Raw genomic sequence first — 69,465 nt, 5'->3', positions numbered from 1 at the left:
AATAATTAAAAAAAAAAAAAAAGTAAGTGAAGAAAAACATCTGTTAGGACAAATCCCCACCCAAAATCTTAGCAATCATGTCATTAGTGAAGTGACAATCTTCAGGTGGAGTGTCTTCACATCAGCAAGCACAAGGGTGTTCAGCAGCTGCTGGGGGTTTGGGTAACCTCCTGTCAGAAAGCTCCTCTCTTTGTCAGGGTCACACATGTTGTTCATGTGACTCTTTCTCCTCCTCTCCACAGTCTATTGTTATAAAAAAACCCAAAAAAACAAAAACCAAAAAAAACCCAGAAAAACACAAAAACCCAAAACCAACCAAACAAAAAACCCCCCAAAAACCCCAAAACAAAAACAAACAAAAAACCCCCCCACCAAGGGCCTTTTCAGAAATTAATTCTGCGTCTTCTCATAATTTATTCTGCTGATTCAAAAGCAGGCCTCATTTGAAGCATGGCCCCCAAGCTTTTGGCAAACCACAGAACTGGTGTCTCGTGCAGCACATCCCCCTCTCCCCAGAGCTGGGGGCATGCACCAGGGCAGGAAGCAGGGCTGCCTTTGGGAAGGAAGGTGGATATGGAGAAAAGCCCTCTGGAGAAGGTGAAGCAGTGCTCACAGCGATGGCCATGGCAGGAGTGGGGGTCTCCATGGCTGTGCTGACTCTTTGTGTGACAGCTGGGGCTGCCCCACTGCAGGGAGTGCCAGCACACAGTATGGTGGTGACACTCACACAGTGGTGGTGACAGCCACATCATTCACATGGTGGTGGTGACATTCACATGATGGTAGTGACATTCACACGGTGGTGGTGGTGACAGTCACACACACACACTGGTCCTTGAGACACATCCATCAAAATTGTTTCTGCTGCCTGGATGTCTGTGAGACACTGGGGGAAAGCATGCCACCAGAACTGCTGAAAACTTGGAAAAGTTTTCCTCAAAGTCATTTCATTTTCCCCCTCCTCGTTGACATCTCCTGGGTTGTCCTTCCCAGGAGACATGTGACTGTCAGATTTTAGTCATTTCTTATGTATGATAATTAGTCTGCTCCACTTTGCAAACTGTGAGACTTTACCCCGTGGATGCAATGTGACAGAAGGGATACAAACACACACTCCTGGCTCTGTAGTGCTAATAAACCATGAGTTTGGCAATAAGTTGTAATGATACATGCTGCTTTGGAGGCTGGAATTGGGAGTGCCAACATTCCTGCTGTGCTTCTGACTTCATGAGAAATAGGACACTTTGCAGTAATTTCAGTTTCTTTGCATGCCAGCTCCGATTGCCAGGCACACCATGGTCTCGTTTTGCTGTTCTTTGTGGCATGCTCTGCTCTCCATTTCTCCATCCTCTTGGAAATAATCCAGGGCTTTTAAGCAGCAAAATTTTAACCACTGTCTTGCCTTGCCACTGACATTGAAGGACCTGCATCTTTTCATGAAGCCCCTTCTTAATACCTCTGTGTTCCTCATTTATTCAGCCAAGATACCCCTTCTGAAAGCGAAAATTTCAACATCCCTATCAGGAAAGGTTCTTGATTGCTGTCCTTTTCTATGTAGAGAGATTTCAGACATTTGAGAGAAGACAGTCATGTTAAGTAATGGCAGGATTTGGAAATAAAAGCATTATTTCAGATCGTACAACTGTAGACTTTTCTGAAGGTGCTGTAGAACTCCGTACTAGCTTAAAAAGCCCAAGAAAATCTCCCTGAATTTTCTTCTCTAGGCCACAAATGGCTGGAATTCCCACGTCAAGGACGTCTGAATTGCCAGGCTGGACACTAGATGGTGCTAGGACAGTGGTTTGTCAGGAAATTAAGCAGGAAAATTCTGGGTGGGAGAGCCCAGTAGGTTGCAAATGGTTACTTGCCAATAAAGCATTTGCTCTGGTACAGTTAATCCATTACTATCTGTCTGTTAGGCTCACCCACCTGACTGGACACCATTAGCTGGCAGCAGGAACACCTAATGCTGCCTTTTGCCAACCCTGTTTCCTGTGCATCTGCAAGCTGTCAGAGGCACAGTGCTCCTTTCACAAATGTCATTCTTCTCATCCTTCTCCCATTTCTTCATGGCAGGAAAAAAGCCTGGCTGCCTCTGGAATGAAGAGAGTAAGATGCTCAAGAAGTTTCCCTGATGCTCAGCTGGGAGGGAGGCAAGTGAGTGGGATTATTATGTGGTCACCTCCTCACCTCCTGGCTGATCCCATCCCCTTTTCAGTGGGTATGAAGCTGGACATGTCTGGGAACTGATTTAATTGTAAAACAACAATTCCCACCACATCTCAGGGTGTTTTTTTGTTTGTTTGGTTGGTTGGTTTTTGTGATTTGTTTGTTGTTGTTTGTTCGTTTTTGTTTTTGTTCGTTTTTGTTTTTGTTTTTTTGTTTTTTCAGCTGGGCTGGGTCTCCCATCCAATCCAGCACAGGGTCAACCCCACTTACTGCAACTGTCCAGGAGTGTGCAGCCAAAGCCACCTTGGCAATCTCTCCTAGTAGTGAAGGTACCAGGGATACCTTAAGTTTTAGCTTTCATGTTTTTCACATTCTGTGCTGCCCAGGGGTGCAGGTCTGAGCCTCACATTCAGTGTCACTCAGCTCTCTTCACAGAGCAGGGAGACAAAACAAATCCTTTTCCTGACGAAGACCAAGGACAACTTTCAGGCCCAAAAGCACAAACAATGGTGGCTGAAGGGAGGAACAAGAAGGATGGGACCTCACAACCTGAAGCTGTAATTGGGCAATTAAACCCAAATACGCAAATGAACCAAAACTTACACAAGTGTGAGACCTCGTGACTGGTCGTCCAGTTTGTGACTATTTGGGGTCCACCTTGGGTGTTGCCCTGGTCAGGCCCTGTCCTGCCCAAGGTGTATCTTGGAGGCCTTTCAATAAATTCCTGCTTTATTCTCTAGCTCTGCCCTGTCTCTGTTCCAGGTCAACCTTCCCAAGGCAGCACCAGAAACCATAGAATCATCGAATAGTTTGGACTGGAAGGGATCCTTAGAAGTCAAGTGGTCCAACCTGCCTGCCATGGGCAGACACATCTCTAACCAGGTTGCTCAGATCCACATTTGACCTGACCTGTTTTCAGGGATGGCTCTTTGCTGGGAGTGGGCAGCACTTAGCTCTGCTCCCTGCTCTCCTGAGCCCCCCAGCGCAAGGCAGCAAGGCTCAGTGCCCCACAAGCTCCCCACTCTCCTGGGAGCCCTGATTCCTTCACAGACATGGCACACACCCTTCTGCACCTGCATGAGAGAGGTTTGGTGCTCCAGAGCAGCTACCACACCCCACAGAGGTGTGTACATGTACTGAGACCAAGTCATATTGAGGATGCTGTGCTCCCAGAGGTGTGAGTGAATCTGGTGACAAGAGGAATAAATAGCACTTAAAAACCAATTAGTGGGAAAGGCTTGCTCCCTCTGATCTGGTTTTGACACCCAACTAAAGTGTTTCTCCTCACTTACATGGGTGACAGACCTCTCATCACACATCTGCTCACCCGTCTCCCCGAGCCTCCAGGCAAACTTCACCCCCTTCCTTATAGACAGCAAATTAGATTAATTCCCTGGGGTCAGTCAGGTGCAAATGGGACATAGCTTGGTCATATAATAAATATGGTCAGAGATAAAGAAGAGTTTGAAAGATAAATCATGTAGTCTTAAAGGATTGACTGAAAAATTCAGGGATCAAATTGTTTTTCATGTTTAAAGTTACTTCCAAACTACATCAATTAGGTTGTCTCTGCTTCAGCCTAAATCCTTTTGCCCAAAACATCACAAAAGTAAATGAGCCCCTTAATTTGGTGCATTGTATTGTCAGAGAATTCATTTGGAGAATCAGAACTAGTTTAATGCAACTTTAAAAAAAACCAACCAAATAAATCCAAACTAGAATCAAAAAACTAAAGCAAGCCTTAAGGAATAAAATGCAATTTCAGAATAACTAACAGTACCCGGCAAATAAACACTCTTGTGAGAAGTGCTGCAAACCTAGAGCTGATACCTGGCTTAAGGTGCCAGTACAAGGCCTATTCCCATTAAAAAGAAATGTATTACAATGTATGATACACAAAGCAAGGAGCTGATTATTTATTATTTCTTCTTCTTCTTGTTAATTGTTTTTAAATTATAAAGCACCACTTTGTGGCAACCAGAAAGGTTGGGGTGACAATGCTCCCATTTCTATATTTATCTGGGATGAAATATCTAGTCTGGAGCAAGCAAGCAAAGATCTGAAAGCACATTTCTAGGTAAGGGTATGAGGGTTGTAAACATAAGATTGCTCTGGACACACTTTTGATTTTCCTCAAAACATTTTCTAAGTAGCCCACAGATGTCTTGGGGCAGAGTGGAAAGACCTGAAACCTCAGATTCGCAGAATAATTCTGTCACCCAGGAAAGGAAAACAATAAATGTAGCATTTTGACCTTTTAGTGCTTGTGTTATGCACAGCATGACACCCATCGCATCCTCATCCATCAGGTTCCTGTGGCAAGACAAACATCCTTTAGCAGATAGGGCAGGTTCTGAGTTTTGACATCAGGCTGAATCCATCCTGTCCCAGTTAACCAGTAACTGAATGTGGGGTGGGTATTTACAACAGCTCTGTGAGCAGATTTCTATGTATTTCTTGCTTTTCCCTACTCCACTCTTGCTCTGTATTCAGGGATGTTTCAAGACAATAGTTTAACACACATTAAAAGTGAATTAAAAAAAAAGCCAACGGTGACTTTGTGGCTATTTTATTACCCAAATAATCAGTCCCTGATGACCATCTTGTTCATGCACACTTAAAAAATATATCATCTCTGCTTGGTGGATGAAAAATTAACATGCAGATTTGTGGGTTCTGACAGTTGCTTCTTGCTCAGCAATGCTCATGCATCTTGTCACAAATATAAAATGTAGAGTTTTTTTCTTTTTTAAAAAAAATATATAAATATTTCCAGCTTGGCAAAGTGATTAAAGACAGAGTATATCCATCTTCAACTATCCAAAGGTATGAAAATGAAAAAGAGAAAATATTAGCAATAATTCGCAAGGGGATGGGTCAGAAGACTGAGATATGATCATGGTTTTTAGCCTTTGGGAAAAAAAATGTCTAGCCTGAAAAGTACTGGTCACTTGTGACTTCAGGAACACGCAGTAAGGACCCTGCCCTTTTCTGGCAGCGGACCAGGGTGCTCTAAGTGCACTCACGAGGTGGACACGACCCATGGAACAGCTGCCCATTCCCCATCCCACCTGATGCCTTGGGAATGCTGACCTGGAACAGAGACTGGACAGAGCTAGAGAATAAAGTAGGAAATTATTGAAAGGCCTCCAGGATACACCTTGGGCAGGACAAGAGTCTGGCCAAGGCTACATACACAATGGCTGACCAGTCACAAGGTCTCACACTTGTATAAGTTTTGGTCTATTTGCATACTGGGGTTTAATTGTCCAATTACAGCTTCAGGTTGTGACATCCCATCCTTCTTGTTCCTCCCTTCAGTCTGCTGTTGTTTGTACTTTTGGGCCTGAAAGTTGTCCTTGGTCTTCATCAGGAAAAGGATTTGTTTTGTCTCCATAGTCTGTGCAGAGAGCTGACTGACACTGAATGTGAGGCTCAGACCTGCACCCCTGGGCAGCACAGAATGTGAAAAATAATGAAAGTTAAAACTTAAGGCATTTCTCTGACTGGGAAGCTCCATGCTGTGGTCCAGCTAAGCAGAGCTCCTGAGGCCACTATTTCTGCACAGTCACACAGATTCCAAGGGCTTCCCGAAGTGCTTGTCCTGGTTTAGGGCAAATTTGGGAAGAAACTGCCAATGGGGTCCCCTCTAGAAAGCAGATTCAAGTGGCCCCTTCCTAGAACTGGTTTGGGAAACAGAACACACACTCAGGAGCAGGCCAGAGTGAAAGTGTTGCTGTGAGGAGAGAATTGCTGTATAATCCCTCAAATTGGTCCGAGAGAGAGAGAGAGAGAACAAAGATAATTACACAAAACATTAATAATACTTGAAGTCCTTTTGGTAATAACCAGTTAAATCAATGCAGCTGCAGCTAATGAACATCAGTCTGGAGTTGCTGAGCAAAACTTCAGGGCACAAGGTGTGGATCCTGAGCCCCAAATGAGTCACTGAAAATGGATTTAGTGGTGATACCCAGCCTGCTGTGTGCATTTACTGCAATGCATGTGCTTGCAGCAAGTGACTCTGGCCTTGGCAGGGAGGGAAAATAGTGTCCCTGAACAACTCCTTGGAGAGCCTCTCTTAAATGCCTGCAATTCCTGCCTGCTCTCTGCCTCCCCTTTCAGGGAAAGAGCACAACTGTGCTGTCATTCCAGTGGATATTTATTAGACAACGGACAGCAAACCACTTTCATTACAGCAACCAAAGGCAAAGCCTTGAATGATGCGAAGATCTTTCAAGTTTGCCAGCAGCACTTCCAGAGGAAGAGAAAACGAGTGTGAATTCAGTTTTGTTCTTTTCATCCTGTCATCCCTCAACATCCAAGGGCTTCAAGCTTGCTGCTGTCGGACTGTTGGGGGCCCCCACAGATTAACACGAAGCCGGGAGATGGCAAGAGATGATCAGAAACAGCTGCTGAAAGGAGCTTTTCATTCCACCGGGGTGACAGACTCGATATGCTAATGGGAACAATGTCTGTGTCTGCTCCTGCTGTCTCAAAAATGAAGCTAAAGCTTCGCTTTCCATGCAGGCACAACAAAAATAAAGTCCTCTTCAGAAGGGCAGCGGTGACCTCATTCAGACACACTTGTTTTCATGAAAGGTAAATATGGCAGACAAAGTAGTGATGCGAGCGGTTTGTTCCTGGGAAGTGGGGAAGGAAAATCATCACACAGTTTGTCTTTCCATCAGGCCGATTTCCTTTAGCAGCCTGAATAAGCAATTGGCCACTAGCCAGCTGTGGCGAATTTGTCCCATGTTTGCAAGATCACTCAGTGAGCAAAGCTGTTTTCAGTTAATAAATATTTGATTTACAAGGTATAGTAAGTAATAAAAAGGGAAGGGAGTTTAGCTGCTGGGAGATTTGTTTAGCACTTTAGTGGGGATAACGAACAACCAGCTTTGGTTGTTTTTTCTCCTTCACATGGCCAATAGGCAACCAACTTTATCAGTCTTGCTGCATTACAACTGGTAGTGAGCAGAACTAACACACTGAGCAAAACAAGTGGACTGGGACATACACTGTGCCTTGACAGGAAAACAGCTGAAGGGAACACTCTTAGATTCTCCTTTCTTCTTCTCTGCAAGTAACCTGTGATAAATATTGCATTTCTCAGTATCACTGGGAAAAATCAAAACTGTTTGATCCTTTCTATATGATATAGGTAGCTATATATGAGAGGGAGAAGGATATAAAGTAGCAAGTACAGAACAGCCAGCAGCATTTTATCAAAGGAGAGAAGACCCCAGAAGACACCAATCAGCCGACTACACAGTCCTGGGTATTTTGGATAGAGCTGGAAAACAAAGTGGGCACACAGACACACCCACAAGAAAACAAGGAAAAGAAAAACATACGAAAGGGCTGTGTTTATAAAAGAACCCCAAACCATCTATGATAGAAGAGGTAGCATCTTTTTTTTCCTTTTCACATTTTAATTTCTTCCAAGAGGATTGAATCTCTAGGTGGGGATGTGGTAATGTGGGCAAGGCAGGGCAGAGAGCACGGGGAGGCCCGCGGGGCAGTGCTGAGCACAGGTGAGCTCTGCATGCTGAAGGAGCAGACACTTCTGTTCCATCTCCGGTCCACAGCAGCCCTCCCTCCTTCCCGTGTGACAGTGGGCACATCACCGAGTCTGTCAGATCTCCAGTTCCCCCAGCTGGAAAAACACTGGCCCTCCTACCACTGCTCAGGCACATCAGGTTGTTTCGTGCAGGCTCTGAAAGGGAGTTTTGAGTTGAGTTGTGGAATATTATTGTCAGAGCTGTGGCTGTTCATTGCAGATCAAGGACTCCACCAGAAGAGTACCAGCCTCCTTCCAGAGGCTCAGAACAGCAGAAAGAGTGTCCACACAGACTCACCAGAAACACCAGGAGCTGCTGATTTCTAGGATGCTGTCAGGAGTTTCTTCCCAGTAACTGCCAGCAGGACAGAACAAAGCCAACTATTTTCTCTGTCAAGAAAGAAAAAGAAAAAAAGAAGCCTGAGAGTTCTAACTTCTCAGTCTATACAACTTTATACGGTTTTGTACTGCTTTGCATTTGACCCCAGAGATATTCCAGGTGTTTGTCTAGCAAGATCACAAAGCGAGGCCTGGACAGCCTGCAGGGGAGAGACAGATCACTGGTCTTTCAAAGCAGCCCTTTCTGCATTTCCTACCACTCCGAGAGGTCTCAGCACCTGGGGAGACCAGCAGAAGGCATCCCTGGATACCCCCAGGCTGCTGTGGAGGACACTGGTGCTCTGGGCAGGAGCTGAACAGCCCAGCTGAGTGACCCAGAGCCCCTCGCAGCCATGGAGGAAAGTCCGTGTTCACTTTTCTGCCAGCACAGAAAAATCTGCCTTTGAATTCTGTCCCACGCTTCAGGAAAACTTCATGCCAGGAGTTTCATCAAAGCATATGCTTCTGCAAAAGAGCTTTAATGAATCAATGTTTCCTGACAAAAAATAGCTTTTGCCAGAAATCCTGTCCAGCTCCCCTATTCAGTTATCTATCTCTAAAGACCACAGTCCTCCATCTGCAAAACAAGGATAAGAATTTTACCTTATTTTTGTGAAGCACATTAGGATCTAGGGGTAAGCAGCTCACAAAATAAAGAGCTATTAAAAACTGGTGTTTTCACATGGGTCTGAGAGCTGCCTCACTCTAAGGTTGGACAATGGTATTCAAATGGGCCAGACAAAGCAGCAATTTTGGCATGAACAAACCCACATTACATTATTTTAAGATATGCAGCCATTCCCCAGCAATTGGAGTCCAAGGGTGATGCCAAGAGCTTTAGGGAAAGGAGGGAGCAGGAGGAGGCTGTATTTCTTTCATGTGTGCTTTACTTTTTAATAGCTGTTGAGATACCTGTTAAACTAAACTGCAATAGCTGTTTATTGTAATAACAGCAACATGATAAAACTGATCAGCTCCATTTTCAGAAATAGGCTGTGCCTCTGTTTGTTTTTCTGTTGAGGAGGGACGTATCCCAGAGGATCTCCCTTTGGGAACCCCTGTCTCAGCATGAAATGAGTAACAAGATTCATGTAGACACTGCCAGCTTCTTTCCCTCCTCAGACAGAAAATGGCTTTATCTAGTCAGGTAATGTCACAATAAAGTGGTACAGTAGAAATTTCATCACTGAATGGTCTAAAAGAGACAGATCACCCAATCTATATTTCCACAGGCAAACAATATGCTGCGCTCAAATGGCAGCAAGCAGCAAAGAGAGAGGGGGAAAAAAACCCTAAACAACCACAATACCAAACTCCTGATGCTAAAACGCAGATTTCAAGCCTAATATTTTCATGATGGACCAATTATATCATTATCAAAGTTGGACAAATAGGAATGAGGACAATGCAATGTGCTGATCAGATTCTATCAGAGTTGCTTTTGGTGAGTTTTTCAGAACAATTGTTTATTTATCTTCTGTTAAACCACACAGGGTTTGAGTGCAGAGGACAGAGCTGACAAGCCCTAGATAACAGCATTCAGTAGGATGCTAACACATGCTGCAGCACACCTGACCTATCCCACCTTTCCTCTCCAGCTCAGACTGGTGCTTGTCCCACTGTATTTGCACATGCAGAGATTATTATGGGGATTACCAATAGCTAATTTTTTAATAAAAAGAGAAACATAGCCAAGTGGGTTATTTTTTTACTACATTTCTTGCTTGAATAATGTTTTTCCCGAGTCAAAGCCTGGTGGTGGGTACAAAGCTGGCTCTCCAGCAGTGTCACTAATGGTCACCCCTTGCATCTATCCTGGAACATCTCTCTCATCTCTGTGTCTAAATAAAGCGCTGTCACTTTGATGTCTTAGTAGTTTAGAATATCTGAACAGAAAACCTTAAAAAACAACCTACAGCCACGTTAAGTGATAATGCAATGGTCACATCAGTGTCCTGAAGCCCATGATTTCAGCATAACAAGGTTTCTCAGCCTAAGAAAAGGCCTGGTGGATGTAGTTTTAGGGAAAAGAACACCATGTATTGTGCAGCTGGTTTGAGGCACTTCTGCTCTGTCAAGAAAAGACCAGTTAGTGCCTCAGAAAATAACTTCTTTCCAAAAAAATTCAGATTTTTCTTGCAGCTCATATCAGTAACTCTGTACCACATCATCAGTGCCAAAGAGGGGTGGGAATGCAGGAACTGGTGATGGGATGTAGTAGATGAAGGGAAAGGAGGTGTGTCACCACCTACAGAGATTTTTACTTGTTTTCAGAGGTGTGAGTGTTTACAAGCTCCCTGCCCACAAAAGTAAAAGCAGATATGAAACAAAACTATGTAAGTCATTACTGTCTCAACTGATTTAGGCAGCTGTTGTTGCTGATGGTATTTTTGCATCTCAACATTCATGAATAAATTCCTTCATCTTAAACCTTATAAACATATAAGTTCATGAAAGAAACCCATATGACTCCTTTTATTTTTAGGAGGCTGAATAAAATATGTATATCCCCCTGTGTCCCAAATATCAATTACTTCCTCCACCAAAAAAAGTGTACATGAAATCTGATTAAAAATTTACCCTACTACAAAACAATATACAATTAACTCATACATTTCCAGCTTTCCTTGACAAGACAGGCTGCACACATCCACATCCATCCTCTTTAAACCATGCATACCCTCAATTTGGCCTTTCAAATCTGACAGGTAAGTAAAAAATACAGCTATTATCAGACAATGCATCCACATGATCTCCTGACAGCTTCAAGCACACACAGCAGCTACCACTGGAAGAAGCCAGCATCCACTAATGTGTGTTGGATACCAGTCTGATTTCCCTAGATTATAAGATTCTTAAAGTACTTTAGCTACAGAATTAATTTTAGAGGAATTTAGACAAACATAGATTCTGAAATATCCATCTCTTTTCTTCTTTCTTGTGACAGCTTCCCTTTTCCAAAAAAGACTATCCATCAAAACCCCTTAAAACTTTCTCCCAGTAAAGCTTTAATTTTTTTTCTCTTCTGGAAGAAAGAACATGAAATTCAATAGCAACATTTGCTTCCATCACTGCAGTTTACATGGGAGAGATGAGGAAATTAAAATTTTACTTAGAAATGATTTTTAAATGCCTCTGTAATAATCTTACAATAACAGTCATGAAAATCGGTGGTATTAAAAAAAATTGCACAAAAAAATACTTAGTTAAAAAACCCAATCCAATCAACAAATCCAACCAGGAAATCAATGCTTACAAAGCAGAAGCAGCACTGAAAAAGATTTTTTTTTTTAAATCCTACATCATCCTCAAAATGTTTCTCTTTAGAAGGTGTCCTCAGTCTCTCGAAAAATTAATTTTAGTGATATTTCAATAGTCAGACCTTAGAAGTCAAGAAAGGCAGAAATCAATAATGAAATATGCACTGAAATGCCATTTATGAAGACCAGATCCTGCAGCAAAATACAACAGCGAGCCAAAATTTGATTTCCAGCCCAGAAAGCTAAGAAGTAATTTCAATTTTTTTTTAATTAAATAGCTCTACAATTAATAGCGGTACAATCAAGTATCAACTGGTCACACTTAAATCAGCATAAACCAATGTTGAACTTCTAGTATGGAAAACCTTTTAGAGAAGATTTTTCTTTGTACCAATAGGAAAGGGACCCTGCTGCATTCATGTGAGACATATTGAAAGAGCTACACATTTTTGTATTCAAAAAATGTTCCAACTTCCTAAAAGTAAAGATTTTTTTTTTTTTTCCTCAGATACTCAGTGACATCACCTTGTTAAGAGAGCCTCCAGGAAAGCCCCCATACTGCATCTATCACTTCTGCTGCCCCCTAAGATGTAATTTTTGCAGTTAATAAGGGCTCAGACCAATATTAGAGGAACCATGGGGTTCTTAAGCAGACAAAAGCAGAAAAAAACAAAGGGAAAAGGAGAAAAAAAATTTTTGAGAAAGAAACAAGTCTGTCTGCTAATCTGCATCTCTACAACCACCCACACCAACGGGGTGTTGTGGATTTGGTTCCTTAGTTGTGGATCTGCTGTGGCCATCATTTCCAAGATGAGATGAACTGCCTGACTTCTTGGATACTCCCCCTACAATGGAGAAATAAAGCATTAAAAAGCAGATCAAGACTCACAGTAGGACAACTCTATAGATAAAACTAAGCTACTGAAGTAAGGAATAAGTAAAACTTCTCATGAGAGGGTGATGACGTTCCTCTTGTACTCAGTTTTGGAAGATGGCAAGGCTGTCTCCACTTCCCTATTTCTGGCTTCCTACAGCCTCTGCTAATACAAAATAGAAGGACTTCCCATCTGGATGGGTCTTCTGACAAGCAATAACAACATATGACTCGATGATTTCCAGCAGGAGCATGGAAGAATGCACAGTGGAGAAATATATCTTTGAATTCAGCATTTTGGAACTTTTTTCCATTCTCATTCTATGAAAAATTCATCCGTGCTATTAAAAACTCTTATGGCGGAAACCCAAAAACCCAAGCCAATTTCATAATGGAAGGCAATTAAGTTGATTGCTGAATGATAAACACCACATCTTTCTTCAATGGGATACTGTTTTTGAGTAAGCAAACTGCTTTTCTGTTCATGATTTTAAGAGAATGCATCACAAATCTCTCTCTCAAAAGTTCAATGGGAAGCAAACATTGATTAGAGTGTTCTTTAAAATCTCATCCAATTAGAGAGCTTATATACCAATACTGGAGGCAGAAAAAACCCAAAGTTACTCTCATGTAAAAGTATTGGAGTTAGAAAAAGTAAATCTATGAATCCTGTCCTGTGTTTTTGTTATCCAGGTGGATATTTGTTTTTAGAACATCTTCCTCCAGAATCTATAGGTTGATTTAAGATTGGAATGAGGAAGTTACTACAAAAGAAATAATTATTGCTTTGCATATACTTCCATGGCAAAGTTTATTTCTTAAGCAGGACCACAAATGTGCAAGAGAAGCTTACTGATTTATTCCCTTGGTCCAGCCTATGTGAACTGCATAGGTTAAGATCCTTTATTCTGAAAGCCAAACCAATCCCCATTGGTTGACGCTACCAACCTAGGAGTTAATACGGAACACAAACAAATTTAGTGCTAGGCAAACCTGAAAAGAAAAATACGAGATTAAATCCTCAGTAGAGATCAGTTTTGAAATTAAAGTCAAGTTATTGCAATTATTACTAACAGATTCTAGGCTTCAGGATTTTTCTGCTGCTGTAGAATCATCAATGACAAAATGCCAGACCCTACTTTGGTTTGATCATAAGAACCTAAATTTAGGTCCTATCTTCTGTAAACCACATGACAGGTAAAATGTAGGAAATGTATAAAAACCCAAACCTAATAACAAAAATAAACAAAACCTTATGGCAATGTTAGGATTTTATATGGTTGAAAAATTCCATAGATCACACCATAGTAGGGAAAGGCCTCTTAAACCATCAAGTCCAACCTTGAGGCACACCCTTAGGCTCATAAATGATCAAGTCAAGCCAGGCAGAAGAATGAAACCAGGTATTAAACCCCAAAGAGTGCAGTCATGATTCTCATGATCTAAAACAGGCAGCATTCACTAACAGCTGAGGGGAAACTCAAATCACATGGAGTGGTGTTATCAAATGGCATTAGCTGGAGAAAAGTTATAACTGGTTGGGATACATGGTATTTCTCTCTTGTTTCTCAGAATTCTGGTTTTATTGTTTCATAAGGCAAGTTCCTGAGGTTAGACACTCTCCATCTGTTGTATTTGAACAATACACAGAGAAGCCAACCCTGCACGTAATCTGAATCTTTGGACACACTGAGGAAAGCAAAATTCTTGGGAAGCTGCTCCTCCCTTCAAGTCTCTTCTGTACAGGTGAGGACAAGTGTTGACTAAAAATAATCCACTGCTTAAAAAAAAAAAAAATTACAGTTTCATTGGGAAAACCCAAAGTTTTTGATGCTTTGCAGTGTCAAGAGAGAGGAGAAGCTCATTGAATCATGTATTTAAAAACTAAATGAAAAATATTTTGTGGTGCCATAAATGTGGCTGGGGCGTGGAAAACAGTAAACAGTGCAAGCTACAGTAACCACTCTCAGAAAAGCTACAGTGTGCAGAAATACCAGATGATTAAGCACAGCAGATTGCAAGGAAGGTATTCCAAGTCAGGAGCCCCAAAGTCTACATGAGGATAGGATCATTTTTAAAAGCAATCTGAAAATGTTTTGTGGGAGAGGCTGGTTTATCAAGTGCTGACAAGTGAGTATTCAAGGTGATATTTCACCAGAGCTCAATTTTCAAAGGGTGCTGGGGACTCCTTCAGACCACACACACCTCCTCTCCTAAAGGGCAGCCCAAAGGGGCTTTTTGACTGGAAGGTCCTGCCAGAGCCATGGAAGTGACCTTAGACCTTCCCCTCTCATTGCAGTGGTGAATTTGAGGGAAATCAGTAACTTCAGCAGCTCCACTCAATCTTTGAGATCTCTCTTTCAAAAGACATCCTTCAATGGTGTTTATTTTAACCAACTGCAATACACTGCAAGCTGCAGCTCTCTCATTAGGTTTCTATTTGGGCGAAGACTGGGCTTAAGTAATTTGTGAAGACAATGTCTTAAAAAACATTCAGATAATTAAAAAAAAGTGTGACAACCTGGCATGACTCAGCAGTCAAATATTTTCATTCAGAGCCATTTAGCATTAATATTCAGACTCAGGTGCCATTAGTTATTTATGAGGAAAAGAATCTCAATTAAATATCCTTGATTTGCTCAGAATTTGAGTTACAATGAAGCTTTTATTTCCTTTTAATTGTGAGCAAACAATATTATTAGTGCTCAAGGCAGACTAAACAGCAGTGTTATCGTTATTCATTCACCATTATTACTAAAAAGTAACAAGAAAAAGCAACAGAAGCCCCCCAACCTCAATCTCTTCCTCCACCCCTCAAGATATCCTTTCTAATCCTATAAAAGCATCTGTCTTTGATTTCAAGTGGAGTACCTGCTGTGCAGGATGCAATGCCAATCCAATTTGTGTGCAACAAAACCAAATGGGTTGAAATGAACTCTGCATTTTAAAGATGTTTTTGTTTAATCATTACCGTCACTCCTCTCTAATGAATACATTAATCAAGCAAAGCTTCAAGCGCAAACGGAAAGGCTCATCTCAAGAAATGAAAAAAAAAACAAACAAAAAAATCACCCCCCCAACCTTCACAGTATCCGTTGTACTGTCAAAGACTTCCCTTTGGCATGGCTTGAATGCATATTCCTGAGGGTTGTTGGGAGGCATTAAAGTGGTGCAGCAGAAGGAAGTGGAAGAGGAAGCAGGTGAGCTGCCATGTAGCCACCACTCTGCTCCCGAGCTGATTAATGACCTCCTACACAGCCCAGAGCCTTCCTGACACCCCCTCAAATGTCCAGAATCCCACTTCATTTTAAGGGAATGATAACAGTCTCAACTGCAGTGTCAGCAACACGGAAAGCCACGTACATAACGTTTGTTCACAGCTAGGAAATGCATTTCTTTCAAAACTTGGTATCAGTAGGAGTGGTTCGCCGCTCAGAGGGTTTCCACCAGGCAGTAAAAGGCACAGGACTTTGGCCTAAAGACAAAGTGGGTTTTTTTTTTCAAAAATTAGGCTTTGTAATGACATAAATTCATTATTTAGCTTATGATGTTCATCCATATTTTTGAAGTAGGTATTGAGGATGGATTTGGAAAATACCAACAGGGAAGAGGGGAAAAGGAGAGAACACCACAGCTTTTCCAGTCTGGTATTCCCACCACCTCCATCACCAAGGAAAAATTAAGGATTTGTGGAAATTTAACCATCATGGTGCACAGGAAATAGCCAGTTATTTCACAAATAAAGCAAAGGTAGTGCAGTATAATTAGCTTGAATGTCAAATGTATTTTAGGCTTTTTCTTTTTTTTTTTTTTTTTTCTCTTTTATATGAGTTTACCTTGCTGAAATCATCATACTCTTCCACAGAGGTAATTCAAAATCCATGACTTCTTTCTTGCTTCATTTGTGCATCATATTTTTTTCCAAATGATTGAAGCATTTTGGCTGGTCACTGCCACCACAGTACCACACAGAGACCTGGGGAAAAGAATTGCTGTACCAAAGTTGCAGTGATCCTTCAAAAGGCTTTGCTCCAGAGCGAGACCTTTTCCAGGAGGAATTATCATACTGCACTCCATTAAAGGATCATAAAACTTTTAAAGGCATTTTATGATTAGGCCAGTGACCTTTACTAGAATTTCTCCCATGGCTTCCACAAATTTTATCTCAAGGTGGAAATGGTAAACAGAAGAGGAACAGTCATACTGTTTAAATTAATTTGTAATTTGACAACAAAATAAAGGCAGTCCTTCCACTATTGGATGGACTGAGAGAAGTGTAGTAATATTACACAAGGCTATAATAAATTAATTTTAAAATAAGTTAAGATTTTTATGTGCTCTCTCAATCCCTGGAAGATTCACACTTTTTAAAAATATATCAGAAAAAAATGGGGGAACAGATTTGACCACACCGATGCAGAGCAAAAAGACATTTTGCTGTTCTGATGCTAAGATCAGCCTGTGCCATTTTTGGAGTTACCAAGAGAGCAAAGGACAGCTGGATCTTCTGCATGATGATAAGACAAATTAAATATATAGATAAATACATTCAATTAATTTAATTTGATTTAACTTAATTTACCAAATTAAATATATATATGTAAATATATATATACACACACACATACAGTACAAATTTAGCAGGACAGGATAAGAAGCATCTCCCATTCTCTGATGGAAAGGTCTGGAATTCACAGTTATGCTATATTGTGACAACCACAGAACAGGTCTATTTTTATTTGTATATTTTAAAATCTATCTTGTTCAGAATCATTCCAGAAAGAAAACCACTCAGTTGGGAAAATGGGAGGCTCTGCTTCCGAGATGAGCAGGGACTGAATCTGATCACTGCCAAGTTCAGAAAAGGGAAGGAGACAGCTCCTCTCAGCCTCATTACAGATGCCAGATGAACCAAGGTGCACATGCATTATGCATGAGGTAATTTGAAAAAGTTGTATAAAAAGTTTAAGTTGTGATTATTTGTCATCACTTAAAAAAAAAATTCCCTGTCACCACCAGCAATAACACTTATTTACCAGTTATTCCAGTGTATGCATTCAAAAGAATAGCTCGTATTTTCTTTACTCTTTCTTCCAAGTCCTCAATTTGAAAAGCAATTAAAAGATATCCCCAGATATTTGTCTGTGAGAGACTCAACTTCCTGATTTCTGCTGCTGATAGAAACGAAGCAACATCACATAAGGGGAAGAAAAAGATGAGAGAAAACAAGTCATCCCAACCTTCTGTCAGGCACTTTACAGCATAATGAGCTATGATGAAAAACAAGTCAAACGTCGAGAAAACAAGAAAAGCTTGGAAATTTGATCTCGCTGATGGGATCGGGAGTAATTAATTATAACCCATGTGACCACTGGATGTCCCCACTGTTCCTGGAATGAAGCTCAGACTCCAATTCCTTGGCAGCTCCAAAGCCAGTGATGCCTTGGGAAGGCTGACCTGAAACAGAGACTGGACAGAGCTAGAGAATAAAGCAGAAATTTATTGAAAGGCCTTTAGAGTACACCTTGGGCAGGACAGGGCCTGACCAGGACTACACCCAAGGTGGACTAAGAATGATCACACAATGGACAAACGGTCACGAAGTCTCACAGTTTTATAAGTTTTGGTCCATTTGCATATTGGGGTTTAATTGTCCAATTACAGCTTCAGGTTGTGAGGTCCCATCCTTCTTGTTCCTCCCTTCAGTCCACCATTGTTTGTGCTTTTGGGGCTGAAAGTTGTCCTTGGTCTCCAGCAGGAAAAGGATTTGTTTGTCTCCCTGCTCTGTGCAGAGAGCTCACCAGTATTTTATGTGAGGCTCAGAACTGCACTCCTAGGCAGAACAGAATCTGAAAAACAGGAAAGCTAAAACTTAAGGTATCACCGGGGACCTGACAGAGAGCCATGAGTGTGCAAGGACACAAGCAATGATGATTCCTACAGAAATCAAATTCCCAACGCATGCAGAGGCACACGTGGGAGCAAAGCAGGGGAGCAGCAGGTCACACACACACACACACACAGAAACACTCTTTGAATACAGCTCCCACCAGGTTCACTGAGTGTCTGCTTGATGGTTAATAATGAAACACTGAGTGAGGCTGGGTGACAGATCCTCAGAGGGAGCCGGGAAAGTTGAATTACTTCTGAGGAGATGTAGAGGAAGCCTAGATGAGAGCACTGCATGCCATGGGGCAGACAAAAAGAGACCCTTGTGCCTTAACAGGTGAGAGTAAAGGCGAGCAGGAGCAGGGATGCCAGCACAAGGCTGCTGAGAGCTGCCTGTCAAAAACAGCCAAAAGAGCTGAAAAAACAAGGAGAACATCTGTAACGCCGTGGGGTGCTCTTCATATCAAAGCTTAGAGGGCACTGGTGCATGAAAGCTGGAGAAGGCTAAGGAAAACAAAAACAAACCCCAAAATATCCCTGGAAGACAACTTGTACACATCCTTCTTTTGAGGTCAGGTCGTGAAAGGTTTAAGTTCATGTGAAGGTATAGAAGCCAAGTTGTTAGCTTCAACTCATTTTTATTTATTTTCTAATGCGACAAAAAAGCTACACCTAATTCTTCCATTTAAAGAGGACCCAAGTGCCTTGCTTAGTATGATAAAAAGGAAAGATCTCATCCTGTTTTTAAAGGAAGCAATTTCCTCCAAACAGATTCTGAAGATAACTTCAAATCAGCCACGTGTCTATTTTGTGGACTTAGGAAACTCAAGCTCCAATAGTCTATGACTTATTTCAATCTTGTAATGAGCAGTTACACCACAAAAAGCACAAGACCTGTCTCCACCTCCTGCCATTAGCACAGCTCCTTGATGTTAGATGTTGAACTACAAAGCTATGGGAAGGGCAGCAGGTGCTCAGACAAAATAACATTTGAAGAGTGTGCACTCTGTGAAGGTGATGTGCAAATTTATTCTCTCCTCCATCCAAAATCCACTTCCTACTACTTGTAGAAGCCTGATCAGGAAAGTGTCTGGCCCATAGCTGGTTTCACCTTGGACCTCAAAAAAGAAGGCACAAAAACCCCATGAGCAAAAGTACTAGCAGAAAGATATTAAAAACAAATGTAAACTGAAAACAAGCACCTGTATTGAACATTAAACTAGATCGTACCAAACTGGCAATTGGGATTATGTTTAGCTGTTGTTTGTATTCTGTTTTGTTACAGAAGCTATTGGGACAGAAGAAACAGAGAAGTAAAGGTGTCTCCTTCAGCCTGGGTTCCTCAAAGGGTTTACCCAGAAGGCTTTTGTGTTTTGTCCTTTATTTTTCTCCCCCTCACACACTGTGTGAAAGGATGACTGGTCTGACACACTGTGGATATTCTTTTGTTCAGATCCCAGATGTTCACAAAACAGAGCTGTGAGGAAAAGGCAGGGGTTTTTAGGGGGAGAGCCCTGGGGGAGTGAAGTACATGAATATATTTGAATAATAAACTAATTTGAGGATTTAATGGTTTGCAATTAAATTAATTAGGCACTCTGACTTACTGGACAGTGTCTTCAAGCTTGTTCTTCTTGTTTTGAAGTGATGCCTATGTACAAATGCATCTGCAAACCTCAATGGGTTTTGTTCCCTCCTCTTTGATCCCATCTGTACTTTCAGATCAGTAACTGACCATAATACAGATACTTTGTATGAGGAATAAAATGGATAAAGTGATTTGCTGAGATTTCACAATAATAATAATAAAAATATTGTTACCTGTTAGGCTGACTTCTAGTAGTCACCATTCTCTTTTGCAGCATGTTGTCTGACAGACAGAATTCATTGTGTACATCTCAGCCTTCCAAAAAGTAGAATTACTATCGTGGCTCTTCATCCAAAGATCTGAGATTGCTTAAAAATATCAGGGATGCTTTATGACAGCTGCTCAAATTCTGAGCAGTTTCTTTACAGCTTTTGGCTCTCAGAGAGGATAAGTAACATATCTAATCCTGAGACCTGATTACTTTCCCAGGTTTGAGAGGGAGACTGTGCACTCTAATTTTCAGGCTCACTGTTGGAAAGCTGGCTCTCTGGCACCTCCTCCACTCTCAGAACATTACATCTCCACTTGACTCCAAGCTGAAGCCAAGTAAGGGCCTGGCACTCTTCATGGCTCAGCTTTTTGCATCTTAATCAGGTGCTACAATTGCATAGGCCTTAATTATGGCTAACTTGTAAATTTAGGAGAAAATAGTAGCAAAAACAATTGCAACACATCGTTAAAATCCCTTGAGCCGAATATTTTGGACACAAAAGTTTCGAGAGCCCAGCCAGTCTCTTGGGCCTACAGCCCAGAGAAGGAAGAGTTTAATTGCACTTATATGAGCAAAAGAGGGATTATTGAGGCATTGCTAAGGACCCTCTCCAGTGCCTCCACAGGAGAGGTTTTGCCCATGCAAGACAATGACAATTGAATGAAAAAGTATTAAAAGATGTCCACAAAAGAAAAATAAAGGAAAGGCTTTGGCCAAGTTTAGTCATACCTTTATTCTGTGGCATTTTTTCCTTATCAGTCATTAATATGGCAGAGAAAAATTTGGTCTAGAGTGTCTACATTGATCTCTGATTAATGTTTTAGCTAATCATCTGTGATATAAAATTTGTGTCTGAAATGGCTTTGTAGTCCAGCCCCAAACACTCACACTGCCTTCCTAGAGCCCTGATAAATCAGAACAAGGCTACACAGTAAATCCTGTCTTGCACTAAAGAGTCTCACAAATCCAGTTTTGATTTTTATAAACAGATTGCTTCTTGAGTTGTTATTATTAGTGTGAGCTGGACAGCTTGAATTAGAGAATAATTTATTCCCTGTGCATTTCTAATTACAGAAAAGAGGTTTACTCACTGACACACTTGTCCGTCTTGTTCTTTCCTGTCTTTCAGGCATGGCTGATTGCAGCTAAATAGACAGACCAGCACAAACTGCATGAGAAACACAACTCTGTCAAAAAAGGACTGAAGTGTTACCATTAATTATTCTGGACCATGTGCTCATTTACAACAGATCTAACACAAGAAATATTCTCAGAGGTGTCAAACAGCCTCAGTTTCATAGGTGCATGGGGGTAGCACTGACTAAATGTTTGACTGACTGGTAGGATGTGACCTGCCAGAGACCCTTGAAGCTTGGGGATTTCATGTGCAATTTGTGTTTCAGCATTCAATAGATAATTTAAATTGGGCCACTCTCTCTGAGCATTTCTGAAGGATCTACATGCCTGAGCCTGTGTCAGAACTGCACAAGTATCTAAAATAAACCCCAACAATGCCCCCTGAGAAGCAAACAAACAAACAAACCAACCCACCCCAAAACACTCATGAACATCTGTGCAAGTGATTGTTCGGAGCTCACTGCATCTTAAAAAGGCTTGAAGAAAGTGAAAATGCCACTTACTAAGAACGTTTAAAGGTAGTTGTAACAATAACAGGGTGCATCTGGAAAAGAGCTCGAAAATGCTAACTGGGGGAAGAGAGTAAACCCGAAATCACGTTGCTTTAGTTAACCCTTGCTATAACAGAGGCTGTTGTTTAAAATAATTGAGTAGAGAACAGTCCATTTCAGCCATTAATCAGATGAACATACTTTGCAAAGGCAGGAATCAATTGACTGGTAATTCACATTTGAACTGTCAGGAGAAGCAGCACTGAGTTTACTAAGTTATACCCTTCAGCTATTTAAGCCAGAACTATAAAAGCAGTCTTTTCTGGTAATTTTTTTTTAATAAAAATTTAAAATTAGATACTCTAGGTGTGCCCTTACTACCACTATATTTAGTCTTTTTAACACCTGTGCAGGTGTTAAACAGACAGGACTTCCTCCACTCTCACATATTCTCATAAACATGAATTTCTTATCCCAAGGAGCAGCAATCAAAACCTCAAGGAATAAAGTAACACCATTTTCAAATGGCTAATAATCACCTCCCTCCCCTCTTCATGCAGTTTTCTGTTCTTGAAACGGTTTGCTTAGTTTTGCAAGGCCTGCATAATTTCTGTGCTTGTATCTCTGCAATGAAATTTCCTCCTTCAAGTCACAGATAGTCCCTAGTTCTTTTTTACAGAATACATAAGGCTGCATGATATTTTTGCTGTTAAAGTTTTACACAATATTCTCACCTTTAAAGTTTAGTTTACAAACAGCTTAAGTTTAAAGAGCATTTCCACCAAATGACAGCTCTTTATAACCAGTGACAAAGCTTGTTGAGGGGACTATCATCTGTCAGCATGATATTAAAATCTCTCAGCTTTTCCTCCTGAATACTTTAAAAGGGAACAATTTCAAGACAACAGCAAAACTCTATGAACGAAGGTGAAGAAGTTCAGGATTCCATGTAATGCTGGATTTGCTTTCAAGCAGCAGCCTCTTGCAACCTTTGGTTTACTAGTCAACATTAGCTTTGAATTAATGATTTTGCTTGTTATCAAAGATTGCTTCATCCTGCCAGCTAAACAGGCAGGATCTTCATATCACAGTCATTGACCATGCTAAAAATGAAACTGAGATAACTCACTGTGCCTTTTTTATTGAGTGCTACTATGACTACTACTCCCAACCTCATGGCAATCTTGCTTCTGAAGTTCACATGAAATGACAATAAAAGAATTCAGGATCTGCCTTCAAAAGATGCTTTCTACCAGGCTACAAAGCAGGTAGGACAAGCATCCACTGATTTAAGGTTTGTTTTTCTGTTGATGTCCCCACTGACTCCTCCTCGGTGCTTAGGTATTTCAGATTGTTTGCTAAGTGTTTCAGCTTTCAAAACATTTCCTCTGATAGGAAAGGAAAAAGAATATATTTAAATAAAAAAAGGAGAATCCAGAAAAGATGCATAACCTGCATTCAGCTCCAACTGGCCAGCACACTCTGCTGGATATTCAAGACTAGTCTCAAGACCTCTGCTCAAAGCTAAGCTGTGACAGTGCAACCACTTGAACAGGAGCTTCCCATATTAACGGGAAAAAAGCCTAACCTTCAAAAATATAAAGCTAACCTCTGCAGTATTTTCTAGACTTAGGCATTTTCTCAGAGGTGAGTTAGGAATGAGACAATTTTGGCTCTACATATAATCGTGGTGATGGTAAGGTTGTGGACTACTCCCCAGTCAATTACAGATATACATGCTCCAATTCTTTTATGCAAGCTGGGGAGAAAAAACAAACAAAAATTTTCAGCCTCAAAACAAACCAAACAAAATCAAAGTAGGAAAAATGCTGGTCATGCAGTATATAAAAAAATCTGGCAATTTTATTTTTGAAATAGTTTTTTAAATTATCTATAGACTGTATTTACAACTTTGTAGTCTTAGTGAAATGAATAAAATGTAAGAGATTCCCATTTTCTTACACAGTCTGTTCATTTGTTAAAAAGGTTGTACTGTTTCAAATGTTATGCCATTTGTAACCTGTCTGTTAAGAAAATTATGCTGTTTGTACCAAAGTTTGTACCCTCAAAAATCTTATTCCAAGTTGTACACCCCCCCCAAAACCCTGGGTTCCCTCCCCTTCCGTCAGGCTAGACTGTCGCCATTCCCGCCGGTTCCTCGAACTGCCGGCCCCGCCTAATAGGAAAATCCAAGGACTTCCATGGTGCATTGCTCCAAAACCGAAGTGCAGTTGCCGGCAAACGGACCCAAAAGCCGCGACCCAGCACAAAATCCAGATAAAAGGGAGACACTACAACAACGAGAAGACCCTCAGCTACCTAAGGACTGAATTCTGCTTCTGCCGCCTCACCATGACCACAAAGAGACTGGGAAGAAGTGACGCCCCTAGACCACACGAGCCCAGTTGAGTTCCTGGGGATTCCCGCGAGGCAGGAACTCCCGACTCTGCAGTAAGAGCAGCAGATTCGTCTGACACCTCCTCAGCGGTGGCCGGAGCAAGAACGGCGATAGGAGTGGCGACGGCGCAGGCGACCCCTCGAGTTCCCCCTTGAAAGAGATGACTATTAAAGGCCTTTCAAAGGAGCAGGTCTCCTGGCCAATTTATAACATTAGGGTGCAATATCCAGTACTCTCTAGACATGAAATATTTCCAAAACACTGTCAGAGGAGTTTCTTTCACTCTTATTACCACTGAGTATTAGAACTGATTAACTTTAAAGATTCATCACCAATACTGGTAGATTTTAGATGTCAACCTTCTCTGGTTCATGGAAATCTATGTTTAAAGTTACAGACAGAGATTAAAACTAGAATAACTTTAAGTACTACATCACCAGAATATGACTTCTATGGTGAGACTTTCTAGAGACCAGTAGATAGAGAGGAAATATAACTTTTATTTTATTCAGAACAGAGAAATCATGAGGAGACTTGTGAATTTCCTTTGTTTTCAGATGAACAAAGAGCAGACTTCCAAAATATCCTCTGGAAGGCAGATATATTTGCCCTTGCCAAGACCAATCTAATACATGTAATAGCAAAGAGACACCAAGTTTAAATTAAAAGCTTTAGTTAGTTCTGCTCTGCAGCTCTGCTCTATAATAAGGAAGCAATCCCTATAAGGAAGGGATTCTCCCACCTCATCTTTCCAACTCACAGTTCCCACAGGAACTGAACAAGACTGATTGTCATGTCTAGTGGATCATGGACATCTTTCCTCCATCCCTGGCAGAAAACAAGTGATTCTAGAAAATTTACAAGAATTTTCAAGATGAATTTTCAAGTAGCTTCCACTAAAAGAAGGGAGAAGAAATCCAATATAGAACAAGACAGCTCAGTTCTCAGTTTAGGCCTGTAATATTACCTCCAAGATATTTTGATCAGACATTCTCAAAGTTCTTTACCAAAAAAAAAAAAAAAAAGTTACTATTTCTTTTTTTGTTTTGGGAAACCGATTGAAACAAACTAAGTAACTTGCACAAGGATATTCAAAGCCTGTGTAATTATCTAATCTGGGTTCTACCTTCTGACTACCACTGCTGAGCCTTAACAACTCCTTCTTTCCTCCACAAAGCTGCAGGCTTCAGCAAACAAAGCATTCCTTATAGCTAATTGGTATTACATAGGAACTCAACTGCTCTTATTTACAAAACTACAGATTTATGTCAAGCAAAGCCAATTATGCTTAATGTTTAAACTATTGCAGGTGCTCAATGACATTGTTGCTAGGCAGTAGAAGTGAAATTGCTCTTTTAATGCATCTTGTTCCAACTGGGAGCATGTGTTTTATCATCAGTGCAAACTTAACAGATGGAGATCTTAATCCTCTCCATCGAGTTTTCTTCAGCACCCCCCTTCCACAAAATGGTGTCCCATACATTTAGACTTAACTGAGATGGTCCATGAACTGTCTAGGACAGAACTTGTAATTTTATTTTGTATGTGTGCCCATGAATACAGTATAAAGTACACATTTAACCACTAAAAGACACCCCCAAACTGTGTTGGCTGTAATCAGAACTACATCTGGCTATTCAAGGCAAGTAATGGCCCCTGATGAGCACAGCACCTACTCAGTTATAACAGAGCTTCACAAAAGCAACCTCTTCCAAAGTCAACTCTGAATCTAGACTCCTTTATACTAATTTCACTCGGTGCTGGGAGAACAGTTAGAAAATTTAGGCAGGAATCAAACAGAAAATGGAACTGGGATGTTTCTGGTCACTCCTAATCTCATCTAGGAGGCAACTTTTTTTCCACAATACGTTTCAAAACTATAAAACTCTATGGTGAAGGTTAAAACATGCCAAAGTATCCTAAATTTACTTTGTGTAAAGCAATCCAAAATGGCAACAAGTGACCTCATACACAAGCAATCAGATCTGAGTGCTTTGTTATCTCCATGAAAACTGTCATAGATCAACAAAAATCTGAACAAAGGAAGCCTCTCCTAACATTTTCCACTTGTTTATTGCATCATTTTGTATGCATACACACATCCTTGTTTTTTGTCCTCTAAATTTTTTTTAATGTTAAAAAAGTCACTAAATTTTTCAGAAGTGAAAAGCAGCTTCCTTCAAAGTAAAGACCAAACCTTTAGAGTCCTTTACACAGATTTAACTGTGTGCTGGCACAAGATTTATACAATTTAGGCAGTGCCCTGTATGTACAAAGGATTCCATCAGCTTTGTATGGAATCCTAGAGGCTGCAGTTCAAAAAAAAAAAAAAAAAAATTCCTGTCTGTTGGTTTTAAGTGCTAAATTGCTCTGTCATAACAGTGAGATTGATTGATAGATTTTTGCATGCAGATTCCTCTGCTCCACCAACTGAACTAAGCCCAAACTCAGCAACCAGTGCCTCCTTTTCTTCTGCCATCCATCTGAAAGGCCAAACTCTTTATGAAATCTGATAGAAAAACTGTTCCTCCTGCCCATGTGAAGAAGTCAGGGAGCTTTCAATATTGAACTCTTCATCCCAAAGCCCATTCTAAGAATCCTACCCAGCAAGTTAACTAATCCTCTTTTTTCTTGCAGAATTATCTTTGTCAGTCAATTCAACTCAAACGGCTGCATTCTGTTATCTTCTGTCATCTATTCTCATGTTTCTATTTCTGAGGAGAAAAAAAAAGAAAGTGGTGTTGGGAAGTTTGAGGCCATTGAGCCAGAGACTGCAGCAGACTAAACATTTTAACTTGAAATAGAGTTAAGTTTCTTGTTCTCAGTGTAAACAGATGCAAACTGTTACTTTTGCAGTTAAAAAATATCATTAGTTAATAAAAAACATCTACAGCTCAATCATATTCGTCTGCACCAAATTTAAATTTTAGCCTTCTATTACACAGTTCTTCTCCTTTTGTGTACAGCTCTCAAATGCATTGAGAGTAATCACATCCCTCCTGTCAGCAGACTTCAACTGACATTTTTGTAGCTTTTCTGCGCAAGGACAAAGGCCAAGTATTCAAGAATTTCTCAGGAAAGAAACTAGTATTTTTTCATGGCTTAAACATGGGTCTATTGTAGTACAAATATGATTTAGAAAATAATACCTTCCAAGCAAATAACTGTCAGGTGCCATGGCTAAATTTATCCAAATATGTGGAAATTAGCCCATCTTGCACTTTCCAGGGCTCTCAGAGAGGAGATCCTTCAGCCTTTTGCTGCTCGTCCTCTCACAGCCCCAGCTCCAGCCCAGCTTCTGCAGCCGCTTTTGGAGAAACAGTCTGTCCCTTGCTGGGAAGGGGTGTATTCACCACATTTTTCTCCCACTCTCACAACATCCAACCTCAAGTCATGACATTAAGTGTGGTTAATGGTGCAGAAGAGATTTCCTTCACCAGCTCATTCACAGTTTCAGCTCACAAACTGTGGCACTTCAGTGAATTACATCCTTTTAATGGAGCTTCTGTGGTAGAGCACTCCTCAAGCATTCTATCTAGCAAGCATTCTGACTTAACTGCCCCTTCCTTTATGAACATCTTGATATCAAAGTGCTCCTTTAGTTTTTTGGGTTTGATATGTTTCCTTATCACAAAGATGCCACTTCTCTCATCACTCTTTTTAGTTGTATGACTTTTTAAAAGAAAAAGGTTAGATTATCATCCCTCACAATAACAAAAATCAGTCAATTTTGAGTGTGCTAAACTGGAAAGCATTTTACTAATAATTATCTCCCCTCATCTCCAGCTGCACCTACACTTTACCAGTCTTCTTTTCATAATTCCCTTCACCCTTCCTCTTCAGATGGGCTGAATTAGTAATTTTGATGCTAATATATTCCACTCTTCCCTTCTCCTATTTGCAATTTTCTTTACACCATCCTTTAGGAATGGCAAATCTCACGGTGTTGCTGCCAGGTGAGACTGGATGCCTCAAGCACCAGTGTTTCATGACACACCTCATGGACTGATGGCTGGTATCTTGTTTCTGGTGTATTTTTGGTAGATCTCAAAGCAATTTGCAAGGAAGGTTGACCTGCTCGTGTCCCTTTCACCGGGGAAACTAAAGCAGCACCTTGCTGAAGGCTGGGGAGGAGATCAGCAAGAGTCAAGAACAGTACACAAGGCTCCCACCATTGCAAATATCAGCCAGCCAACACCAGATTTCAAAATCACTTGTAAATTATACTGTCAAAGTAATTTGCTAAACAAATGTCTGCATGTTTATTAATTTTTGACCACTCCTAAATACAAATTTATGTGGATACCTATTTCCATATAAAGATTAAAAGCCTCTCTCTCCATCAGCTGTGGCAAGCAGTGAGCTCTCCTTGGCCTCAGTGTGAATTACAACAGTGCAGCCTCCTTCAAGGCCAAATTTTATGAAGAATGCTATTTTGTTAACTTATAAATAATACTATTATTCATCAGATAATTCATTAACACCAGGACATAGTTCCACTTAAGTCGATGGGTAATTTATCATTAGAGAGATGGTGAACAACAAAATCAAAATTTAGCTAAATGAGGATGAAATTTTATCAGGTTTTCTCCACAGGAGACAGAATGGGAGAACTTTCTAGGACAGCATTATAATGCTTGATGGCTTTTACATGCTTCAAAAGTTTTTCTCCAGGAATATTTCCTCTGAACTCGTTGGCGCAATCCTCATGCAGATTGTTGTATCTGGGGGAGATGATACAGAAGGAAAATAGCAATTTTTTTCTTGGTAAACCTTAAAAGATTTAAGGTATTAGCATCACCCATTGTTTAGACACAATACATTGTAAGTTACAGTGCCTTCCAAGTGCCAGACTTCAAGGCAGCCAAAAAAATAGAAAAATGCAAACTTGCATTTTCCTAGAACCTTTCAGAACTTCAGAATAAGAAGTATCAAAGCAGGTGCAGATGTTAATAATACCTGCACTGTGTCCCTAAAAAAAAAAAAAAAAAAAAGCTTTTTTCCCCTCAGAAAAATTTTAGTGTATTTTTTTCTTATTGCAAGGTTTAAAATCTGTTTCCCCCATCTGCCTAAATCAGTGTTTATCTAAATAGTCCTCACTCTTTTTTCCTCCCTGTTCAGAAAATTCTTATTCACCAAATATGAAACGATTACAATTGATTTGAAAAAACCATATTTCTAGAAAGTCAAAACTTGTGTTTTCGAAAAATGAGGTACCTTGATTCTAAAGTGAAATGCTGATTTGAAATAAACTTATTTTTAAAAATGTTTAGTTTTCTATTTTTCGGAAGATTGGAAGTCAACAGATTTCTTCATGAAAATACTAAACTGTGGCAGATTTTTTTTTTATTTAATTTAAACCAATTTTATGGTAACCAAATTTGTCAAACCATTTTGACAACCAAAACCTTTTAGTTTTTAGCAGTAAATATCACAGTTGAAAATTTCAATTTACAGAAGAATAAAATCCCGTATGAGTACAAAGTATACACAGGAGAAATGTTTTTTGTTGTGACCCAGTTCACATTTAAAAAAACAGAATCACATTGGAATAATCAACAAGATGTTACCGTAAGCTTTGGTGCTGAAAAGTTGGTAAGAGAAAAAACCCAACATATTTTGTCAAGAGTTCTAGAAGTGCACTGCCCTAGGATGTTTTCCATTGCTCTCATCATCACATCCCTGCTTCATCAAGGTTCCTGAAGGATTTCCACAGAACTGCTTCCAATGCCTAAGAGCCACTTTGAGGTGACCCCTCCCACTTGTGGTGGCACAGGCTGCTCCCCTCCCTCTTCTTGACTTCAAGGACTTCAACATATTTAGACCCTTCTAGGAAGGCTCTTCTTTCTTTAAGGCTTTTTATATTAATAAGGCCCCTTAACTATTTAAAGTCAATTACATCAGTGTGTTTCAGTTTTTTTTTACCCTCACCACTGCTGTGAAGCCTCTCTACATGTGATCTATCACTACCAATTCTTTATTGCACACTAGTCTACAGGCTTTACAAGAATTTCTACCTGCACCTACAAATGAAACATCAAGTTTTCATTTCTCACCTGTGTGCAATGGTCCAGAACCCCAGGGTGTTCACCATCATTAAGGAAGCCAAGAAGAAGAAGAATCTCTCCAATTTCCCTTCATGGAGTAAGTGTGGAAACCAGCTGCCTGGTAAAGCAGACATTTGCAGCAGAATTAGTTTGCCTTGCAGCACAGCTCGTGTGGAAAACATGAAGATAACTTGGTGTGAGACACAATCCCCTCAGGTGCTCTGACCCCCCTGTAGCTGTTGATACAGATTTCATTCTCACAGCATCCATGGGACTTTTTCATCTACTCTTGCTTTGCAGACAGACAGTAGAAATCTGAAGTAACTAAAGAACTTCCCTAATAATTCTGAAGTGTGCTGGAAAACCTAATCCTGCAAACCTTCTCTCTGTACACAGCTAAATCAAAGTCAACTGCGAAAATTTTAGGAAGAGCTAGAATTAAGGTGGCTGTAAAAATCCTTGCTTGTATCTCTCATGCTTTTAATAGAAAAAAATTAAAAATAAAATTTTAACATTCAAAATATTAAAAGCATTCACTCAGTGCCTCGGGATGGTGCTCCATTATCAAGATATCACTGATATTTTACTTTTCTTTATGGCTGCCTTTAGCCATGAGCCTGTAAGGTGTCCTTTTCTTTCATTCAGTACTTATTTACACAAATCAGACCTTTTCCAGTCAAGGCTTTTGGCAATAGTGTCTGGGCCATTTTGGCACTCCATTCAGCAGAGGACAGTACCACCTACATGCACACACAGAATTCCCTGCCTGTGTATTCCTGTGCACTCCAGTTTGTGGCTGTGCTGCTTTCACTGTTGTTCACTGCAACCAGTCTGCAAACAAGCTCAGGTGGCAAATAACTATAGAAATTAAAATAAAAACAAAGCCAGCCCCAGCCAGTCTGCAGTTGAAGACAATCAGTACCTGAAGTGCCATAACCAACTACAGCAAAACTATTTCAAACCAAGGGGAAAAAAAAGTTCCAGTAGAAACTGGAGTTACAGAATATCAGAGACCTATATGGTGCTGTAATGACCATGTACATGATTTGAGAATAGAGGATATTTATTGCCTTTGAACAAGGCAGACTGTCTTCATTGGCAATTAATGAAGAAATGCAGAGTGTGAAACAGCTGGTGCTGAGAATGTCCACACTCTCCACAGCTCAGGGGGTTCACATCAGAGCAGTTCCCATTAACAGCTGGGACATATCAGACATGAGCTTATGTTTTTTGTTGTTGTTTAGTTCCCTCTAAAAAGAATTCAGTTATTTTCATGCTCCAAGATCATTCTGTGATGCAAACCAGAGATTATTAGGAGATTTAGATTAAAAGCATACCCCTAATCTGAACTACACCAGCATCAGCATGCCCCTAGTCACCTTTCTCTGCTGCATGAAAGTCTGGTATCAAATCCTGCCCGTCTAAAGAGTGTGGCTGTTCACCTCTTGAATGAGCAAAGAAGGAAAACCACACTTTTTACCACAGCTGTATTGTAAAATCCTGATGGCCTTAACAGACCTTTTGGCCACTAATGCCACTTTTACATATTGATTGCCATCCTTAGAGTATTAATATTTTTGCAATTAGAGACAAAGAGCAGTTCCACAGCATGGGAGAGACAGCAGTCAAATGATTATACCCTGCCAAACACTCAGTCATGTATTTACATTTTTCTCTTCCTTCCACATCTTAGAGTTATAAACACATTTCTTTTCAGAGCTGTTGCCTTTAGCTCTCCTGGGACTGACAAAGAACAACTGCCATAAGGTTTCCTAAGTTTCTCCAGCACTCTCTCCATGCCATGTCACTTTTTTGTCACCATGTCACAGAGCAGCGCCACCACACCTCTGCCTGCTCCCTTCCTTTTGCAGCGTTATCTCAGAGCCAGTTTTAAAAACCTATCATCTAACACTCTAAGTTGACTGAGCTCCTAGGTGCTGTAACTTCATTTTAGTAGCTTATAAACTTTTACTGTCATCATTCACAATCAGGTAGTTTTTCATTTTACATCCCCTGGGGGCCAATAGAAGGCAGAGACAGAGCCTGTGGATGTGATGAAAGAAATCATGCATGGGGGTCTGCACTGCAGCTTGTCAAAGCAGAGCTCACACTGCCTGCTAAGATATTCACCTTGGCTAGGCTAACTACGGGAGCAGCAGGAGCTCCCTAATGGAATGGCAGTTACAGTGGAACCCGAACAGAAAACATACACTTAAAAAGTTAATGAAAACAATTTGGCAGCTTCTGAGTTTCAAAGGTCCATTTGCATCATTCCCTGTCTTATCACTGATAAAGGTACCAGATAAAAGCACTGAAACTGGGGCTGGTTGGTTCTGTGAGGGTAGGATGGCTGCCTGGCAAGCAGGAGATCATCTCCCACTGGCCTGGGTCAGAGATCCTTGCTCTGTCTCCTCCCAGCTTCTTTTAGGAAGTGTTCAAACAGTGAGACCAGGATAATGAAAAAGAGAACCTTTGGAAAACCCAAATGATCAACAGCACTGGCAGGGACAAAATCAGATAAGATACGGGAGGCTCCAGCTGCCATAGAACACACTTTTTCTCTCTGCTTTCCTGCTCTGTCCAAAACAAGAGGTGGGATCAAGGCTTTATTTTCCTCTAAGAGAGAGACAACAAGGTTTGTTAGGGGTAAGCCCTCCTCAGCAGAGGAACAAGGATGGCAGCAGTCCTCAGGATATTCAGGCGATAATCTTCCCAGTAAACATTTTCACCACTGGATGCAGCACAAGTAAATATAACCATTTCCTACTTTCAGCAAAAAAAACCCACAAATCCTCACTTTTTCCTTTCGTTACTTTTCCTTTTAATTTTTCCCCCCTCATGAAACAGGGGATAAACCTAGACTACATTTACATCTACTTACACTCTACTTTATAGAGAATCCTCTCCTCTGCTTGCACGAAGTCTTGAGAGAAGAGTCACTAGTGCTGAAACTTCACCCACGTGTTTCAGGCACCAAGACTGCCCTTAGATGCTCTCACCCCTGACCCCACTAACACCTCCCACAAGCTGTCTGCAGACGCCAGCACCCTCCACTGGCTGCCTTTGGGGTTCCTACTCTCAGGATATTACTCTTAACCATGAGCAGCAGGGACTCCCTGGGCCAGGATTTTTGATTTTGCTGGAACTGGGCACCTTGGGCACAGCTGTGATTGAAGAGTCCAGCACTTTCTCATCCTTGCCTCAGTATTCAACATGCTAACAATTCACTTCCCCCGAAAAGATACTGCCTTTGGGCTCTGTGCATCCTTTACTTTTCTGTGGAGATTGCCAACAGAAGTGGCAATTACGAGGTTGGTTTGTCACACAGACAATTGCTCACTGGGAATTAACTTTCCGCAGCAAGCTCCTGATTTCCATTTTTATTCCAACAATAGAAATACTTAGTAGCATGAATCACCACAAAGAAACAGAAGTTTCCTTTAGGTGCATTATTTTAAATGGACTTTCTCTACTGGTTAGAGGTGAATTGGTTATGTATTTTATGGCAAATTTAGAACAAGTTCGAAAATGAAGCCTAGGCAGAGTCTGTTCCTCAATCTGCTCTACAATCATGGAAATAAAGCACCTGGTAAACTTTCCCTGACACTTTGGAGTCTCATCAATTTCACATCAAAATTGCTCAGTTGGTTCAAGAAGAAGGAATAATTTACAGTACCAAGATGAAACAACTGGTCCTACCAAAACAGACAGAGGTGTAGGTGAAGCAGAGATTAGGACACGGACAAGAACTTTCCTGGGCTGTTGCTGGTGGGTAACAGACAGCAAGGAGTTGTTGGCAATACAAGGCACTGAACAAAACCTGAAAAGGGCCACTCCTTTACAGACATTGGTGCATACAACATATCTGCTGCTATGGTGGCACCCTCGGAGAGCTCAAGGGAAAGTTGCACAGGGAGACATGCAGGATTTTTTTGCTGAATAACACTGTCCTATTTTATTATGGGGAAAACCTTGAAGAAAAAGTGAGACAGTCACATGCCAGAAGTTACTCTATCCTGTACCATTCCTGCGTTTTTGCAGCTATCCTGTAATCCATGCTATAACAATAGAAAAAAACATTCATATTAAAAAAAAAAAAAAGGTTTGTATTGCCTTCCTTCATTTCCTCAACTTAGTAGGCATATATTTAGTGTTTAATCATATCCAAATTAAAATCTCACTCTGCCTCTAATCCCTATTAGCTAAGTAGGCACCAGTGGCCACCACCATCTGGACTGTAAGAAATATCCTTTAGCTTTATCATCTTTGGTATTTAGAATCACACTAAATCAGACTAAAATGATAAAAAAAACCGCCAAAAATCCCAACCTAAAACAAAACCCAAAAAAGCCAAACTCAAACCGCAAACCACTGAGTGATTCTCTAAATGCAAGCAGGAAAATGGTATCTGGGACAGTTTCCTTCCTCTGACCATTTTTTTTTTCCCCTTACTTACATATTTATATTAATATTTTTGGAGAAATATATTCTGAAATGATTGGCATAAGAGGACAGGTTTTGTCTTGCATCTTCTTCCGTTAAAATGTTAGGAGAGGTAAGAGATCCAAAAGAAAGCAGTTTCCCAGCTTGTACTGAAAATATCACTGTCACCCATCATCTGTTTGCACTCGTCAGATTTTTAAAAAAGTCTTATTTTATCATATTCACACCATCCTCCATAGATGCGTTAAAAATGATTAATGCAGCTTTGACTGTGACTGATATCTGATCAACTTTGCCAATAAAAACCCAAATAAAATTCTAAACGAGCTACATAAAATGGGATATAAAAATGTTTAAATTTTGTCAACACCCTCTGTGCTTCAGCACTTCAAAATACACAGTGGAGGATCTACTTCGCTGCAGGAACATGGAAAACATGGTCTCACTGCTTAGAGATGGGAGAACCAGAAATAGTCTTGGCTCAGGTTTTAGTGATACAAGAATCATGGGACAAGACAAAAGCATTCATAGCCCAAGATTCACTCACTAAACCTTGTTAAATCTTACAGAATCATTTAATCAACACTATCCTCTCTTGTCCTTCCAATATAAATAAATTAGTAAATAAGCTGAGCTTTTTTTTAGGAAGTAAAATGAGTTCTGGTTGGTTTGCTTTACTCCCAGTTTCACAATTTGTCCAGATACTGAATATTTACAAGCTCTTTAAACACATTAAAAAAAATAAAAGGGGGAGTAAAAAAACTTAATTTGTGTCGTTAACTGTAATTTGACTTGAGAGGCCACAAATTTGTTCCCTACAGCACTCATCTTCAGGGGGTTCACCAGGCAACCACTAGGTTTAATAAATTTAAAAAAAAAAATTGCAAATGGTCATGAGCACCAAAGCCACTGTAAGAAGAACAGTTGAAAGAAATACAGATGGAACAAAAAATTTTGCGTGTATAACATTTCCTACCAAAGCAGGAGAAAAATCAAAACTGAGCCTAAAACACCTTTTTCGTTTTGCTATAGTCTATCCCCACCTACAAAAGTCTGATGCTAAGCCTACTTTGATTTAGGAACCAGCAGGACAACAGCCTGGGATGAGCAGAGGAAGTTAGAACACAAACGATCTTACAGGAATATCACCATTATTTGCAAGTTGAGAATTGAGCCAATTGTGGTAACTTGGAATTACTCATTTTATTCAAGCCAGGAACACTGGGAAAGAGACACTCAGTGAGATCCCAATTATTTTTAAAAATAAAAAGTGAGAGCCCAGTAATATGTTGTTTACATATTAATAGGGCAAGTAATCTCTAACACTCTTCTAACTAGAGCAACAGAGCAATCACTAAGCATTTTTCACTTCATTTTCCCTAAAGCTTTTCAAGTTTTGCAGAGGACTTCTCCTGCTTAGCAGCAGTCATTCCCATTACAGCATCTTAATCTGAATACAGACTGTCACCAATTCCCTTGGAAATTTCAGAGTGACTTAAGCTCAGGATAATGGTGCAGTCAATTCCACCTACAGGAACAGCAGGTCTGACAAAGTTAAACAAAGGCATAAGTTACAGCTTTGGCACAAGGAAAAAAAGAAAAGAAAAGCTAAGTTGAGAAGTTTGCCACCCAACTTTCTGAGAGTGTGGAATATTTTAGCCAGGAAACTTTTCAGTTGGCTCAAGAATCCTGAGCAAAAGGGGTTAGAATGTGACAACTGCAGCCTGTGGAGAATTTAGAGTTCAGCCTTGGTCTCAGCCAGGATAAGAATTCACAATCTCTGTTAAAACAGTATTTCTGGCAAGAAAAACTTGCTTTTTTGAATCAATTAAATTATTTCATACAGGCTCACAGAAAAAGAATGAATAACCTTGATAGAAAACCAGACAAAAATCTACTGAATTTGCAAATCAAATGCAAAAATTTGTTTTCTCTAACACAGAGTACAGAAATACTCTGTAAAGAAATTGATTACACAGTAGTGACACAACATAGGCAAAATAATTTGGTGCTGACATTATGCTTAATTATTTTGCAATTATTTAATTATTTCCAAAGTCAAATTGCAGTTAAATATGTCAGTTTTACTAAATATTCCAATCTAATAAAAATTAATCGTTTCCATACTTTGGGTGGGGGAAAGAAAAAAAATAATCAGCAACACTGTCTTAAATTGTTTCATTTACCCCATATTACACTGACCTCACAATGAAAAACAAGTTTCTCCACTGAGGAATATTCAAGGAGCTCAGTCCTCCACACTAGATGTCTCGGTACTTAATAGTTCTTTGCCTGATTCATTTGTGTAAACACTCCTGCTTTTTACTCATCTCCAGGTGATGTTTTACACCTTGTAATAAAATTTTAATTGAATTTTTAATTTAAAAACAGGACTGCATGTCAAAACATCATTTGTTTGTTTAGATCTTGTGAGTAGGAATAAAAATTTCTTGTCTCACTTTCAAAACACCTACTTCTGTTTTTCTTTTAAATTACACGATCCTTTAGAGAGGAAAGAGAAGAAGTGAAAACTTTAAACAGGTTCAAAATCCTGCAGCCGTGACAATTGCAGTGGTGTCATGCATTAGGGCCAGCAGTCGTGGTCTCTGAAGAACAGCTCTCTGTGACAGTTCCACCAGAGCTTGTCGATGGCATCTTTAGAAATATTCCTTCAGCATGTGGGACAATTTCGAATTTGTGAACAAAAGGACGGATCCCTGTGCGTCAGTTCAAGAACTCAAGTGCTTTGCTTATTAAATTTACTCGTGAAACATGTCTTTTCTCTATTGAACAAAGATTCATCAGCAAAGGAGAAACGACTTTAAGAATTTCCTGGCTTATCTTGAAAGTCAGTAACCCAGAAACAGCTCCAGCTCAGAACTTCCACTAAATACACCTCAACAGGCTGAATCTGCAATAACTCCTTTTGAAACAGGAAGTTTTCTGGGAATGGCAACATTCATCTGCTAAAGGGCAAGCCCACAGTATGACAGTATTGTCACAGAATCTGAATCCTCTAATAGCTGTGCAAAGTCAGAGGGAACCAGAAGAGCCAGGAGAGTGTGTTCCCCAGACAGCTTTGAAACCCTCAACCACCCACCCTCCTGCTCCCTTCAGCACTGTTCCCTACAGGCAGAAAGGAATATTTTCCATTCGTTAAAGCACAGACCTTGCTCTCAAAGCCAGGGGCTTCCATGTAAGTGTGAACAACATCAATGTACTTTTTCATGAACACAAAAAAGGTGCTTCCTAGCCAATTTATTTTCAGTCTCCCAGAACAGAAGTACAGAGATTGGACAGAAGGACTTCCTGCAAGATGCCATCCGCTAATTACTCCGACTATCAAAACCAAGATGACTCATTAAAATTGGATGAATACAGCTGGAAGGCTATTTCCTATCTTAATTCCATCTTAATTGTGAGAGCAAATCAATAAAACTTTGGCATCCCTTTTAATTCTGCTGCCTGATTCTCCAGATCAATAATATTAAAAAACTGCTCAGGAACACCCATCATGAGCAAACTCTTACCTTGAGTGCCTGCGTGGGCTGTCTGAACAAAGAGAGCTCCCATAAAGCAGCCAGCTCCATTAAAGAGAGCTAAAAAATGCATGGAAATCCCTCTCATTCTTTCAGGCACAAGCCAGAATGAAAGCAAGGAACCTTAGGGAGGAAGCAGATACAGTTACAAGTTAAAAAAAGAGACAAAAAAAAAATAGAGGTAAAAGAAAAAAGGAATAAGAAAAATTACAAAAAAGCGAGAAAAGGAATAAGGAAAATTACAAAAAAGAGAGAAAAGACAAAAAGAAAGAGGAAAGAATATAGAAAACAAAAAAAATTGAAGCATCTCTACTAGTGAATTTCTATGTTTTACACAGTGAATGTACTTGCTACAGAAGAACAATCAGATGTACCCTATAACAAAGCATTATCCAAACTGCTGATATGAATATCTGTAATAAACTATCCACATACAGCTATCCATATTCCACAAACACAGAAAGACCTTTCACCCAGATATTTGCCTGTACCTTTTAAAAACCTCAGGTATGAGCAAGAGCAGAGACACACCACCCCAGTCAAGTCTGCATGAAGACAATGGATGTGATATTTAACTCAGAACAGCAGGACCTTCTATTTCAGAGCGAGTGCAGCACAGCCACTAGTAAATACCGCCAAAATCTAGAGCTCTGCCTTAATTTGGACACTTGGCTTGCTTTACCTTGAGGCTGGACAATGCCCCTGGTTCCCTGGGGTGCAACCCCCAGGCTCACTGGCTCATTTTTAAGACCTCATTCTTCACTTTCTTTCCAGAAGGCAAAACCAGAAGCAGCAGCAGCTTTGGTGGAGAGGCGAAGCTGTAGCATGCTGCTGTAGTATGGATGACTATAAATAATCCCACCAGCTGTAATTTGGCTGTGACAGCAAGACTTTATGGTAGCTGTTCTTTTTGTGCAGTTTTCACTGATCTTCAAGAACTTTTGTTTCCTAATTTCACCCCTTGAGTTCTCCTCCACACTTCTCCCAAGCCCAGAGTCTCCCCGTCTGCTTTATTAGTTGAATTAGAATGACCTCCAGCTTGAAAAACTTGCCAGCAGAGGATCCTATGTGGATGCTGAGTTGCCTGAAGCACCTCTGAATACAAATGAAACTTTGCAATAACCGTCTTTCACCATTTTTGATTTGAATGTCCAAATGAGAGCTTTGAAAACACATGAAAGAAAAAATAACATGGACAGTGTTTTTTTCCTCATTCACAGTAGGAACCAGAAGCCTGAGGGCAAGAGGAAGCAGGTGAACCTGGGACAGCAGTCCCAGGCATTGTACAGCTAACTTGAGACACTAAAAGACTTAAAAGTTTCTGGTTGTTCTGCTTTTCTAAAAGCAGGGGTACAAAACATGCATCTTGATCAAATTCAGCCTGGGTAATTGCATCCTACTTACCTAAATTACCCCTGCTGTTTCAATAGCCTGCTCCAATCCTCCCTTTCCTCACGGTGCTGCTGGGAACTATTAAACAGCTGCTACATTTCCCCCTGGAGACTTTTGCATTCCATTGGTGGGCAAAGCCCATCCCCAATATATCCTCTAACTAACAAAGCTGTATTTTCCTGGTTTAAACCAAGCTAGGATTACAAATTCAGGCTGTCAAAGGCCAGTGAGAACTTTGTAGCACTGTGGAGGAGAGCAATACCATTGTTTTATTTTATTTTTAAATCTTCCACTAAACAAGGCTACTGAGAGCCCAATCTGGCCTTGAACACTGCCAGGGACGGGATAGTCACAGCTTCTCCGGGTAGACTCTGCCAGAGCCTCACCATCCTCACAGCAAATCATTTCCTCCTGGTGTCTAATCTAAACCCACTCTCAGTCTGAAGCTGTTCCCCTTTGTCCTATCACTACATGCCCTTGTAAATAATCTCCCTCTCTCCCAGGCTCTTGTTAAGTACTGAAATGACACAATTAGTTCACCTTGAAGCCTTCTCTTTTCCAGGCTGAACAACCTCAACAAGAGAGGAACTAATGAAGATAAAGAGTTCAGTGTGCCAAATATAACTTCTCTAACCAAGCTCTTCAGAAATGAGGTATCTCCTTTCTTCCCTCTGCTCAAAAGAGTGAATATTTCCCTCCTCAGCTTGGATCACGTACTTTCAGGTCCAGTAAATTATTATGATAATTGAATTTGACCTTCTGCATAAGCAAAAGGCAGTAAAATGCCAGGAAAGGTGAGACAACTCTCTAAGTGTCTAGGCTGTCACTAACATCCACGGAGATCCACCTAATGGTTCCTGAACAGCAATTCAGTTCCAATTGAAGTAGAAAGCCAGAGCTCAGCTCAGAAGCCTGAATGCGGAGCCTTAGGGCTGCTAGAGATGATTCAGTGGACCTCAGCCTCCTGCACTGGGCTGTCTGATACAGTGCAGGACCTGAGGGAAAACCAAGCTCTTCTCCAGCAGCAGCTGGAAGTCACAGACTGCAGAGAGCCTGCTTGCCTTGCCTGCACAGCCAAGACACTCCGTGACAAACAGTGCCAGGCGCCAATTTGTGCAATGAATGGAGCCCTTCTTCCCCATCAGCTACAGCAATACCCTATTTTAGGCACCTCCCTCTGGCTTTTTATCTGCAAGTCTCATGTTCAGACTCAGTCCCATTTAGCTGGGTTCTTAAGTCATACGTCTCACTGCAGCTGTAAGCGCAATGCTGAATCTCTACTTAAATGGGAAAGGACAGCTTTTCTTCCAAAGAAATTCTAACCGCAATCCTTTAAAAAAAAAAAAAAAGGAAAAAAAAGGAAGAAAACTCCTAAGATAGAGTTTTATTTCTTTTCTAAAGGCTAATGTAATCTTCCAGTCATTGGATTCCAGTTGTGCCCCATTGTGCTAGATTAAAAGGCCTTTTTCTATCAGCAATATTCTTCTCATGCTTTTGCATGTGAAGTCTGTAAGCAAGTCACCTCGTAACCCTTTTTTTTTTTTGTTAAGCTAAACAGAGAAGGTCACAGTTTTCAGTTACACTTAGCCTGTAACCTAGAAACCAAATTACCTGCCTAGAAACCTGTCGCAGTTAAGTACTTGAGAGCTATCAGATGAAGAGGCATTATGAAAGTGCTAAGTATTTAAAACTAGGGAAAATTACCTTTTTAGTGACAGACTGTGACCCAAAGCTCTCAGTAGCCTCAGAGTATAAGAATGAAGCTGAGACACTGAAGTTATTTCCTGCTCTTAAATAAAAAACCTGAAGATTTCTGGGGTTGTCCTGGAACAAGAGACACTCAACCCACAGAATTAAATGCCTGCAGAGATCAGCCAGCCAATTACTTTACCTGTGTCTCTAAGTGAATGATGCTTAGATTATTTTTATAATACTAACTTTTTTTTTTTTTTTTTTTTTTTTTTTTTTAAAGCTCTGCAAGGTAAAACACTGGTAAGCACTCTGCATGCTCCTCAGAAGAAAATAAGCCTCAAAAATGTCAGTGTAGACACAGAAAAGTAAATTATGGAAAGCAGAAAAGGTTCAGACTCACAATCAAGACTATATAACATGTGCCTGCCTTCTACATGTTATGTAGTCTGGAAAACAGACTCTGCCTGAGCTGTAGAAAACAGGAATGTTCATCTCTAGCTTCATGTCACATGCTAAGACCTGGTGATCTGTGGAGGCATGTTCTCAAGACTCCCAATTGGAGCACCAACAAAAACCTTGCATCTGCCTACACTATTAACTAGGTTAACCTGTCAGTGTTAATTGCCCATATAATCTATGCCAGCAAAAACCATGTCTTAATTCTATTAGCTGGGCCCAAAAATGAAAGTATTCACCTTGCTCTGACTGTGGCCTTTAAGGAGGTCACATCGCACAGCCATAGCTCAGCTCTCATGTGCGTTTTTGTTCCATCTCAATAAAATCATCACAGGAGAGTTCAGGTCAGAAGAGGACTCAGGAGCTCATCCAGTCCAGCCCTTGCCTGAAGGAGGTTCAGCTTCAAGACCAAACAAGGGTTTGTTCTCCCCAGGGACCTGACTGGACTGCACTCCCTTCCAGTTAATCTGGAACATCACTGCTCATCCTGAGTTACAGCCAGCAAGACAAATTATGCTTCTCTGAAGCAGGTAAAGCACAGATCTGCTCATTAAGCCCATGGAAGAGTTCCAGGAATAAAATCAGATGACAGTAATTATTTTTAGGAAGCTGATATAGTTCTCTGAGAATCAGGACGCCCTTGCTTTAGCCTATTTGATTTTACTTACAGGAAGGAGTTACCAAGGCTTCAGCCACTCCAAGCAGGATGTACTGAGGAGCCAAGTGGAAGCAAGGCATGGAAGAGACCAGCAGAACCTCCTGCGAGAGAGTCTGCTCCACCTGAGGGAAGTGTTTTCGGTGCATTTCAGAGAAGCCAGCAACCAACACGGAGAGTGCAGCAGATAAGTGACCTACAACTGGGTAAAGAGCACATACAGCATTCACCAGGTCTGAAGTGACAGGATCATCATGTGTTTAGAGTGAAGCAAACCCCTGAGAAATACAAAAGCGGCTTCCTGCCCCCACCCTCAAATCATGTTTTCTGAACACCTAAACATGAATAAAGAGTGCTTGCTATGTATATATGGAAAAAGGACACTTGCTTAGCACAGAGAAGATTTCGGATTTTAGAATAAATGAGAGAGGAAAAACTTTTCTGAAGACCAAAATGACAAAGAAGAACTTTTTACCTTTTTATTTGAAGGCTGAGGGAGAAAAGAAAGAAGAGGCAAATGTCCTTTCAGATAACAGAAAGGGTAGGAACAAAACTACCAGGCAGTAGGAATGTTTCTAAAAAATTAGGATGTATTATAACTACCTCACACTTTACCCTTTGTATAGAGGGTACTATTAAAATGTATTATTTTATATTTCTTGATGTTGGCAGTATGAAAGGGTTGTATCCTCTCAGAAAAGAAAAACACAAAAAGCCACGTTTACAAGTAAGTCTCTGAACCTGAATTATCTGTACTTCTCATGGTCTGAGGTCCCATTGATTTTGACTAAAATTCTGCTTTGCCAGCATTTTTAGGCGATAACATGAGGAGAATTTGGTTGCTTTTGACAGTTTTGTCTCAAATGTCTGGACTATGTTATTCTTACCAAGCCTTCATGACTAGTAACAGCTACACTTAGACTGGACACCAACAGCCAAAAGCTTTTGTTTCATATTATAACATATAAACAACTTTGTCTTTTTTAGTGTCAGGACAGCAGAGCTGAAAAACTCATATAGCTAAGTGGCCTTAGCCTTGCTGTGTTTCTGCAGGCCTCTGTGTTTCTTCTCTCAGCACCAAACTCTCACACCCTTCCTCCAGCACAGTTTCCCTGTATGTTCACAGCTTTAAATATCCTTATCCACCCCTGCCTAACCTGAGCCTTAGAAGCTGTTTCTCTGTTTAGGCTCCTCTAGTGCTTAATGAGAGTATCATTGAATTATTGCTTGAAAAGTGATGACAGGAGAGACTTGAACAGCGTTTTCTGGCCAATGTACCTTATCAAAGCCAGGTATAAAGCCCTCAAGGAGCTTCTTTTAGTTTCCAGAGTAAGAGTTCTCCTAGTGAAAAATCAAGTTGATACTAAAGGAACCTCCAGCAGTTCAGTATTCCTAACAGTGCAACAAACTTGAAGCATTTTCCTTTACCAAAAGCTAATACATTTCAGAAAAAGTAACCACTGGGTGCCCAAAATTTTCAACTTCTTTTTTCCAAGACTTTATGTGACAGAGGAAGAAACCAAGAGCTTTGGAAATATGTTTTTCATCTTTACTCTGCTCCCTTCAATCCTCTTTAAAACAAAGCGCTTTGAATGACTGACTGAAGCTTTGTTTTTACAGGAAAACAAGTTGTTTTAGTAATATTTAGGGGTGATTCTGGGACAAAGTTTTTTATATTATCAAGACACTAAGGTTGTATTTGACCTTTATGAATAAACCAACAACTATAGAGAAAGTAACAAATTACAGTTTTTATGTAGACCTTTAATACAGAGAAATCAGATATTTCAGTTGTCTATGTGGTTCATCCTTGAAAACTGTTATCCTTAACATGTTGAAATTTTCCAGAAAACTATTTAAATTTCTTCTTCTTGCAAGAGTTGAATTAAAATATAGTTATAGGCTGGCTTAACACCAACTGCCTATTTATACTTCCAATTTTGTTGCTGAAAATAATTGAGAACCTAATTAACTGTTGGCAAAAATATTGGCACTTAGAGGCCTACCATACCTGCAGGTGCAGTCATACACTTGGATATCTAAAGCCATTGCTTGCACTCACAGGTATTTTTATGCCTCAGGTAGTTTATCACCCCTAACAGGAGGCTATTTTGATAAATGAACCTATTAAGAATAAACCACTGCATATATTCTACTGCTGTTCAACATAACAGGATAGAGCATTAATACTAACTTGAAATTTCCGTGGTTTAAAGGAAAATGATTATCTGAATGTGCTTTTTGTGCTTTAATGCAGATGTTATTTTAAAAACTAGGCTAATTGCAACCTGCTGTGTTATATGCTTCTGGTTTGTATAAAACTTAATAACACTCTTAATTAGGCTAATTTAGTCAGATTAATACCTCCGTGTGTGTCAGTACTCACTGTGCTGCCTGCCATGGGGCACTGAATTAATAGCAGCACACTGAGAAAATAGCGGTTTATAAATATTTTCATCTGAGGTTTGCAACGCAGGCTGGAAGATAAAAAATGTAGGAAGTTTAATGAGAGTATCTATGAAAGGGAACAGTTTTAAGTGAATACAGAAGGAAACTGCTTTACTGCTGGTACTACATGTAGCTGACATCTGAAGAGTGTTGCAGACCCCAGAACATAGGAAGTCTGGGAGTAAATAAAAAGCAAATAGAAGAAACCATATCAGTGTCAAGAAGGTGGCTCAACTCTAATTAAAGTTATCATTGCTTCTAGGCTATGAATTTCTCTGGAATGAGTGTCAACCTACTACAGGGAAGACTTCCTTTACCACATCTCTGAGAAAGAGGTAACACTTCACCTTTGGAAATCCCTTTTTGCTGTGACTGAGGGTACAACAAGGATTTTAATAATGAAAATACAAAACACTTGAGCAATTATCTCATATTAGACATTCTAATGAAAACTCTAGTGCTGGGTAGGAAGGCTGTACCTCTATAAGTAATTTTCTACCTGTGAAATACTCAGCCTGCTCAATGGGAAGAGTGATACACACCCATTTGTTTTGCATGGTTTTCTGCATGTTTTTGTTTGCTTGTCCATTCTAAAAAAAACCCCAAAAACCTATTGCACATACAGAATTAGCCTAGGTATTTTTATTTCATTTATGATGCCACTGCAGAGTCTGGAAGAAACTGTTCTAATGGTAATACAATTTCTCTCTCACGAGTTGCAGTCCTAACAATAATGCATTCACAGCATAAAAATCACAGAAAAAATACAGCCTTTTTTCCTAACTGAGTTATCTGAATCCAAACTCACCCTTTTGAGCCACACATTTCTCCACTACCAGAGAGCAACTGAGTGAAGGGATTTTTAATTTCTTAAAAAACACTTTTAAATCAAAAATTTCTTTAAAATTGTAAGCTAACTCTCCAAAAGATAATGGATAAAGAAGCATATAGAAGATAACCAAGTCAAAGTAATCCTCATTCATAAATAGTCAATCCTGCTTCCAATACCAATTCTGTAGGATGAGCCCTAGTTATATTTGTGACTGTGCTTCAAAATTTTTATTGGTCAGAGGAGTTTGTCCTACACAAAACTTACACCTTTTCCTTTCTATCTAGGAAGTGTTTTCGGGTCTTTTTTTTTTTTTTTTTTTTTTTCTCCAATAATTCCTTTGAAACATGCTTACTTCTAAGCCTCATTTCAAAACAGGTCCATCTTAACATTTATAGTCAGATATAATTGTCTAGAATCATCCATCACACTGAAACTTCTCTTTCAAAACCAGAAAACATATTAAAGCAGTACAAACACATGTGGCTTTTTACATACCAATGTAAATTGTTGGAGAATGCCCAGTGTCCTTGGAGCTGAAGAGCCATGAGTTAATGCACTCCAAAATAGGAACAAGAATCAGTAGTGGCACGATGCTTATCACGTTCATTGCTGCAACTGGCAAGACAAGTCCACCAAAGTGCAAGTTGGAATTCATGGTTTGGAGATAGTATCCTGAAGGAATCTGTATTGAAGGATAAAAACACAATCCATGGATAAGATTTTCACTATATTTGGAAACCTCTCCATGATTTTTCTTTCTGAAGAAGTAACATTAAACCAAATTCCTGCTGGCAACAAAGGAATGAACATCATGAAGAAAGCCTTTCAGATAGTGACACTGTTGTTCTCTGCCAGAACATTTCCCTTTTATAAGATTTTCTCCTACATTTAACAAATTAAGCAACAGTCCAAAGGTTTATTTGATCACCCCTAATTAGAGCCATTAGCCAATGTACTAATTGATCCCACCCAAAACTTCTGTCACTTCACTCAGAGAGTGTTTAACAGAACAGAACCTTAAAATAACAAAATGCAGAGTGATTTGATTTTAGAATTGTAAGGCACAGAATGGTTTTGGACTTATGATTGTGTGCTCAGGGTAGGCACAGTGTAAAAGTCACAGGGAATTAATATTTGGGTACAGCCTTAGAACCAGCTTAATGCAACTCACAGTCAGAGCACCTATAGAGGATTTCCTTTTACCTGGGAGAACTGAAAACCAAAGACAAAAGGAAGCAGATGATGAACCTCCCAGTGGCAGTCAACAGAACAACCAATTAAGTAGATTTGTAAGACTCTCTCACTGCAAAAGCAAATAATTCCTCCTGCTGGTGTGAAGCTATACAGAGGAAGTGCTGAGCTTATAAAAAAGTGTAAAATCAAAATCTTGAAGGCTTTTACCAACAGATTCACAGATTTTTCAGATTTTTTTTTTCTTTGCTTGTTTGTTGTTTGTCTAGGATATTTTTGATTAACTAATTTAATGTGCAGCCAGGAGCCACAATCCACTGTGTTTTACAGACTGGGAAACTCCAACTCAAGCAATTTACAGAGTACAGTCATGACAGAACTCAACCTAGAATTGGTATCTTTACTCTGTATTTACTGATTTCTGGATTCTTGCAGCATCCTGCACACTCTTCAGTATGATCAGTAATTTCAAACCCAGGTAAAATATTGCTGCTTTACAGCTGTCTGAAAATCAATGTATAGTTGTTAACTGAGCTGGTGAAGGGCTTCCCATCAATGGTTATAGTCAGCCCTACCCAATGTGAGTCTGTTCAGTTCAAGAATTACTCAATGCTAGCTCTTAACAAAGAATATTTTCCACTTAATTCCACCTGCAAAAGGAAATACAAATTGTAACAGAACTATTGCAACTGAATTATGTATGTTTAGGACTGATTCAAATTTTGTTGGTTCCTTTTATCCAATGCCTATCGCAAATAAGAATTGACTTCTTAATAGGAATTAAAATATCATCAACATGAATCACATGCCCTGAAAGCTGTTAATTTAATAATATGAAGAAAATACTATTAGTCTTTACAAAAAAGATACTGTTCTAACTCTGAGTTTGAGAAAGAGCCTTAAAATTACTGGAAATTCTGCCAAAGGATTAATTTCTTTCAGCAATGGAAAGACATCTATATTTTCTAGATAAATACTTAATAATAAACTAGATAAATGATAGTATCTGCTTAATTTTCATCTGGTCACTAATGCATAACCTTGCATGTGTGTTTGTTGATTTTGAATGGGGTTTTTTTTGTGCTTTTGGGGGGAGGGGAGGAACTGGGGAGGGAAGAGGAGAAAGAATGAGGCCGATGGATGGGAACATGGAATGATGGCATGAAGAAGTGTCAATGAAGCAGTGCATGCCACATATTTGTAAGAATTTCCTTAAGCAGCATTTTAACACCAATGAGTAAAAATGAATTTTGGAGCTGGCTCAAACTTGTCATTCCAGCTGCGAAAGGGTAAGCTACCTCCAGCTTCTGCTTAGCCAGGATCATCCAGACAGAAAGGAATCTGAAGGAATGAATCGTGTCAGCTTAAGGAGCTTCTTGACACATTTACATTTATATCACACACACCCGCTCAGAAGTGAAAAGAGCCACACAGCCTGGCAGAGGGGCTGTGAAAGGACTGCTGCTCTCCACAAATGGAAACCCACCCACTTACACTGTAGGAACAACAGCCACACAATCCTGTCAAAACAGGAGGGAAAATATGCAACCAAAACAGCACATAAAGATTCTCTACCTCTCTCCAAAAGTTAAGGGAACACTTAGGGAATTGGAAAGTTATATTTTTCAAGAACACTGGACCTAAGTCTCAGTGTTGGTAACTGTGACATGGCATCATGAGGGGAACAGGACTCTCACGCAAGATGGTTCAGCCAGTAAAAATGTTCTAGGAGAGGAGTAGCCAGCACTCACACAAGCTTCCTAATGTGTCTTGACCAAGTCAATTTTCATTATTTCAGGAGATTAGAGGCTACATCAAGCTATATTCTTAGGCAATTAAAACTACTTTGCAAGGCTGGCAACAGTTAGAAAAAAACACATCTAGAGAGATAGCATTAAACATGTGTCAGAGTCTATTTCAAGATTTTTCTTTAAAAGCCATGTACCCACCTGCATAATGCATGTCCTGTACAGAATCTGGAAAGTGAACAAAGGGAAGAGTCTGGCGAGTGACTTTGTGCCTTCCACCTGGGTCTCACTGTAGTGACCACCATGGTTTTCCTTGGCATGGTCCAGCCAGCTGGCCATGGCGGTGCTGAAGTAGCGGTGCCGCACGCAGCATGTTTTCAGGGCACTAAAAATGACCCCAAATGTCGTCAGCAGGGAACTGTCTGTGAGCAATCAGAGACATTAGACATTGGTATGTTTTTTTACCTGCTCTCAAGCCAAACCAGCCAAGACAAAACGCTATGGGAGGGAAAATAAAAGGTGGTATATTCACCTTCATGACTTTTTAAGGAGAGGAAAGGTAAGAACTCTATATTTGTTTAAAATAATTCTTTTTTTTAACCCAGTTGTTACAAACTAATCCTGTCCAGCAGCCATAGAGAAGAGTGCCTTTTATTACCAGTTATTTAACACACCACAATGTGTTTCTCTGGTTGAGCAGGTAAAGTATTAATTTCCTCTGTTTTTTCTTTCCATTTGTTGAATGTCTATTGAATGCCTGCTAAAGTCCAGTAGCAAGAGCAGGGAAGTAGTGAAGTGAGAAGGAAAAGGAATTAAAAAACAGTTGAACTAAGAACATTTTCATGGATGAATTTCAAGGCCAGAATTATCATCTCAGATCTTCCAAGCAGTATGCCGGACAAAAGAGGAGTTTCCAGTCTAGTACCTGGCATATTAAAACTTATTGACGGGTTACTGTGTTCAGGAATTGCCAGCTTGGTTCTCAGATGAAATAGAAGTAGAATGAGCACAAAAATGTTAGCTTCAGGCTTGGGAATGCAGGTTCATTTACCTTTGGCAAATTGCCATCCATGCAAATACGGGTTATGTCACTTCTGTGCTTTTCTGAGTGCTGAAACATGACAATAAGTTGAGTATCTATAAATAAATATTTTCCAAAACCCAAAGTGAACTAAGATTGAACTAAGAACTACTATCTCTGATATGGAAATGATTTTCTAGAAATATCTGTTGACACCTACTGGAAGCACTAGCTTTAAAGCACTAAGTAAGGACATTTTATTAGAAAAACTAATATTCAAAACTTCCTGGCTGTGTGGTATTAACTTGCAAAATGTTGTCACTATGGAATAAAATCTGAAATAGCATCAAAACCTGAAAACAGAGAATTGGTAGAAGTGGTTTTTTGTTCTGTTCAACTATTCTCACTGCTCATTGTAAGGGATGCTTAAGTTCCAGACTTAGATTATTTTAAGAGCAAATCTGAAGACTAAAATAAAAAACAGTTCAGAATTCCAGAGTGAGTTGACTATGAAGCCAACCAGAAAACAAGTAGAACCTGGGGCTCTTCTCAAAGCAGAGTTTATTTCAGAAGTAAATAAAAGATAACAGGAAATTTGGTATTAGTTAAATTCATTGGCAGATCTTATAACAAGAAGGTTTAAGTTAAAGAAATGTTATTTTGCTTTGCCCTACACTAGAGATTGGACAGTCACAAAGATGGAATAAGAAGTAGTAATTTGGTGTAACTGCTCTGCAAGGGTTTGAATCCAGCCAGGTTTGGAATTGGAAAATGCATCCAAGTGCCCCATGACAAGCCCAGCAGAGAGCTCTATAAAGCAGCAGCACAGCTATGCCCTGGCCCATATGACCTGGTCTCCAAGATGGTCCTGGCCATCTCCTTTCCTTTGGAATGTGAGGGGTTGGGCAGACAAAAGGTTGAACAAAACGTAACAAAATCAATTCCACCAGCAGCAGGCATATTACACCTCTTCCTGCAGAGGCAAAGGCTATGACACATGACCTGACACAAAGGAAACAAGCATGAGTTTGGTTCAGAGACTGCTTCCCACTTTTACAACCTATCCAGAATCTCCAGAGGATGGATATAATTTCTCATATGCAGATTTTGGAGGGCTGAAACCCAAGGACTGCCAACCAAACAGGGCAGAATTAGAGACAAAACAGTTTAGATAGCAAAATTGATTTCTTCTGTGAAAGTAATCTCTAAAGATGTTTCCTAAGACAGAGTTGCCTCTTACCTGCTTTGGGTTTGTAAATCATTTCACCTCGAACCATGTGAATTGTGATCATAGCCATAAGCCCAGAGACAAATGGGATAAGAAAGCCAAGGTTCCTGGCCACGGACTGCTGGATGTAAGAAATGCTGACAAAGACCACTGCTGAATTCAGGTTAACCAACCAATGAAACCTGGAATACAGAGACAAGAGAGATAAAAGTGGAGAGGCTGAATAATATAAAAGCCTTTACAGAAGATTAAAACATCCAATTAAAGGCATGGTTAAGTATAGTAATCATGGACAGTGTCAGTACCATGCACACATTAGCACAGCAATTAAAACCGATTTTCACTCAAATGTCTCATCTCCAAGAGGTGTATGATTAAAGTAAGTGTACTAAGGCAGTAGAGCTGAACAAATTATCAGTCTAGCACTGGAAATATTCTTGTGGGTGACATTAAAGAAATACATCAACATTCACCATTTTCATATTTAATATCTGGTAGCAAGTTTTGTGTATGAAATATCATCAAATCATATGCTTCAAGCTTAAGAGAGAAATGTCTTAATGCCACCACTCTTTAGTTAAGAAATATCAATTTTTAAAAAATGTAAGAAATATTAAAAATTGGTTTATCAGTTATTAGTTGGAAGGCTCAGTTTGAATTTTTTTGTTGGCATCTGGAATATCTTGACAAGGAGGTTCCCCAACACAATTTTCTCTGAGACTGTAATTGGTAGTAGAAGTGCTTCCCAAGTAAGTACTGTGCCCCTCCTAATCACAGAAGATATCCAAAGGATAAATCACACACTTCTGGAAGCAGATGGCATACCACTAATGACAGGCCTACTGCAGTTTGGAACCTCTGAAAATAATACAATTATTGAGCAGCCCTATCCCAATGTGTCAAAAATTACAGTTTAGAAGCAACTGTAAGAAGAGATTTCTTTGCCTTTGCTGGTGCCATAGCAAAATGGTTTCATTTAAAGGTGAAATACATAATTATCAATACATAATTATAAAGGTTAATGCATATTACTAGAAGAAAAAAAGCTTGTTTCTTGTTCAGTGTCACTTTTGCATCATTCATGCTGTTTGAACTTGAGTATTTGGGCTAATGAATCTAGAATTATCTTCTCAGTGACAAAAGGTTTGGAGATATGCTACTTGATGATGATACAGTTGGAGGGATCTTGTACATAAAAATATTGACCCATTCAACTAAAGCATTTAAAAAAATATAATTACATGATTCATTAGGCTGGAATTTGTGCAAGAGTTTTGAATCAATTCTTACCCAACAATTTTTAAGTTAGCAGCTTCAGAGGCTGTTTCCCAAACTTTCTAAAGAAGTGTGCCTGAGCTACCTGAAGTCCAGACATTGTTCACGACTCTGAGTGTTTGACTGGAAATAGGAGCATCCAAAGAAAACACTTTCATTTTTTACTGCTGCTTAGCAACGTACTTTAAGACTGAAATGTAAAGTTTCTCTCCTCTTACAAAAATGAGAAGAAAAAAACCCCAAAAAAACCAAAACCCAACAATGTGTTTAGCAATCCCTATGGCCAAGCCAAGAAAGATGAACAAACCTTGACACAAATACCAGAATCCTGGGATGTGCTCATATTATACTGACAGCAGCACATCAGTATTCTGGCCTTTATTACATAAAGAGTCCCAGAGCTCACATCAGGACATGGCAGATTAGTTAGATACATCAAACTGAATATCTTGTCCAGCTTTGCAGGGAAGAGCTCCTTCCTGAAGCTTCAGCACTCTGAGGCCTCTTCACAATGAGAGCCGAAAGCCAACTTGAGAGGTTCATTTCAAGAATGCAATCGTCAAACACAAACTTAAGTGCTACAAGCACACATAAACCTAAAATTCTTCTTAAAACATTTCACAGAAATGCATATTTGGTAAAAACTTTAAAGAAGTAACATCCAGGTGATTCTTACTGAAAGTACTGTTTATGTTTTTACATCTTTGTAGGAGGAGGTCAGGTTTTTCAGAATGACTACGGAGTTCTCTGCAAAAACAAAGTGGGGGGAAAAAATCCCAAAGAGGTAGAAAAAGTTTTTAAAAAGTCCAAGTAAAGTGTATTGAGGAAGATGGCAGAAAAAGATCCGCAGTACGTGGAAGCAAATAAGAGAGTGAGGGTGGAAAACACCATTGGTCCCATTGGTTCTCTGCAGTTTTTACAGCAAGTCTGTAAGACAAAATACAGCTCTGTTCATTCTCATTGTACCCTTTGCTCTCATTGTCTGCCCCCACAAACAGAATGTATTTCTCCTGCTGCAAAATAGTAGTAGTCCATAATCTTAACCCTGGAAATGCAGAAAAAATTAATCCAACAAAATCCAGGTTTCTTCTTCACTTGGAATTTTTTTTTTTTTTCTGTTTATTTATAAGGTCAGAGCCATAGTACATACTGCAGCTTGGAACCAAGCTATAAGATGTGCCAAGAAATCTTGTTGAAAATTGAATTAGAAAACATAATTACCAGTAATTTTAACCCAATCTTTAATTCAATAATTCTGATTGTTTACACAGAACTTGGCCAAGACCAGACTCAAACTCGCCAGGAGAGAACAGGCTACCAAGAAAAAGTGATTGTATTCTAAGGGGTTTAATGAGATGAAAAACCCTTAGAATAAACTCGCCATTTTTCTAAACTTTGAGATTGCATTCCAACTGCCCCTCCTTGGGTGCCAATGCGAAAATTAAATGTTTTTGAATTGCGTACATGCCTTTCTTGATATTTCCAAAGTTCCAAGAACTGACCCACTTGGATTCCCCCAAGGAACTTTTTATTCCTATTATATCTCCTTTGTAATCAACACTGAGAAATGTCACTTTGATTAAACACAATTCTGAATGGCTAAGACCACAGTACAATAAACTCTCCAGAGCTATCTTTCAGAACAACTGATTGCTCTCCAGTCTTAATCCCCCAGAGTCTTACTTAATCAAAATGATCTTGCTAATTAAGGATTAAAACTCAGAACAGAGTAAAAAGGAAGGACTTTTTTCCTCTTCTCTCCTATGGGCAGGTCAAGGAGGCAGAATCTGCTCTAAGGAACTAAACAGTCTCATCCACCTTTGGTAAAGCTACTTTATTCACTGAAGTTTGGATTTAATTCAAAATTCCTTGACATTAACATAATTGGAGGAAAAAAGAATAGCCAGGAAAACCATCCCCAAAGAAGGAGAGATCAGATTCACCAAGATCTTCATTGATTCTTCAGCATTGCATTGTTAATATGCAAATGTGTTAAATTTTAATTTTAATAACTATGTGTGTAAAGGAGAAAAAAGGGGCAGTTTAGGGCTTACTTTCACCCTGCCTTGAAGCAGGAATACAGAGAGTCCTACTGCAACTTCCTCATTATATAGTTTAACCAGAAAAATACAGCACTCTCTATAGGGCTACAGAAGGGGCAAATTAGAGCAACCAAATCATCAAAAATTACCACCCTGGTAATGCATAGAGAAAGAAATAGTTAATACGAAAAAAAAGTACTCCAAACCCTGATTTTTAAGAACATTTTTAAGAGCAATTTTTCCTTAAGAATGAAAAATAATTTAACCAACATAAAATGATAAATGATTTACCAGATACCAGAACTTTGCAGCAACAAAGCTGAAATACACAGTAGATCTCTGCCACTGAGTTTAGTTTGAGACTACTTGCAATCCGACTTCCAGTAAACCAGCAGTCTTCTTCTGCCTGTCACTACTAAAAATCTACCCTTATGTAAATCCCAATGTATCATTTAATTTTGCCACTGTTAGGGAGCAACAGCAAAACAACCTAAAGGCATAGGCATATTAAAGGCAGAAAACCAAACAGAGTAAGGTTAGCATATCTTTTGAGTATTTGTGCAAATTGTTTAATCCTGAAAACTCTGACTGAACACTTTTGTAGGAGGCCAAAATAGATTATCATCTACCAGCAAAAGAAAAAAAGTCAGGAAAAGTATTAACTCTTGGAAGCTTTTCCAAGACCTCAAAGTCTTACCATTAAAAGTGAAACATGAAACTCACCCACCATCCACAGAATCTTTGAATTTCAGCTGTGCATTTCAAGGCAACGCTCTATCATTCCCAACAGAAATTTAGCCAACATTAAATTACCAACCAGTTGAAAAATGAAAGCAGCTCCTTTGCTCCACAGTCCTCAAGGCTGTAGGCACTCAGTGGACACACAATAGCTCTTATGCCTCCTATTCCCAGGCTGGCTGTGAGGAGTGCAAAGTAGAACACAATTTTCTGCTCCCTTTTGGGTAGGGTGAGAAGAATGTGCCGTTTGTCGATGTAAACATCTTCAAAGGGGAATGACACCACAGGTAACAATGCTGTGCCTGGATTGGAGAGAAAATTGTCATTTGAAAGGAATTAGAATCAGGTGAACAAGACATTTTTATATTTTTTTATGTTGAAAAAACAGATGGAAAATAAAAGATACACAACAGAAAAGCACAAAGCGGGAGAAGCATAAATCTGTAGAGAGGCAGAAACTTTTTGGACGTTTCTGTGTAAAGCAAAACCACTATGGACCTCTGAGAAACCAAACCTTCTCTGAAGTGCTTGTAAGAATTCAGGGACTTCTATCAACTGAACCACCAATTAAGCAAAAAAACCTGCAAAACATCCCATAGCAGAGTGTAGCTGCCTTTTTTTTTTTTTTTTTTGCATCTTCTAAAATCTCAGAATTTTAATAGGAATCATAATTTAAGAAATAAATTCTCAAAATTTTTTTGAAAATATTTTTTCTTTTTTCTGTAGCAGCTTCATAGAAAATGTGATTTTCAGAAAATTTAACTATAGTAGCACTGCCATGAATTTGCTTTTGCCACTTCCAGTCTGCAAAGCAAGTCTTTCATATTTAGTCAGCTATAGATTTTTCAAGTTTTAATGGACACTAAGCTTAAAATATATTGATGTTTCAACAACACCAGTATTAGCCACCACTATGACTGCACATTAAACTTTAATATACCAGAATTGTTTGATGATTTATCTCCAAAGGAAGAAATGTTCTGGTTAAAACAATACCCAAATGCATCAAATTGTGTTTGTGTCTCCAATCTTCTACTTTAAGAAATGCACTGAAAGGACAGGTGACAGAAAGATTTAAACCAGAATATCAGGGGAGAAACAGTGGGATGCGACAGCAAACATTTTTCTAGCCTCCTTGAATAATGGTTTTGCAATGAGCTCAAGAATATTTTAGGAACGACTCTGGATTTTTTTCCTGCTTTGTTGCATGTCTAAACAATAATGTGGCTGGCTATTGTAGAAATCAGACTTGCTCAACAGCTGGTTCCAGAAAAAAAGCATTTCTATCTAGTTTAATTTGAAAGAATTAATTTGATAGATCCTCCCTACTCATAAGAGGCCAAACTAGTGCATGGGAGATGCCTTACCTGCTACAGAACAGGTGGATTTTGTTTGAGCAGTACATTTTTAGTAAAAAGTGTTCAAAATAATACCCAGGGAAGATTCAGAACGTGCCAACAGAAAGCAGGCCCTCAGCACAGGTATTACGGTGCTTAAGGCAAAGTTTGTTTGTACTGGTGTATTCTTAAATATTTTTTCTCTTGTCCAAATACAAAAGTCTTGTGCCTTTACATATAATCTTACCCCTTACAGCAGAGAAACAGTTCCTAAATTCTCTCTGACTGAAGGCTTGCATTTGTGCCAAACGCTAATAACCTTGGGGATCAATTTTAAGAGCAGAGCATCCCTGCTGTCAATAAACAAGTTTGTGCACCACCCACACAAGACACACACACAAACATTGCTTTGTCTTGTTGAAAGCATTGCCTAGAAAACTACAGAGGTGAAAACACTGCAGTGCATTTGCAGAGGAGGAGCTAAGTCATTAGGTGTTAGAGGAGATGGGGGAAAACTCTTAGATGCCAAACGCAACACTCCAAAGTGAGTTTCTGCAAGAGAGAATTAGTAAAACCCGACAGTCACCAGGCTGTCACCCACCTAGAAAGTGCAGGAACATGCAGATGCACACCAGCTTGATCCTCCCCACCAGGTACTCTGCCAGCCAGCCCACCAGCACTGGCGTCAGCGTGGAGGTGCCCACGAAGCACATGTTGACCATGGCTGCCTGGTGGCTGCGATAGCCCAGCTTGGCGGTGCAGAAGAGGATCATGTTGCACACGATGCCGAAGAAGGTGAACCTCTCGCACAGCTCCACCAGCAGCACACAAATAGCCTCATGCAGCTTCTTCTCCGCTTGAGGCATGAGTTTCCCAGCATGGTCACTCCTCACCATGTGGTTCAAAAATCCCTTCTGCTGCATGTCTCTTCTGTCTGCATCAGGCATGCTTCTCTGGTTTTTAACTTTGAGTAGATCAGCTGGAGTTACAGGTATACACTTCTGTGCTCCTCCACTGTCATTAGCAGACTGGTAAGACTCTGGCTTTGAATTCCACACTCTGCTACTACAATTTCTTAGGGCACCTGTCACTTTTGAGGTGTTACATATAGGATCAAAGAGAATTAAAAAAAAAATAAAAATAAAAAACAAAAAACAACAAAACCAAAATAACCAAAGAACTACATGAACATTTCAGCTGCTGAATTTAGCAATCCTAGAAGGTAAGTAGTTTATTTAATTAGTTCACTTGGGGGTGAACAAGATTTTCCCCCAGAATTATTTTACCTACTAAATTATGTGAATCCAATACTGTATGCTAAACTCAACCTGTATATTAAAGATAAAGGTTTAAATACACATGAAAGCTAACATTTTCAGCAGAATGCAAATAACAGATTGAGAAAATAATTTGGTTAAAATAATCCAATACTTTAATTAGGCAACAAGTGAAAAACAGCAAGTGATAAAGACAGGGATTTTTTTTTTAAGGTTAACATTGTCCAATGATTATGCTATTTCTTTCTATTTCTGGTTGAATTTCAGATAAAGCTAATTATAAAAATAAGTAATGCTACTAAGTTTAAGTTAAAAAAACAAAATTTAAAATAAAGTAGGTTGAATTTATTATCAAAAGAAAAAAAAAGAAGCAGCCTCAAAGCAGCCTAGCCCACAACTGCTCCTTAAGGCAGATTCTGCCCTGTAGGTAGCAGAAGCGGCAGGGGCACAGGCAATATTCTTTCATATCAAACAAAAACTATTGCAGCCTTGAAAGGGAATTCAGAAGAGCCAAACTCACAATGCTTTATAACGCTCTTGCTACTTTATCCACAGCAAAGTTTGCTGATTTCCTAGGTTGGCTTCTCCCTTTTGTGGAGCTCATTAAGATCACTAACACCAGTTCAAAATGCTCCCACCTACAAATGGAAGCATCCCACATCTATCTTGTGCAAATATAAATGCATACACACGTTACAAAGAAGTAGAAAACCAGGTCAGCTTCTCTAAACAGTGCTCTCAGTGTTTCTCATGGCATTTTTTGAGACACGGTTTCTGCTGTTTGCTTCCATCTGCCCTTATAACTACTCAAATTTGGCCTCGTCATATCTATTTAAAATATAAGAACTACTACATCACAAACCAGAAGCACAAGAGTGTATAACCAGTATGTATAAAGATTCCAAAGTTACCTTAAAAAAAAAACAGAAAGCAATTGTGACTCAAGCAGAAAGCCTAAAAACTCTGAAGCTTAAATCTAAGCAGTAATAGGTTGTTTCCTCAAATTAAATAAATTGATGAAAACAGCTGTGACTTATCACATGCCAAGAACTACTTCTGGTTTCTGATCCATGATAGCTAAAATGATCTTCTTTTGAGCAAACCAATCAGAGAAATCAAAAGTACAACTCAGCTTAGTTTCTTCATCAAAGCCTAAAGAAGTCAATCTCAAATCAAAACAAGCCGGAAAAAAGTATTTTACCTCAGAGGTGCAAATGTCTTCTGTTGCATGAAGCTACTTTTATCTGACTGTTCACAAAGAAAGTGAATTTTCCTTTTTTTTTTTTTTTTTTTTTTTTAAGTAAATAAAACTGTATTTTAACATCAAATAGAAAACATAAGGACAACTAAACTCTTGCTCCAGTAGAAATTTGAATATAAAATACTCTATTCTCCTTTAGAGTGCCAAGTTTACCTGCTGTCATAGGTGCTAGCAGTTCACAGTGAATCACATCATGGGAAGCAGCACACAGAACAAGGCTTCTAGCTGGGATGGTTCCTAGTCCGCATGTGGTGCCACTTAACCAAATTTGGGGTTACAAGCTGGGAAAACAGAATAATTGACTGAGCCCTATAAATGCCCTAAAAAGCAGGAAGCAGTGATTTTCCTGATTACTTTTAAATTGCATTTGCATGTGATCAATAAGGGTGTGGTGGTGACAGTCACAGATCAATCAGTACATGATTAACTTGTTCAATGCTAAGAGAATGTACAGTTCCATGTAACAATAGGATCTTTATTGATATACTTTTTAATCACTTCTGCAGCAATTATAGGTGGTCAGTCGGTTTACTTGACATGTTTTCTAGTGAATTCTAGTTGAATCATCTGGCATTCAATTGGCTTTTTCTTACACAAAGTAATAGGACTGCATAAAGCCTGATGAAAAATCTCTATAATTTTCATTAGCATATGTAGAGATTTACATATACTGAAGTTCCTAGAAACTGGACACACAAAATAACTGCTATTTCAAAATCCAGCCCTTCTGGAAGTACTTTTGCCTGCCAGTAAGGACTTTGTGTGCTTTTTAAACAAATCTTCTTTAAAGACCTGAAAATGTGGCAGTCACATCTTGGAGAGAGGTTTATAAAAATACTCAATCTCACATGGCACTGTAAGCCCACTAGAAGGTCTGGGTGTTAATAAAAGAGTTGCTATTTGGTGCCCCACCACCCTGGGTTAAAGGTTACTTCTTCTCATACTAGAACCTACACATTAACATTAGGCAAGTGAATTAAGCTGGTCAGATTGGACTTCAAATTTTCTACTAATTTTCTCTGGCAAGGGATAATTGTCAGTGTTTTTATTGCAGAGGTAATTTACTGAAATTGAAGAGGCAGAACTTCAGGGTCCAGCACAACAGTTCTTCTAGCTAAAAGGCAGTAGTGGCTTTAGACCTCTGTATTCTAGAAAGGTCACTCTCTCTAAGTTTTTAGTAATTTTCATTCAGCTTTACTCTAACTCCTTTAAAGAGCATGTGAGAGGTGTTATCCATCATCATAGCAGTGGTTGTGGTTCCTGCTAAATATCTGGGGGGGAAACATAATTGATATGGACAAGGCTGACAATGCAATGCAAGAATTTTGACATTTGTAAATAAAAAAATTACATGGGTCAAATCTTCGTAGTTAGCACCAGGATTCCCATGAACTTCCATGGTTTGAGAAGCTGGCTCAATGACCACTGACTTGAGGACTGCAATTGAAGAGACAGAAGCAAATACAGAGCATTTTTTTAATCTTTTTTTTAATAAAAACCATTTTTTAATTAAAAAAATTTAGCTTCTAGGGTGAACTTTGTATTTTTCTAATAATTTTTTTGTCCCTTTTTTTCATCTTATGCGTCACATTGGGCAATGTGTTAATTCTTATATCCCACATCCTATCTCACAGGTGAATAATGAAACTTCTTTTCTTCAAATTGTTGCCTCAGAAAATGTTTTTATTGATTTCTGCTTGCCTGCCACTGTAGTCTCAGAGTACTGTGGACTGAAGGAGAACTGTGACAGAATTATGGCAATGCTTCTTTTGGAGCTCCCAGCATTTCAAACCCATATCTGATGCCTCTGAGAAACTACATTAGCATCAGTAAAAATGCTGCCTAATATATATCTGACTACATACCAGAAGAATGAATATGTGCAAACCCCAAGTGCTTGTGAAGGATGTAAAACGTCAATTAAGAAACTGAAATGTGGTCATCATGAATTTGAGAAAGCCAATTTATGAAAACTGTTATGTTAGCAAATCTAGTAAAATAAAATTATTTTATATTTTATAAAGATCTTTCAAATGTTTTAAAAGGATACTTTAAAGGTGGAAAAAAGGCATCCATGAAGTAACTAGTTCTTAAAATTGCTGATTATATGAGAGATTCTCTGAGAAGTTCTGGAATTATGGTACCACATCAACTTGGAAAAATTTTATTCTCCCATTGGTAAGTATTTTTGCAAAAGTTTCAACACTTTACCCAGATGTTAACTGGTAACATTATCCAGTTCTTCCTTGCTGCAGGAGGGATATTATTTCTGTCTTTTTTCATGGCCACTTTTACCTGTGAAAGTGCAAGACCAGGGAGAGGCTTTAATACTAGGGAAAAGCTGTATTTAAGAAGCATATTTAGTTTTTCCTAATAAAGTAACAATCAAAAACAATGTGGGAAAGCCATTTTCTTCATTCTGCTGAAATGCAGCACACCAAGAATGAGAATTAAATTCCTCTCCCAAGAATGCCTCAGAGGTCCTGATGGAGAGTGTAGACAGGACATATTCTGCTAGAAGCTTTATTTTCTCTTCTTGTCCTGCAAAAATCCACTTTTCCCCCCGAGTAATTTCTTTCCTTTCTCTCTCTCTCTGTTGTTTAAGCAGGGACTGTGGCAAAAGCACAGAAGTGACAGGAAGCAAGAATTCCATCGCTTTCTCCATGGTGCCTAGAGCAGTACAAGAATGCACAAGAGGTGAACACACTGGAGTGAGTCCAGTGAAGTGCCATGAAGATCTGAGGGGACTGAAGCATTCCCCATATGACCAGAGGCTGAGAGAGCTGGCACTGCTCGGCCTGGAGAAGACGAGTCTCAGGGAGTTCTTATTAATATACAAAAATACTTGAAGGTAAGGTGCAAAGAGGACAGAGACAGGCTCTCCTCAGGGGTGCCCTGTGACAGGATAAGAGGCAATGAGCACAAAATGAAACAAAGGGAACCCATTTTAGGAATAATTAAAACACTTGTGAGGTTGTCAGATACTGGAAAGGGTTGCCCAGAGAGGCTGAAGCAGAATCTTAAAAACCTGACTGGAGACAGTGCTGAGCAAGCTGCTGGAGGTGACTGCTTCGAGCAGGTGTGCTAGAGTAGGAAATTGCCAGAGATTCCTTCCAGCCTCAGCCATTCTGTGATGCTAAGCAGCAACACAAAATATTTTGGCAAAGTAGGCTCTTAATAAGATGATAAAAGAAAAAAGTTTCTTGTCCAGTTGCTGAGCTCTCTGAGTGGGAAATTTACTTTACACACTATGAGTGCTAATTTATTTTGATTTTTTTTTAGGGAGATGGTTTTAAAATTGCTGATCCTCAAACCTTTACTATAAATGAGAATTATTTTGGCATGATTACCCTGTTCCTTCAAACTGCACATGTTTTATTTTGGGAACTTTGTTCAAACATATATAATTATCTATGCTAAGCAGTTTATCATATGTTCTAAGGCTTTTGTCTTTATTGCACCTAGCTGACGGTTTTATAATTCAGGAGTAATTGAATTGCAATTATTTTTCATGATGCATGGTGTGGTTTTAGATCATGTTGTTGGCAGATATTCTTTATGGTGTCATTTGGTCTAATGGGAAAATTAGAAGTAGCTCTATCATATAGAAAGATGGCTTTTTTGTGTCATGTTATAGTTTGTAGATGGCACCCAGGATATTTTCTTTTGACATATAGATTTTTAGGTAGAGGCTGAAATGAGATTCTAAAGCAGAGTTCACAGTTGAGACAATATTATCTGTACATCCAAGATGATTTCAACTATTCTCCCACAGTGACAGTTCATTTATATTCAAGTCCATTTAGCTGACCGTGGTTAGTATTCTAAAATACATATATAAGTACGATGTGGTGGTGAAGTTTCTACTCTAAATTCATCCCTGATCCAACAGAACTGGTTTCAGAGAAGCCAGGAAAAGGCATCAGCATATTTTTCAGAAGCAGATATTTATCAGAGCAGGGGATTAACAGTAGATCTCCCACCTCAGTGAAGAGATTTCCAACCACTGCAGTGCCCAGGTAGTCTTTTACTCTTTCCTGCTGGAGCTTCACATTGTGTAAAGCTTTGTGAGCTGTACAGGAGCTGACTTTGTGACCTAGAGATTAGGGTTGCTCTCTTAGAATTTGGGAAGAGGCAAATGCAAGGCTCCATGTCAATGAATAGTTAATTATGTCTACAGAAGAGTAATTCTCCAACCCACAGGAGAGAGAAAACACTGTCTGAGAAAAGTACAGTTTTGGCCCAAGAATGGTAGAAACCGAGGCCTGAATGCTGGAGCCAGCAGATCATCCTTTTACAAAAGGAAAAGTATTACCTCAAAGTTTTTGGCTTGATCCACAAAATACTATCTGGAATCTCACAAATTTTCATGGGGTGTGTCAATGGTCATATGAACCCCAGATTGTCTGCCCATATAAAATTCTCAAACACACATGATCACATAAAAGTTGATGGCAGGAAATTTCAGACAGTCATCTTGAAACCTTTTTTATTTCCCTTATCTGTTCATATACGTTTCTGCCTTGCAAACTGGTACAGAAAGTAGTGTAATATAATTTTATTTATTCATCTGCAAAGTTGAATGTCCACAAGCTGAGGAAACTGAGTCACTACAGACCCCATCTGCAGTGCCTCGTGTGTCTTGGTTGAGGGAGAAACTGGCAGGATTTAAAGTGCTTCTCTTGTAATGACCAATATTTTCTCGTTAAAACTGATTTTCAATCGAGTTTTTGGTCTTTATAAAAGGTGTCAGTATGGTCAGCATGTTAAGGGAGGTGATCCTTCCAGGTACAATGTCCTTTATTTTCAGCAATTTGCCTAAAATGAGCAAAACTGAAGTTACACTCCTAATCTGGGGATACATACAGCAGAACTATTTCAAAATTAGTTTCACCAGAAATACACCAGCTTAACTTTTTCAACGCCACTTACAGTTAAACCTGGCTGATTCGGACACCAAAGAGATGACAGAAGGCTGGCACAATCCTTTCCACTGATGGAATGGATGGGTGCTGGGATGCCTTCAGCTGCAGAGGTTTCTGAAGGAAGGAGAGGTTTTCCTGTGCCTCAAGCCCTGATAACAACACAGCATGTAACTTTATAGTTGCCTGCACCTCTGGGCCTCTGATGATGTGAATACACCTTTTCCTAACTTCATTTGGCTCTTTAAAGACATCACTGAATTTCCCAAAGCACAGTTACTCTCACTTAGATTGCAGCCTATGAGATCTGAATTTGTGTTTGGAAGTGCTGTTTTCAATTTCCACTTAAAAATCATACTGCAGCCATCAGTGGCTCTTCCACCTGCTATTCAGTGCCCACATAGAGTATTTGTCATTTTCCATACAAGAGGTGCCTGCAACATCTGCCTAGGCAGTTTTGAAAGCATGGAAGCAATTTAAGAGAAATAGAACTAGAATAATTATCATGTCTATTTATATTTGATACACTTATAAGATTCAGAGTTACTGGCTTTTAAACACTGGACTTTAAATTCCAGTTTAACTGCCAGTGTGTGAATTTCCGGACAGAAATGCAATTGTTTACATGGAATACACTGAGTTTAAAATTAATCCTCCTCCATTTTGAGACATGCAATATACCACATTTTGAAAAATTCATTTTTTAGAGAGGTGCACCTGAATGTGTGATTCCAAAACAATATAATCAGACCAAATAGCTTTATCAAAGATAGCAATTCAAAGCTTTTAGTGCAAATGCATCCCAAATGCTTGCACTTAGAAATTCTCTTTCTAAGGTCGTGTTTACAGACTCTGCCACAATAAAAGAACAAAAATATCTTTGATGATTTAGCAGAGAAAAGGGTGGTACTGAAAAAGAGATGAGAAAGAATGGGATGTGAGACACTATTGAAAAATAATTGATACTGTTAGAGGAAGAAAGCCTAAACTCAAAAAGAAAGAAAGGGAATAATAGAGAAATAAATTTGGTACTAGGTGCTCACATTTTACAGTTAGATACGTAAGTGTTTGTACATCAGTAGTTTTGTCACATTCATAATGCACATTGACCTAAACCTACATTTGAGTTTCTCAGCTTTTCTCCTTATTGTTTCTCCTTGACAGACTTTTTGAAGATCTTAGATATGAAATCTCCTAGTGAGACGAACGTCAAGTAATTATATTTGTGGCAGAAGAGATGAAGTTGGAGGAACGCAAACCAAGTTTTGGCTATCACACTAGGATCTGACAGGAAAAGATGAACACAAGGACACTCTAATTTCCTCACCCAGCTCCCCTGGCTGAGCTGGAATGGTGAAGGAGAAGCCTTCATGCCAAGTGACGCACAAGGAGACCATACAGGCTGCAGTGATTTCAGAGAGAAGACCTCAGGTTTTAACAGAAAAAAAAAGTTTGGCAAATGTTTCAAGAGATGAGAAAGGCACCTCTGGTTCCAGTGTCTTTTCACTGGAATTTCAAGTTCCTATTCCATAGATATGCAATGGGTTTGTCTCTCTCAGATTACCACACTGCACCATCTGAAAATAAAACACTGAATTGAGATCAGTTCTTGCAGTTACTTATGGGTGATAGAGCACACAAATTGGTCTGGCTCTTTCCAAGAGAAAAGAATCATGCTTCCTGCTAAAAAAAAATGGCAGGGAGATGTTTAATATGATTGCAACTAACTGTTAAAATCCGTGCAGCTGTCAGAAGAAAAAAATAGCAGAGTTATATTGTCCCACTGCAGAGATGTTACATTTATAAGATAATCTCCAGCACAGCGCTCGTAGCTCATGTTTGTTCTCATACTTCAGAGGAATGTTTTCTAATCATCCAGAGAAGTTTACAGCGTTGTGCTGAGTTAACACCAGTGGAAATCAGGCCAGCAAGCAAGAGATCCATCATGAACAGCTGTATAGCACCTGTGTGTGCTGTGCGAGTGGCTGCTGCTTCCAGTTTGGTGAAGAAATCACAATACACATTTTTCACAGTGAAGGATTTTGGCAGTATCACAAGCACACTTTCATGGAGTTGTAAAATCCTGATGAAGCTGCAAAATCTTGAGTAGATCCGAGCTCAAAATTGAAGTTTTAAAATTCTTTTATCTCATGGTCCATAGTGTGTTTAAGCTCTGGATTTTGCAGGTGGGATGGGTGGAGTTTGCCCGTCTCTGCTAGACAAAATGGAATACACCAACGAAGAGTAGGTAGGAGTTCAAGTCTGGCATTGAATAAGGGAAAGAATTACGTTTCAAAAAATGTGCATGAAAGCAACCATTAATATATTTGCTGTGATATGCAGTAATGTGTTTAAAATGCATCTTATCAGTTCACCAACTGTTTTTCAAGTAATTTGTGAATTTTCAGTGTGAATGCGTATCCAGAGGCTCAAGCTGATAGTCTTGAAGAGTGTCAATTTTCACAGGATGTCTCTAACCAGTCACTTCTGAAAACATTGTCTGTTGCTAATTAAGTCTGGCACGTTTCTGTCAGATAGGCAAGGAATGTTATTTGCCACGCTAGAGATGGGTCAGTTATGGTACAGAGAAACTGTGGCTCCCTTGCAAATTAACAGAGGGACCAAAAATAGAAGTGAAGAATCCTAAATAAGATCAGAGGAAAAGCTAGAGATCCTAAATAATGTCTCTACTTACATAAGGATGAACCAAAGCCACTACAAATTTTACATGGGAGAGGGAAAAAACAAGCCTTTCCAAAAGACTCAACCGTGTGACGATCAGACCATAGGCTTTATGAGGGGAGACACCATTTAAAACACTTCTGTCATGATACTGAATATTATATTGATATTTTTCTTGCTGGGAGAATAACCCACAGAGCCCACAGAATTTTTCTAGGCAGATATTCTCTAAATTGCTCTGCCTTGCAAAAAGACAATTAATTTAAGTGAAGCTGACTTTTTGAAATCAGACATTAAAATAAGCTTTACCCAGCTGCAATCTTTATTGGAAACCTTTGGCAAGAATAGTTTTTCACTGCTTATTTGAAATCAGGAGACAAATACCACACTCCAAGTATTGCAAGGTATTTAGCAATTTTTTTACCATGGCCCAGACTTCAGTTCTTGGAATTGACTTTGTAACATGGTGACAATGTGACTGCTGATAGAAAACATAAAATGGTCTTAATTCTGCATATGAGTTGTATGCTAAGAAATCCTTCTGTACTCATTGGTAAGGCTGCTGATGCTACTGCCACAAACCTTGTGTTCTTCTGTCTTGGTGAAATGTTTTTGCTGCACTCTTGTCACTGTTAATGGTATTTAATGCAGACTATAATGTGCTGCTATTATCCCTGGCAAAAACGTAGTTTGTACCTGAACCTTCTTAGAATGTTCCTGATTTAGACTTCATCTACACTCAAGACCTCTCCCAGAATAACATTTTAGTTGTCTTTTTCTTTTTTTTTTTTTTTTTCTTTTAGATGCAACTGTAACATCAATAGAAAGCCTTCAGTGTGCAATACAGTACAAAAATCACCCTGCTCCCCTTGCTGTACAGGGACAAGTACATGACAGAATGATGTTTTACAGGGCTGTAACAACAGCCAATGGGTTGTAGCACTTTAATTATAGCGGTATATTTAAAGTGGCACAATTTTGGAGTGCAGACAAAGCCTTATTTACCACTTGAGGTATAACAGCTGCATAAAAAATTATACTCCACAGATAAATCACCCCGTGACGGTGGCAAAATACTGCATTTAGCATCTCTCTGAGCCAGTAGGAGTCTCAGCAAAGCTTCAGACAGCTGCCAATGGAAAATAGAGAGGTTGCTTATTTGTATTGCCTCCAAAGTTTTTGTGATACTAAGCTTTGGATGTATCAGAAATTACTGATTTTATTCCCCCTTTGGAAATCTGAACTTTGCTGAAAAAGAAAGAAATAACTCCTAGTGATTTTCAGATTTTTTTTTTTAACAAGCTGTGATACTGAGCTTTTGTATTCTTTAACCCAACTCTGTGCTGGGCTATATCTCAGGAGACATTAATGAGGGGAAGAAAACTGAACTGCATTGACCCCACCCAGTGTGAATTTTTTGCCACAGAGAGGGCAGAACATATGTCACCTACCTGGCTACTTCTACCTGAGTGTCAAGCAGGACCCTCATGCAGTCAGGTTCCCAAAGTCAATACAAACTTCCCAATGGTGTGATAGTTTCTATCATCTGGGAACAGCTGGAGTATGAAAAGATCTCTTAATTTTCCTTGTTTTTTTTCTTCTTTTTCAAAAATTCAAAGGGGATTTTGGGGTTTCCTGGAGATTATACATATATATATATATATATTAATCTACCATCTGTCCCATTAGTTAGTTGCTCAAACAGACAAAGCTTAAGAAAATACTGGTCAATAATTTTTTTTGTTGTTGTTTTTTTTGAAAGCAGTTTAGACTCTGTTCTGTTTTTCACAACAGAAAAATGAGCTGAAAGCATGGGATACATTGGAAAGCACAGCTATACTTCCTCTTTTTTTAACTCCTTGTGTCTTCAGGCCATTCAGTAAGTGTACAGCTTGCACTTTCACAGCAAGAGAGATAAGGGGATCAACTCAATATTCCTGCTAGTTATGGAAGTTCAGCATGGCAGGATTCCAGAGCAGGCATGGCAGTGGCACCTATTCCTTCCTACTGGCTGTGAACACTTCTGTACAACTCACTCCAACTTTACCAAACCACCAGAAGGGATTTTTATTTATTTTTTTTTTAATTTTTGATAAATTCATTATCGCTTCTTCCAGGGCATAATCATTCATTCCACTGATGTCCCACTGAAAAGTTCCAGGTTTCCACTGAGCAGGAGCTTGCCACATGCCTGTTGTCCCCTTCCCCACCTGGCTGGGGATCCCTGGGCCACTGAGGAAAAGACCAACATGGGAATTCTGAATCCCAGGAGCCACCATCACCTCATTTAAACCGAGCAGTGTGCCCCAAAGATGGCACAACAAGAGAGCTTCCTGTTAATACAAGGTTTCAAGGTGAGATATGTCTTCAGGAAATAAGCAGAATTTAAGCATTTTTAGAGCTCTGTTAAAGTTTTAGTTCACTTCCCATTTTTACTCAGCTGATTCTTTCTATTTTGGCTGATAGCAAGGATGTAGTGCAACTCTAGCCTTGAGACAGAAAGGTACTGACTAGAAAGTGAAAAGCTATCAGCCTCAGCGAGCCTGCAGACATTATGGTTCACTGCCTAAATTGCATTCATACAGCTCTCATCATAAGAAGTATGCTGGGTAAGTTCAGGGGCAGGTTAACCTGGCATTGATGTATAAACTTTCTAATTAGTTGCTGAGTTGCTGTTGTTTTTGTTTTGCATGTAACAGTTTCTAGAACAGGGTTTGATTTTATTTTTAAGGCAGTTCTGAAGTAAGGTAGATAACAATGAAAGCTGTCAAATACCGAGTACTGATGCCCTTTTTTTTTTTTTTAACAGACTGGTAAGAACTAAGTTTTACAAAAAATTGTCATTTGGTGTTTTTAAATGCTGGTCAGGAAAAGTCTCTTCCAGCAGTTTAAATTCCTGTAGTCCATTCAGCCTTCTGCCTGTTGGCCACAGCTGCCAACCAAAGGTTATTTACTGAGTGCCAATTGTGGCAGGACATTTTGCAATGCTGAAGGACCAAAGGGCACAGCACAGCTTGCTACGAGAAAAAATGCCTCATCTTAATCGGGAAGCCTGTGATGGGAAAAAAAAACCAACCCAGTCACCAAAAAACAACTGGTATTGAGGACCTTCCTCCCTGATAAAGACTGAAAAAAATATTTTAAACCTCATTAGAAAAATAAAGTTTGCCTATTTCCCCTGTTTCATACACTGTGCAGGAAAGGAACACATATGCTGTCAC

General features: G+C 39.5%; 1 protein-coding gene across 2 annotated transcripts; it reads right to left on the bottom strand.

The window, feature by feature from the left end:
* Window positions 1-28,256: 28,256 nt before the first annotated feature.
* On the bottom strand, window positions 28,257-58,915 carry SLC15A5 (solute carrier family 15 member 5). 2 transcript variants are annotated; one of them, XM_066318500.1, is made up of 10 exons: window positions 58,794-58,915; window positions 56,704-57,192; window positions 54,845-55,067; window positions 50,723-50,892; window positions 48,663-48,883; window positions 46,018-46,204; window positions 42,256-42,444; window positions 38,039-38,170; window positions 30,075-30,183; window positions 28,257-28,742 (listed from the first exon to the last, which is right to left on the bottom strand). In XM_066318500.1, the coding sequence occupies exons 1-10, from the start codon at window positions 58,801-58,803 to the stop codon at window positions 28,598-28,600; spliced, it is 1,875 nt and encodes a 624-aa protein (XP_066174597.1). In that variant the 5' UTR covers window positions 58,804-58,915; the 3' UTR covers window positions 28,257-28,597. The 2 variants fall into 2 exon arrangements, with proteins under 2 accessions (XP_066174597.1, XP_066174599.1); XM_066318502.1 differs by lacking the exons at window positions 38,039-38,170; window positions 58,794-58,915 and having other exon boundaries at window positions 56,704-56,990.
* Between the last annotated feature and the right edge of the window lie 10,550 nt (window positions 58,916-69,465).

The sequence above is a fragment of the Sylvia atricapilla genome, chromosome 5 (genome assembly GCF_009819655.1).
Source record: "Sylvia atricapilla isolate bSylAtr1 chromosome 5, bSylAtr1.pri, whole genome shotgun sequence".
NCBI classification, from domain to species: Eukaryota; Metazoa; Chordata; class Aves; order Passeriformes; family Sylviidae; genus Sylvia; species Sylvia atricapilla.
The sequence above is the reverse complement of the archived record's forward strand: the minus strand, read 5'-3'. Positions and strand labels throughout refer to the sequence as shown.

Coding starts and splice junctions, on each gene's coding strand:
- SLC15A5 (XM_066318500.1), bottom strand. Junction 46,205..48,662: donor ACAGGACATGCATTATGCAG/GTGGGTACATGG, acceptor CCTTCAATACAG/ATTCCTTCAGGATACTATCT. Junction 42,445..46,017: donor TTCTCCAACAATTTACATTG/GTATGTAAAAAG, acceptor CTCTTTACCCAG/TTGTAGGTCACTTATCTGCT.